At 32.3% G+C, this 72,089-nt stretch overlaps 2 protein-coding genes, 1 long non-coding RNA gene and 1 other non-coding gene across 4 annotated transcripts; 2 read left to right on the top strand and 2 right to left on the bottom strand.

Moving 5' to 3' along the window:
- Positions 1-7,502: 7,502 nt before the first annotated feature.
- On the bottom strand, positions 7,503-11,140 carry LOC107913274 (uncharacterized). The gene is made up of 2 exons (XR_001688457.2): positions 9,226-11,140; positions 7,503-9,000 (listed from the first exon to the last, which is right to left on the bottom strand). It is a non-coding gene; the product is annotated as an uncharacterized lncRNA (long non-coding RNA).
- A 12,076-nt stretch (positions 11,141-23,216) lies between these two features.
- LOC107913273 (LOB domain-containing protein 38) lies at positions 23,217-24,654 on the top strand. The gene is made up of 2 exons (XM_016841807.2): positions 23,217-23,680; positions 23,778-24,654. The coding sequence occupies exons 1-2, from the start codon at positions 23,497-23,499 to the stop codon at positions 24,290-24,292; spliced, it is 699 nt and encodes a 232-aa protein (XP_016697296.1). The 5' UTR covers positions 23,217-23,496; the 3' UTR covers positions 24,293-24,654.
- Positions 24,655-57,158: 32,504 nt separating this feature from the next.
- LOC107911110 (uncharacterized) lies at positions 57,159-57,796 on the bottom strand. The gene is made up of 2 exons (XM_016839000.1): positions 57,464-57,796; positions 57,159-57,281 (listed from the first exon to the last, which is right to left on the bottom strand). Exons 1-2 carry the CDS (start codon positions 57,794-57,796, stop codon positions 57,159-57,161), a joined length of 456 nt encoding a protein of 151 aa, XP_016694489.1.
- Positions 57,797-58,907: 1,111 nt separating this feature from the next.
- Positions 58,908-59,013, top strand: LOC121223873 (small nucleolar RNA R71). Its single transcript, XR_005921339.1, has one exon. It is a non-coding gene; the product is annotated as a small nucleolar RNA R71 (small nucleolar RNA).
- The last annotated feature ends 13,076 nt before the right edge of the window (positions 59,014-72,089 follow it).

The raw sequence follows: 72,089 nt of genomic DNA, 5'->3' as shown, positions 1-72,089 counted from the left end.
AAAAAAAAGTAAAATGAATGAAGTCAACTAGTAAAATTTATAAGAATTTATGTTTTATTTTAATATGTTAGTTATTTATCTAAGAATTAATTGTAAATGGTTTGATATGTCCGGTAGTGCCTCGTAACCTTGTTTCGACGACGGTTTAGGGTTAAGGGGTGTTATATTTAATGGTATCAGAGCTATGATTTAGCTGGTTCTCGGACTAATAAAATATGCCTGAAAGTCTATCTATACATGCCATAAAAAATATTGTGATAATGTGATGATTTCTGACATTTTAAATTGTGTTTATTTTTTTTATATAGTAAATGGAACCCGACCGAGCTGTAATGGATGATGTAGAAAGTAATGTGCCGGCTCCCGCGCAAGGGACCGTGCCTGAGAAAAGTAGACACAAAATACAAAGTCAGGATGAGGCTCGAGAAGCCTTCCTTCATATGATGAATAATTCGTATACAGAATTTGTTCGAGCAAATCCGAATGTTCAACCTCCTTCACCCCCTCCTATTCCTCAACCAGTCCCCATAGCTCCACAAGGTGTTGATTTGGTAAGATTGAGTAAACCTCCAGTTGATAAAATCTGAAAGCAATGGGCTGAGGATTTCAGGGATAATATAGATGATGATCCAAAAAAAGCAGAGTTTTGGCTTGAAAACTCTATTCGGGTTTTTGATAAGCTATCTTGTACTCCTGAGGAATGTTTCAAATGTGCTATATCTTTACTGAAGGATTCAGCATACCATTGGTGGAAAACACTAGTATTTGTGGTCCCGAAAGAAAGAGTTACATGGGATTTCTTCTAGGAAGAATTCAGAAAGAAGTACATAAGCCAACGGTTTATTGATCAAAAACGCAAGGAGTTTCTCAAGTTGAAGTAGGGTCGAATGTCTGTGGCAGAATATGAAAGGGAGTTTGTTAGGCTCAGCAAATATGCCCAGGAATGTGTGTCCACGGAGGCCATCATGTGCAAAAGATTCGAAGAGGGGTTAAACAAAGATATCAGATTGTATGTTGGGATTTTAGAGTTGAAAGAATTTTTAGTACTGGTTGATCGAGCTTGCAACGCTAAAGAACTGAGTAAAGAAAAGAGAAAAGAAGAGATTGAGGCTTGAGATGTAAGAAAAAGGTCAATGAGTAAGACATTTCAATCCCAATCAAAGAAGCTTAAAGAGATGAATTCACGATCAACTAGTTCAACTGGGTATTCACGTAGTGATCGAGGGAAGTCATACTCCGGTGCTAAAACTCAAGCTACTTCAATGGCAAGTGTAGGCAATGTAGGGAATAATAGACCCGAGTGTCAACAGTGTGGTAGGCGACATGTTGGTGAGTGTTGGAGAATTAGACGAGCTTGTTTCAGGTGTGGTTCTCAAGAGCACTATATAAAAAATTGTCCTGAGAGGATAGAAGAAGAAAGATTACAGAGAGTTGGATTGGGTGATACTGTTAGTAGAGGTAGACCACCGAGAAATGCTGGAAGCGGAGTTAGCGGTAAAAGTATGGTGAAAGATACAGCCGAGAGACCAGAAACTAGAGCGTCTGCTAGAGCGTATGCCATACGTGCTCGTGAGGATACATTATCTCCTGACATGATTACTGGTACATTTTCTCTTCATGATATTGATGTTGTTGTTTTGATTAACCCTGGGTCTACTCATTCATATGTATGTGTGAACTTAGTATCTAATAAGAATTTGTCTATTGACAATATTGAATTTGTGGTTAAAGTATCAAATCCTTTAGGCAAATATGTGTTAGTCGATAAGGTTTGCAAGAATTGTCCTTTAATGGTTCAAGGTCACTGTTTTCCAGCTAATCTGATGTTGTTACCATTTGATGTTATTTTGGGGATGGATTGGTTGATATTGCATGATGCCAAGGTAAATTGTAGACAGAAAATCCTTGAATCGAAACGTGAAAATGGTGAAATTCTTCGGGTTGAAGCAGAGAAGCCGAATAAATTTCCTATGGTGATCTCGCACATGCCTGCTCAGAAATATATGAGAAAAGGATGCGAGGCTTATCTTGCCTATGTGTTGAATACTGGTATATTAGGGTCGAAGCTTGAATCAGTGCTGGTAGTCTGTGAATTTTCGGACGTATTTCCAGAGGAATTGCCTGGGTTACCTCCGATTAGAGAAGTTGAATTTGCTACTGGCTTATTACCTAGTACTGCACCGATTTCTATTGCTCCGTATCGGATGGCTCTGACTGAGTTGAAAGAATTAAAAGCTCAGTTACAAGAGTTGACAGATAAAGGATTTGTGAAACCGAGTTTTTCTCCCTAGGGTGCTCCTGTATTATTTGTGAAAAAGAAATACGGCTCTATGAGACTTTGTATTGACTATCGTCAGCTCAACAAAGTGGCTATAAAGAACAAGTATCCTTTGCCGAGAATTGATGACTTGTTTGACGAACTAAAAGGAGCAACAGTGTTTTCGAAGATCGACTTGAGATCTGGTTACTATCAGTTGATAGTTAGAGAGTCAAATGTGCCAAAAACTACTTTCAGAACGAGGTATGGACACTACGAATTTCTGGTAATGCCTTTTGGTTTAACTAATGCTCCAGCTATTTTTATGGACTTAATGAACCGAATTTTCTGACCGTATCTAGATAAGAACGTGGTGGTGTTTATTGATGATATTTTAATTTATTCTCGGGATGAATCCGAGCACGCCGAACATTTGAGAATCATGTTGCAGATTCTGAGAGAGAAGAAATTGTTTGCTAAATTCAGTAAAAGTGAGTTTTGGTTTCGTGGAGTCGGATTCTTGGGACATATAGTTTCAAGTGAGGGTATTCGGGTTGATCCAAAAAAGAATTCAGCAATTGTTGATTAGGAACCACTAAAGAATGTGTCCGAGGTTAGAAGTTTTCTGGGCTTAGCCGAGTATTACAGACGTTTTGTCAGGGGATTCTCGATGATTGCTTCTCCTATGACTAAGTTACTGTAAAAGAATGTCAAGATTGAATGGACCGATAAATGTCAACAAAGTTTCGAGAAATTGAAGGCATTATTAACTGAGGCGTCAGTATTGGTACAACTTGAGATAGGGAAGGAGTTTATAATTTACAGTGATGCATCGTTGAATGTTCTTGGGTGTGTGTTAATGCAAGAGGGCAAAATAATAGCTTGTGCTTCGAGACAGCTGAAACTGCATGAGAAGAATTATCCGACGCATGATTTAGAATTGGCTACCATTATGTTTGCTTTAAAAATTTGGCGTCATTATTTGTATGGTGAAAAATGTCGAATCTTCACTGGTCATAAGAGTTTGAAGTATTTAATGAATCAAAAAGACCTGAATTTGCGACAACGAAGGTGGCTCGAACTAATAAAAGACTATGAGCTAGTGATTGACTATCACTCCGGAAAAGCTAATGTAGTTGCTGATGCTTTGAGCAGAAAATCTTTATTTTCTTTGAGAAATATGAGTACGAGATTAACTTTGTCTAATGATGGTTCAATTTTGGCTGAATTGAGGGCTAGACCGTTATTTCTTCAGCAAATTCGGGAATCCCAAAAGAATGACAGTGAATTACAAGCCAGGAGAGCTCAATGTGAATTAGGTGTTGATCAAGATTTTCAAATTAGATCAGATGATTATCTGATATTTCGGGATAGGATATGTGTACCGAGAAATGATGAGTTGATTCGAAAATTTTATATGAGGCACACAGTGGTGATTTTTCAATTCACCCAGGTAGTATGAAAATGTATAATGATTTGAAGAAATTGTATTGGTGGCCGGGCATGAAAAAGGATTCTCGGAATTTGTATCAAAGTGTTTAATTTGCCAACAAGTGAAAGCTGAGCATCAAGTACCATCGGGTTTACTTCAACCAGTAATGATTCTTGAGTGGAAATGGGACAGCATCACGATGGATTTTGTGATGGAATTGCCTCTTACTCCAATGAAGAAAGATGTTATTTGGGTAATCGTTGATAGATTGACAAAATCAGCCCATTTTATATCGGTACGCATTGATTACTCACTTGACAAGTTAGAGGAGTTATATGTTACTGAAATTGTGAGATTGCATGGGGTGCCTAAGTCTATTTCGGATAGAGATCCAGGTTCACTTCAAGATTTTAGATAAAATTGCAAAAAGCCTTGGGTACAAAATTGAACTTTAGCACTGCATTCCATCCGCAAACTGACGGACAATCTGAAAGAGTAATTCAAGTTCTTGAAGACATGCTTTGATGTTGTGTCTTAGAATTTGAAGGCAGTTGGGAGAAATATCTGCCATTAGTTGAATTTGCTTACAACGATAGCTATCAGTCGAGTATTCGAATGGCACCGTATGAAGCATTATATGGACGTAAATGTAAAACCCCTTTATATTGGACTGAGCTCAGTGAGAAATAGATTCATGGGGTTGACTTGGTGAAAGAAACTGAAGAAAAAGTGAAAGTAATTTGTGACTGTTTAAAGGCTGCTTCAGATCGACAAAATTCATATGCAGATTTAAAGAGAAAAGAAATTGAGTTTCAAGTGGATGATAAAGTGTTTTTGAAAGTATCTCCGTGGAAGAAAATTTTGAGATTTGGCCATAAAGGCAAATTGAGTCCACATTTTATTGGGTCGTATGAAGTTATTGAAAGGATTGGACCCGTAGCTTATCGGTTAGCTTTGCCAATAGAGATGGAAAAAATACATAATGTATTTCATGTATCGATGTTGCGACGCTATCATTCTAATCCTTCACATATAATTTCCCCTACAGAGATTGAAATTAGACCGAATATGATTTATGAGGAGGAACCGATAAAGATTCTGGCTCAGGAAGTCAAACAGTTAAGGAATAAGATTGTAGCCTTAGTAAAAGTGTTGTGGAAAAAACATGGAATGGAAAAGGCTACGTGGGAACAGAAGGAAGTTATGAGGAAACAGCATCCAAACCTCTTTTTCGGTAAGATTTTCGAGGACGAAAATCCTTAAGGAGGGAGAGTTGTAACAGCCCAATTTTGGGTCTAGTCAGAATAGTGGTTTCGGGACCACAAATCCGACGAGGGAAAGTATTATGGTCTACAATTTTACGAAAAGATTTCGTAAAAATTTTGTTCGAAAAATTCGACGTTTGGGCACTCAATTTGGTCAAAAGGACTAAATTGTAAATAATACAAAAGTTGAATTTTATGTGTTAAAAGTGTTAATTGGTTATGAAATTATAAATTGGGGGTCCTTATGTGGTAATTAGACCATTAGTTAATTGATGGACAAAATAGACATAAGAAATGGGTGAAATATATTTTTTTAAATAGGGGCATTTTAATCATTTAGAAATTAAATGAATTAAAAAGGGAAAATAAGGCCAAAATTGTGTCCATCTTCTACATGCTTGGCCGAATGTCTCTAAGACTCCATAGCTAGGGTTTTGGCCACTTTCAAGCTTGATTGTAAGTACATCCTAGCCTCGTTTTTAATATTCTTTGCATTTTTGAAATCCTCGTAGCTCGGTTTAGCTTATTCTATCATTAATTCAGGTTAGGGTTCATATTTGGAAAAATACCCATTGGTGAAATGTGTTTATTTTGTTGTTTTATGGTAGAATATTAAGCTAGAAATTATGTTAAACAACTATTGCTAAGCGATTTTAAGTGAAAACGGGTAAATTGACATAATCGGTAAAAATATTTAATGTTCATAAGCATATGTTAGAGTGAGAATTTGATGTTTCCATAGAAGGGAAAAGTGTTCAGCATGTTCCAAAACATAAGAATAAGGAATGAAATTTAATTTTCAAGCTTTGGGACAAAAATGGAAATATGTAAAAGATTAGGGGTAAAATTGTAATTTTACTAAAATTTGAATCAAGTGTTGTTTTAATAAATGTGAATATTAAACAAGCTAAATTTGCTATTATAGATCAAGAAAGATGAGAAGTCAACCTAAATCGGGGAAAGGAAAAGATCGTGGAGTAAATTGCAAAAATTACAATATTTTACAGTGAGGTAAGTATGCATGTGAATTAATGCGTTACTTTAATGTTATTCAATATATTGTTGAGATTTGATTGAATATAAAATAAATACTTGATGTAGATCATAAAAATGTGGTTAAGTTTGAGAAAGGTGGTAAAATGTTGAAAAATAAGGTTTCCATTGAATAAAAAGGGGTCGCTAAGTGCAGATTCCCCGAGGGGTTGCTAAGTGTTGATTCTCCAAATTATTGACTCTAAAGGTGGTTGCTAAGTGCTGATTCCACCATATCTTTGATTGTGAAAGGGGTTGTTATGTGCTGATTCCCCGTATCACTGAATTTAAGGTGGTTGCTAAGTGTTGAATCCACCGAGTAACGGATAATATTCCGAGTGTTCAACAGGGAAATTGGAAAAGTGAATGTACATATGAAATGGACAAGATTATGTGAGGAATATTGGGTTTGATATTTAATCGACCCATATGTAAGATGGTATGAAATATCAAAACTATAAGAGAGTAAATTTAGAAATAAGACAGTTTTGAACAATAGCAATTGAGCAAGTTTGAAAATTCACCATAAATGGTAGAAATTGAATTAGAGGCTGAATAATATATTAAATTGAAGCTAAATGAGTCTATTTTCATATGAAAGAAACAGAGCAAGCAAAAGAGTTATATATTTTGAAATATTTGAATTTTAGTGAGTTAGGGTTGAATTGATTTCGAAATCCATTTTGGAAAATTACCAAAAATTGTACAAAAATAATTATGGCTTGTACATGCTTGAATTTCTAAATGAGTCTAGTTTCAAGAAAAATAAGCAATAACATTGTTTGAATTCTGTACAAAGAGTTAAGTAAATTTTAGTGAAGAGTGGTCAGAGCTGTCAAGCAGTGAAACAGAGGAATGTTAAAGAAAAAACTGTACTAATTGGCTAAACCAAAAATCCTAAAAATTTTATGGTAGAAAGGTATACGAGTCTAGTTTTAAGGAAAATTTATGGAACTTAATTTGGAGTCCTGTAGCTCCAGATAAAAATAAATTAGTGACCATAATGCAGAAAAATAGCTTGCTGGAAATTGAACAAACAATTAAATTTATGTGTGAATCAAATTATATTTCTATGAAGTCATGTTAGAAATTTGTTTATTTTTCATATGCTTACTTACTAACATATATGCTTATCCCTCTTTCTTTTCTTTGTTTTATAGTGTTGCAAGTTCAGCTCAGAATTCGGAAATAGTCGAGAACTCATCTACATTATCCACAACTTTTGGTATTTTGTAATTAATACTTCTAAACTATGGCATGTATAGAAGACTTGATTTTGATGCTTTATGTTACAAAGTATTTAGTATAGATGTAATATATGTTATTTGATAAATCTTTTTATGCAATCTGTATGATAGAAGTTAAAATGTTAAATATGATTTTAATTATGCTTGAGGATATAAATGTTGGTTGAAATATTGGATTTGGTCGGGTTATAATCTTGAAATTTGCAGGGGGTTTTATGTAAAAATAAGCAGAAATGCTGCCGAAATTTAAAAAAAAAAAGTAAAATGAATGAAGTCAACTAGTAAAATTTATAAGAATTTATGTTTTATTTTAATATGTTAGTTATTTATCTAAGAATTAATTGTAAATGGTTTGATATGTACAGTAGTGCCTCGTAACCCTGTTTCAGCAACGGTTTGGGGTTAAGAAGTGTTACAGAGATAGCATTGAGTTTTCACATATCATTTAATACATATCCCCTTCCCATAAACATTCTTCTTTTTGAAAAAAACTAACTTCTTGGATTCAAATACCATCCTAAAGCCATGCATACTTAGGAGGGTCCAAGAGATAAGGTTCTTGTATATGTCAGGCACATACAACAAATTTTGAAGTTTCAACTCTTTGTCTGAATTCATCTTCAAAATTACAGTGCCTTTCCCCTTGATCTTGGAAGTTGCAGCATTGCCCATATACAACTTCTCCCATTTCTCATAAGGAACCAACTCAACAAAATAGTCCTTGTCACAGCAAATATGACGTCTGGCACCAATATCAAGCCACTATTCTCTTGGATTTGAATCAACCAAGTTGACTTCAGAAATCACAATGTAGAGGTCAAGATCAAATACTCCCTTAGAAATATTTTCCACAGTGTTGGCCTTGTTTGTTCTGACCCTCTTTGGAAGCCTACAATCGGATGACTTGTATCTCATCTTATTGCAATTAAAGCATTTTCCTTGGAATTTTAGCTTCTTGAAGACATCGTCTTTTGGTCCTAGTTTTGACCAAGTCTAATAATTTTTTCTTTTCTTGGAGTCCTTATTGACTTCCACTACGTTTGCCTTAGAAAAATTAGGATCGGTTGCTTTGTTTAGACTTTTATTCACACCTCGATTGTCTTATTCAATTTGAAGTCTGACAATCAGATCTTGCACTGCCATTTCCTTTCTCTCATGCTTAAGATAGTTCTTAAAGTCATTCCAAGCAGGGGGAAGTTTTTCAATAACGGCTGCCACCTAAAAGGATTCACTTATAACCATCCCTTCTACAAGAATACCATAAATGATTTGTTGGAATTCCTGCACTTGATTTACAATAGCTTTAGAATCAACCATTACAAAGTTTAAGAACTTGGAAACTAAGAATTTCTTAGCACTGACATCTTCAATTTTGTATTTATGGTCCAGCGATTCCTATAATTCCTTAGTTGTTTTCTTGATATTGTATACTTCATAAAGTTCATCAAATAAACCATTCAAAATGTAGTTTCGGCATAGGAAATTAGAGTTGTTCCATGCTTCGGTAATGTTGAAGGCAATAATAGCATCTTCCTCATCCTCTTTAAAAATAGGAGGATCATCTTTCAGAAAATTTTCCATATTCAACATGGTCAAATAGAACAACATTTTTTGTTGCCATGTTTTAAAATTCTCTCCAGTGAATTTTGCAGGCTTTTCATTGTGACTTATAGTCGCAGGTAACATTTAGCTTGCAGCTTGAGCATAAGCAGCAACAATCGTCTCAACCTTTGAATTAGATGAGTTGTTTGACGTATGAGACATTTTCTGTATTCAAAATGAAGAACCAGAATCCATAAATAAATTAAAATTCAAAACCAAAGTATAAACCAACCTAAATAAGTTACGATGGTATTCTGTGCGCCTTAGATTAAAACTACAACAAATCATCTATCTTAAGATTATAAGAAAATATAATATCGTATGTAGTATTAATATGTCAGTAGCAATAATAATGCAATACAATGCAGTAGTAGTAACACAACACAATACCTGTAATCAGATAGAGTTGAAAATTAGAAGAAGAATTTTGTTGAGGACTGAATGAACAGTTTCCTTAAGATAGATTCGATCTCTCCTCGGTGCTTTGAGTAACGTTGGACGTCTGTCTCCAAAGATACAACAACAAATGATCACAGTAGTAGCACAACAACAGTGATCAATTGAACACAATCTTGCATTTCTCTATCACCAGGAAGAATGAATTTAGAAGGAATTTTTTATGTTGATGGTTTTTGATAATGTGTTTTGGAAGTCTCCTAACTTGGCTTTATATAAAGGAGGGGAAATGAATGAGATTTAGACCAATTCATGAAGAATTTTGTTGAAAAGTTAATAGATATAAGTAAACAGACACAATGAATGAAAAAATGCAATATTAAACCAAAAGCAATAAATCTGTTCACCAAGAGATACAATTGTTCAAAAGATACATATGTTCATCAAGAGACAGAACTATTGTTTAATTTGAGCATCAATTTATCATTCATCACTCAATAATTTTAAGCATATTATATAGAATATAAATTCATAATTTATTATTCAAACCTTTAATTTTATCAATAAAATAATATACCTCAAAGTTCCAAAATATCCATTATTTTCCAACAATGCCTAATTTGTTCCTTGATAAACTAAAATCTACGGTACCATCCATAAATAAGAATTATACAACAACCTTCTCATCCATTTTTTTGCCCACAAAAAATGATGTTATAAGAAAACATGCTGCAATGAGTAAATCTTGGGATGAAATGGGCTCCAAAACACACAACAACACTCAACATAAAGGTGAATGTCTCTAAAATATTTTTATGTTTCCTATTAGCAGTTAAGACAAATATATCTTCAGCTAATAACATGCTATTAGTAAGTCAAATTTTGAGTATTTTGCTTGACTGCATCTAACTGCAATGACCTGAGGGACCTTTGGTTGAGTCACTAATAATCAAGTTTTTTTTTTAAATAATAAAATGAACTATGGATCTTATAGAATGATATTTAACAAAGAAAAAGAAGTATAACTAAAACAAAATCAACTAATCGTATATCAAGGTAAACCCAGAAACCTAAGCATAAGAATGTAATAATATTTCAGCAAAGGAACAGCTGAAAGAAACTACTTTTTCATCAACAGGATACTTTATTCAAAGAAAGCTCATATCAATCCAGTTTCATATACATGTATGAAATAATTCTTGAAAAGCAGCAGGATACAATATCACAAAATTCATCAACAGATAAACATGGATACCAAATATTGCAATTTTTATATACCAAATCCGTTATTGATCATGCAACACGCCTTAGAACTAGTGAAACAAACTAAAATTTCAAGTTAACTAGCAATACATAAACCTTCTGAATTTCCAAAATGACTAACAATTTTAAATTTATCCAAAACAAAAATAAAACAAAATTGCCATATATTCAAACTCTGAATTAAATAGCATAAAAAGAAACAACTTATTTAGATCAAACCCGGAGATAAAAATCAATATGTTTATGTAATTTGGAAAAATGGGGGTGGCTACTTAGAAAAGGACTGCTCTTGGCGGTGCATGTCTTTCCTACCGATGCCACTTGCTTCCTCTCAATAAGCATTGTCGCCATTGAGTACTACTGCTTCTCAACTATTACTTTTGAACCCGAGCTGGAAGACCCAAAGAGTTTTCTAATATTGGAGAAAATGATGACAAGAATTTCAGCATTACAGAAAACGGTGAACTCTTTTGGCGAGTTTGATCCACGCTCACCGCACCATTATTGATATACGGTATCAACGGTCGTAAAAGAGGCGAAGAGTGTTCTGGGCAAGGAGCTAAGAGGAAGAAGATAATAAAAATGGGTGTTTTTAGTACTATCCCCTTAAAAGAGGGTTTTTAGAATTTTATTATATAGAGGATTAATCGGGTTGGACGTTGGGTCGGGTTATTTTTACTATAATTATATAACAGTTTTCAAGTTTAGGAATTGTTTATTATATTAAGTCATTCTATTTTAACTCTTATCAAATGTGAGTCTTATTCAAATATATTTCAATTATTAATTTATTTATATATAATTTAATTTTTATTTTAGTTATATGAATGTATCAGCTGTAATTATAATTTTATTTATTTATTACATTGATTAATACTAATTATATTTATATAGATGTATTGTTTATGATTAGGAATTATAACCATTTCTTCAAATAAAATTAGTGGATAAATATTAAAATCATACAAAAACTTGATTTAATATGTAATTTGATATATAATTTTTTGATTATGCACAATTATATCCATTAAACTTTAACTTTAATTTAAATACATATAAAAAATTTAATTTTGATTCAATCGTATGTATTTAAAAACTAAATACATCAATTTATAATTATTTATGTATTATGTATAGTAAAATAATATTATATCAACAATAATATTATTTGTTTCTGAAAAATAATTTAAATTAAAATTATATATAAAATATTATAAAATTTTTATTATTTACCAAAATAATATAAAAAAAACAGAACAGTGGAAAATCGGATGCCACAGGCGGCACCAAAGGTGCCTTTGCCAGAGGCGGCACAGGACTAAAATGTAATGATCTAAAGTTTCAAGGACCTGATATGCAAATTTATCATTTTAAATTTTGAAAGTGAATTGTAAATACTCTTTATAAATTTAAAAATAATTATAATTTAATAGAAGTAGTGAGAATTATATATTTCAAAATAATTATAATTTAAACTGCAATTATTATTAAAAATATTGTGCTAATTTTAAAATAGAATTGTTATTTAAATAGAACTCTAAGCATAAAATATAGGAAAAAGACAAAAAATTGTGATAATTATAATTATAATTTATTGTTATTAGTTAAACAATTTGACGATGCTACTTTTATTAAAATAAAGTAGAGTTATTACTTAATTAGAATTCTAAGTATCTTAATTATTACTTAACTAATATTAGATTTAATTAACAAATTAATAGAAATACCAGGCATGCTTTATTGAAAAACCAAAAGTAATAATAAAACTGATCACCCATAAATGTAACCCAAATAGAAAAAATAAATTATAATTATAAACTATTCTCATCAAATTTAGTAAATTTTTTATTTAATAAATTATTCTCATCAAATTCACATAAACATAAAATGCGAATTAGTTTATACTTTTTTAAATAGCTTTACTTTAGGTAAAATATATTTACTTTAATAATAAAATAAATGGCTTTTATGAGTAAAAATCATAGATTAAGAGCTTATTTAACTACAAAAATAGGTTGAGGGTTTGTTTATTAAATAAAAAAGTGAGTTGAAGGGGAATAAAAAGAAAATAATAAATAAGGAGAGCTTAGAAGATAATTAGCTACGTTTCAACTTTAGTGCCGCCACACCCACAGGCGGCACTAATTCACTTTCAAAATTTAAAATGATAAATTTGCATATCAGGTCCTTGAAACTTTAGATCATTACATTTTAGTCTTGTGCCGCCTCTGCCACAGATACTTTTGGTGCCGTCTGTGGCACCCGATTTTCCACTGTTCTGTTTTTTGTTTTTTGTATTATTTTGGTAAATAATAAAAAGTTTATAATATTTTGATATTTCTTATTTTTTTATAATATTTTAGTAAAAATCCCTTAGGCAATTTACCAATAAAAGCCCTTTTTTTTCAAAAATTACCGAAACGGGCCCATTTTTAATTATTTACCGGAATGGTCCTTTTTTCGGGAAATCGCGTCCACGTCAGCTCGATATCAGGGTCTCGCGCTGACGTGGACGCGATTTCGGCCCGCGCGTGAACAGTACCCAACGGTCAAAAAAATAAAATACCGGGCCCATTTCGATAAATTTTAAAAATATAGAGCTTTTTTGGTATTTTTAAAAAATAAATTTTGAATCTTTTTGTACTTGTATTTATTTTTTTAATCAATTAACTCTTCGATATTACATCAACAGCAACAAGTACAAAAAAGATTCAAAATTGTTACCAACAAGATTTAAACCAAGGTACTAAGGGAAAAGAGCAAGCATCTTAACCAACTAAGCTAAACTAATTAATTGACATATTCCTTATTGTTATTATCTTAATTATATTACTTACGTTCTAACGATTTATCGGACTTATTCCATACACGTGTCAAATCAGAAAAAACAATACAACAATTCTGTAAAAAAAATCGGTGTTTACTTCAAATAAATAAGGAAAATAATGATTTGAATGTTTCAAAATTCAATTTTAAACCGAAAAAATCAAAATTTAGGGGCAAAAAATGATCTTTTTTGACGAAAACTGCGGCAAACCGCCTTCGGCTGTTTGTCAGCGCGTAGATCTCGAAAAGTTATTTGAAATAAAAAAATCGTCTCAATCAGACAACCGAGCCAAAAGTTATGGCCTTTCAAAGTTTTCCAAGCTAAAAAACATAAACTGTTCATTCACGTCAGCAAATCGCGTCCTCGTAGGCACGATTTGTGTCTACGTAAGCAAAGCGCGCTGACGTGGACGCGATGTTCTGACATATCCCCTAACATCGCGCTGACGTGGACGCGATTTCGGAGAAAATGACCAATTCCGATAAATAATAAAATACCGGACCTATTTCGATAAATTTTAAAAAAAAGAGTTTTTTTTGGTAATTTGCCCAAATCCCTTAACATGTTCACAATTGATAGAAAGAAAAGAAGCAAGTTGGGGAAGGGGAGTAATAGGGATAAGGACGCCACGTCCGGATACAGCATGGCATGACGTGTTTCATTTGCTCACAAAAGTTCACTTATCACGCGCCGCATTTCTATCTCTATCTATTATAAAAATCTGAACGTTGATGCAAATTTCGTCACGCCTCTTTCATATTTTTTTGGCAAATTTTATTATAATTAATTAACCCCTGTTTATATGTTTCATTGAGTTAGTTAAGTCCGACCCAAGGAGACATCATTTCAATCACACACAATTTAATTAGTTTCATATTAAGCACTAATTACATATGTTTGAATTGTAGTTACAATGAAGAAAGGTTTCTCCACATATTTTTTTGGCTTAATATTTTTAATCATTTTAGTATGTATATTAGTTTTCTCAATTTCACCATTTTACTTTCATTCTATATATCCCAGTATTCTATTTATATTTTCCCTTAAAAAAATTCATCTAATCATGTGTAAAAAATAACTCAAAATTTTTTAAAACTATAAAAAGAAATCCATTAAAAATACAAAAAATTCCCAAAAAAATACTATATATTTGTAACCAAAATTCATAAAATTCTAAAATTTTCTAAAAAAATCAAAAATTCAAAACAAACAAGTTTAAAATTTTATGAGTTCATTAAGTTTTTTTGAAGTTCTGAATACTTATTGGACAAAAGAATCTGCTTCATCATTTACTTATAAAATACAAAGTTAATTGAATAAAGAAAATTTAATTTAAATTCATCAATTTCTTGTGATGACTTGCTAGATGCATGAAGAGAAAGGGAATTTTAATATTAAAAGAAATTCCTAATTAATTACATGAATTAGTTGTGATCATGGAGTTTATATGTACACCAATGCCAAACAAATGACATGATAAGTTATCTGTTTAGAATATGATTCCTTCATGTTAAAAGCATGGAAAATAATTTTAGAATTAATTTAGGTTGTTCATATAACTATTTTAGAAAATAATATTTAATAAATTTAAGATTTGAATTGTAAAAATTGATATAAACAAGTGGTGGAATAATAAAATACCAGTGCTCTAATCTTTCATTAATAGTAATTTTTAAATACATTTTTGATAAAAAAAACTATTAACTAAAATATTTAAAATAACAAACACCAAAACTTTAAAAAAAATTGACCAACAAAATATCAATTTTGACAATTTAATCTAGAGTGGGGGAATATATATATATAAATACTTAAGCACGTAATACATTTATAAACCAAAACAAACATGCATGACACACATGCAGAAGAGGGATCCTTCTGTTAATATATTTTCGTAATTTTGGTATGATTAATATTTAAAATTTTAAATGTGATGTTTTACGTTGTATTTATATATAATAATAATTTAATACTACATTAATTATTGTAAAATCAATTGTTTATATAGAAATATTGAATAAAAAATTCCGTAAACATAGAAATAATTCCATTTATCCATGCATAATACGTAATAACCATTACAATATTTTATTTTATTTTAAGTAATTTTTGAAGTTGTAAACATAATAGCATTTATTACATGAACGCAGTTTCTATAATTACTACAATGATACAGAAATGGAAAACGAGGAGCAGTGATAACTTTCAAAAGATACTTACCTTCGGATGTATGTTATTACACATTTTAATAAATAATTTATATTATTTTCAACACACAATCTAAAACAATGGGGAAAAAATGAATATATTACACATCGAAATCATGAGTTTTATTTTCAAATGTAAACTTTAATTTGTTGGACTGATCTTACTTATTCCTTTAAAAGGAATAATATTTTGTACCGTGCTTCAATTGATTCATGTTTTTAAAATTTAGTATTAATTTTACAATTATATTATTAATGAAATTAATAAAATATAAAATAAAATAAACATTAATAGTACATGCAATTAATCCATAGTTAAAAATAAAAAAATAAAAATGATTTGCCGGTATAAGAGTGAAATGCTCATAATTTATTCTATTTACACAACAATAGTATTAAATAAGATTTTAGTACACTTTTTAATTACGCCTCTAATAATGGTTGTGTTTCCTAATCTTACACAAAACACTCAATTATTGGTCTCTAGAAATGCGATACCTTTTTCTCCATTAGCATTACAATATTATAAACAAGAATATAATCCCCGTTACATGTGCATGCCACACCCTCACCCCTCAAATTTCAAACCCTCTCCATTATTTTAAATACTACTTTATTTCAAGTGTCACTAGAAAAAAATATCATAATAAATCAATCATGAAAACGAAAGGCCATCAATAATCAAGTTCCACTCAAACTAATTCAATACTATTTATCAATTAAATTCTTTCCCACTTCAATTGGATGTTTTTATTTGAATATATTTATAAGAAATTATATTTGTTATAAGAATTAAAATGTAATATCATTTTAAGAGTTTATATTTTTTAAAAGATTAAATAAAAATTTTATCATTTTTGAGTCACTAATTTAAATTTTTATAAAATTTAAAGGAACAAAAGTTAAGTATGCCATTTTAGGGGGATCGAGGCCCGATCAACTCCCTTTCATTGCTCTTGAATACAGAAAAAAATTGATCAAGTATTAAAATATATATGTTTAAAAGTTATCTTTTAAAATAAATTTTCTTTTTTGGAGTAGCACTTCAATATTTATGGGTATCAAGTTCCCCTATAAGTGTTGAATAGTATGTGTAAAATTTATTATCCAATCATTTGTTCATGATGATATGACATTCTATGACGATTACACCCATGGGTGTCAAGGTTCTTCTAACCACTTTTCAGTATTTCCCTATGATATATTGTACTTTGTTGATACGTATATGAATTTGACTTGATGGAATAGGAGTTTGATTCTCATAGGTGTCGAGTTTAGGCCATTTTGTAACAACATTAGACTCGAGATCTATGAGTGTTGAGGTCAATCTATCTTAAGTTGCCCAATCTTCATCCCTTTCCTATAAATTCTACAAAACTCAATACTAAAATTCATTTCAAATTTCTCTCAAACATCTACAAACCCTAAACCATTCTAATTACTTCTAAAATTTCTACGAGCACTTTCTAGACGAACACATCTTTGAGGTAAGTCATGTCTATAATATTCCTTGGTTTAATACCAAACGATATAACATATCGAAAAAGGAGGTAATTCCTTCATGATGTAAGATATTATTTTTAGGAGAAACCATATTTGTTTAAGCAATGTGTAGACCAGATGATCAGAAGGTGTGTAGCCGAGAGTGAAGTAGTCGATGATCTGTATCACTATCATTCATCCCTGAGTAGGGGACATTTTGAAGGATCGCACATTGCAGCTAAAGTATTGCAAGCCAGTTTCTTTTGGCCGACTTTGTTTAAAGTTGCATATGCTTAAGTGAAAAATTGTGATCGGTGCCAACAAGTTGGAAATGTATCTAGGATGAATGAGATATCACTGACCAACATTATCGAGGTAGACTTATTTGATGTTTGGGGTATTGACTTCCTAGGTCCTTTTCCTTCTTCTTATGGTTATAAATACATCTTGGTATTGAATATGGATTCAAACGGGTAGAGGCTGAGGCATATTCGACTAATGATGTCAATGTAGTAATGTGGTTCTTACATAAACATATATTCATGAGATTCGAGACTCCAAGAGCTTTAATCAACTATGAAAGATCTCATTTTGTGAATAAATGGCTGAAGTGGTGGCTAGACAAATACAATGTGAAACATAAAGTGGCTACAACTTGCAATCCCCAGATGAATGACCAAGCTGAATTTGCGAATAAAGAAATAAAGGACATATTTGAGAAAGTAATACGTCTAAACCAGAGAGATTGGTTCAGCAAACTTGATGAAGCTTTACAGGCCTACCGAACGACATTTAAGACTCCTTTAGGGATGTCTCCCTACAGGATAGTCTATGGCAAAGCCTGCCATTTGCCATTGGAACTCAAGCATAAAGCCTATTAGGCCTTCAAGCAACTCAATCTAGATTTGAAGTCCGTCGGAGATAAACTGATGTTACAGCTTAATAAGTTAGAAGACATGAAATGTTCTCTTACAAGCATACAAAGATCTTCAAAGAAAAACTAAAGAGATGGCATAAGAAGCACATCTGACCTCGCGTGTTCGAAGTTGGTCAACAGGTCATTCTATTCAATTCTAGGTTGAAATTCTTCCCAAGTAAACTCAAATCTTGATGCTCAAGGCCCTTTACGATTAATCAGGTTTTCCCATATGGAGTAATCGAACTATGAGACAATAAAAGAGGTAAGTTTAAGGTTAACGATCAACAACTGAAACATTATTGGACCGATGAAGTTGAGCGAAAAATACCTTGTTCACTTTAACTAGTCCATGAAAATTTTATGTCGGAAAATTGTTATCTTTAATAATAATAAACATATTTTTATTTTTCTATCTTATTTTTATTTTCAGTAGGTTGTAAATAAAATTAATATTTAATAATTTTGTGAATAAATTAATTGGTAAATAAATTATAGTAATAATAATAAAATCCTAATTAAAAAGGAATTAGGTTAACCTTAAAACCTAATTAAATTAGGGTTAAATTATTTATTTTTATTATTTCTTTCCCTATTATTCTTTTCTTTTTCTTTTTTCTTTATTTTTCAGCAGTCCCTAGCCTGGATTGGTAACCTTACATGTATATACAGCCCTAACTAGGCTTTCATTGTGTCGATAAAAGTTTAGCCTGGACGGGTAGCCTGATACCCTTGTATGTGTTTAGCTCGAATGAGCCTCTGATGTGAAGCGTACATATGTTTTGAGTTCTTTTACGATGTTCATTGGGTAATACAAAACATGTGAAATGTGAAATTGGCAAGTTAGAAATGAGGAAAAAGGATAAGTTATGAGAATGAATTTGATACAAACAGTGTTATTGTGTCATGTTGTATACTCGACATATTTCATGTGATGAAGTATATGCACTTACCCTGTTGGCGAATTGTGTTGGTTGATAGGTAAATTGTGTTTGCGTATTAATTTATCATATAACTATAATGTGAGATGAGTAAACTTTAGAACTTGTATGAACTTACTAAGTATTCTAAATACTTACACCTAGATTGTTTTTACCTTGTAGATCTTGAACGTTCTGAACGCGTTGATCGAATCAATAAGAAGTTTACACTATCCGCTTGAAGTTGTGGTAGACTCCTAATTTATTTGAGTCAGTCTAAGTGGCATGTACATAGTCGCTTTGTTATCTGTAAAAAAAAATTGTTAAACTTTGAAGGTGATTATTTTGAGTTTTCGTGATGTATGATAATAAATATGAAATTCAGTTCTATTATGTTCCATGTTTTAGGTTCTGCGGGATCTTTCGTAGTATGGGGTATCCACCGAATAGTCTGTCATTTTTTTGGGTATTAGCACGTGATATTCCAAATTATATGATCGCTACCAAACGTACAAATGTTTAACTGAAAAATACTACACCAAAAATATAAATAATAAAGCAGCGGTGTCCACAAGTATACGGGTCAAATTGTAATATAGTATTATGTTACAATAGAACACAGGAAAGTATTTCGAGGATCGTACCCAAGGGAGGATGAATTAAATCTATTGAAAATATCTTTACAATAATAAGTCTAAATAGTAATAATTAAATTCTATATTACGATAAATCATAAAAGAGATAAATATCAAAAAATAAATAACTAAAATAAATAAACAATAAAATAAACAAATAACTAAACCAATTAAACCAATGGGAAAGGTTAACTCGTTTTAAGGATTGTAATTAACTTTAGATTTGAGTTTTAGGGTGAATTAGCTATTAACTAACCAATTATTACCTCTCGGTCTTTAACTAAAGCAACCTCGTTTAACATTTGATTACTTCCTAGGGTTATAAAGCCTAGGATTTAAGAACGCGTAATTTATAACAACTAATTTTGTAGGAAACCCTTAATCCTCCATTAATCACTCCCTCATCCACTTGTTAATCTCCTCTAAGGGAATTAACTACTCATGGTATTCATAATCTCAAACTCAATTGATATAAACATGTAAATAACAGGAATAAACTGAAAAAGAAAAGAGATATAGAATAATCCTAATTTGTATTGATTAAGAGGGAAATAGTGAATCTCTCAATTGGGAAAACGAATCTAATAACTTGCAAAGGAAAATAAATTGAATAACTTCAATTGAATAAAAGAAATCTTAGATTGAAATCAATTTCAAGAGAAAAGAACAAAACGTTTTAAGAAAATAAAACATGACCTAGTTGCATCAAACCCCTAAGGTCTTTGGATGCTTCTAGGAACAAATCTTACTCCTAAACTACGAGGGTTTTAGATGTGTCTAAGATGACCTAGTTACATCAAACCCCTAAGGTCTTATTTATAGAAGTGTTAGCAGCCCAAATTAGTTCTTCAACATGTCCTATGTCTTCATATAAATTTGATTGTGCAAGCGAAATTTGATTGTCCTATGTCTTCATGATAGTGCATCATGACGAGGAACCCGCGTCATTATGACGTCCACCTGGAATTTTGAAAACATTACGAATTGATCATAATTCAACTTCGAGTTAGCTATAGAGCTTTCACAAGCTCGTATAAGACCCGAAAATGAATACAAATCATTTTATGCATTTTTTTTGCTTATAATTAACTGTTTAATAATTTAATTCGAATGTAAATTGATCATAGTTGCTTTGACAACGAATGTGACACCTTATAACTCAAACCCAACAATCGGGTCGTGTATGGGGTGTTATAGTAACGATGACTTTATATGTACAATCTATTACCTGGGGTTGCCCAAAATTGATGGTTTCTAATCAATATCTTGACCATATGGCATGCCAAATAGGGGTGAGAAAAACTCAATTCAATTCGAAAAAATTAGAAAAAAAATCAAAATTTGAGTTCATCCAATAAAGTTATTTAAGTAAACTCGGATAAGTAATTTGAGTTTCGAATTCGAGTCGAGTTAAAATTTGTAATTCGAATAACTCGATAATTTGAATAACGGATTGGCGACCGGGTCATGTATGGGGTGTTACAGCAACGATGACTTTATATGCACAATCTACCACCCGGAGTTCCTGAGAAATGATGATTTCTAATCAATATCTTGACCCTATGGCATGCCAACTAGGGTGAGAAAAACTCAATTCGATTAAAAAAAAGTGAAAAAAAATCGAATTTTGAGTTCATCCAATCGAGTTATTTGAGTAAACTCGAATAAGTAATTCAAGTTTTGAGTTTGAGTCAAGTTAAATTTTATAATTTGATTAACTTGAATAATTCGAATAACAGATTAGTGTAAATAGTCTCTTTGTCCCTACCAATTTTAGAAATAAGCGAATTGGTCTCTCTCAACAAAAAATACAAAATAATTCAAATTGATTTTCAAAAATTCTAAATAATTTTCAAAAAAATTTAAATATATATAAAGAAAGTTAAAATTTTAAAAATATTCTAAAATAATATTTTTGGGACCTAAATAAGTTAATTAATCATTCAGGTTTATCATACTAAAGTATCTTATTTTTTATTATTTTGCTTTGAAAAATTTCTCAAATATATATGGTTTCAAAATTTTGTGCTCTAACATGAAATTAATTATATTGTAACAAGATTTTAAGTTAACATGTTTAATTTTTTTATTTAACTCGAACAATTTCACTCGGTTCGATTTGACTCTACTCGACTCAAATTTCATTTCACTCGACTTGATTTGAAAATTTTTTAAATCGAGTTAGGAAGATAAAATAAGACTTTTCAACTCGATTAACTCAAAAAAATTTCACTCAATTCAATCGAACGCTCACCCTTAATGCCGACTATATCTGACTCTACCCAAAGAACTAATAGGGTAACCAAATTTCTGATTTCATTATATAGATCAATTCACTTTCAACCATTCTTGATTTATCATCAACTCATCATATTATATAGCATATTCCAGCACAAATTCACACCAATTATCACATATCAATTAATTCATGAAATTTTTATTCTATTCAAGTTAGACATTATCTTGATATTCAATCTCAGCCATAACAATTCAATTTAAATAATCACTGAAAACTCACTTCAATACCATATAATGTAAAATGTCATGAATATGCAATAACTAAATTGATCCCGAATCATAGAAATACAAACCGAATTTTCGAGTCACTCATTGACAACTTTCGTTTTTCTTTTCCCTCTCGAAGGTTTTACATCGACGTTGGCTACGTATAATCACAAAACATATAACACATAAATTTTCATTCAATTCACAATCAAATAGAATATCAAGCATATTTTACAATTTATTCAATTTAGTCTTTAAACCTGGGATAAGCATAACCTTCAATCTAAAACTTCAGATTAGAATCTAGTTTCACATATACTCATTAGGAACCTCCTAATTTCTATTCCTACTAAAAATTCATAACATTTTATTCATTTTATTTAATTTGGTCCCTACAAAATTAACAATTAAGTTTTACAATTTAGTCCTTTTCATAAACTAAGCTTAATTTCTATCAATTTCACACTTAATTAATCCAAATCTCAACAATGGAAACTTATCAAAACTTCAACAATTGAACAAATTGATATATGGGCTAGCTAAATCAAGCTCTCATGATTCAGTTTCCGTAAAAATTCAAGAAAAATGGCTAGTGACTTGAAGATGGTGGTCGAATGTTCATGCTACGTTAAAGTTTTTTTTTTCTTTCTAATGGTTTCGATGGCTTAGGGGAGGAAGATGACAACTTCCCACTAAGTGTTTTCTTTATATACTAATATTAATCCTTATTTAATCTTAATTAACCTTAATTTATTCTTTAATTAAACTATTTTTAATTAATAATTTAACCTTAAACCGTTTATATTACCATCCACTAGCTATATGAAAACAATGGTTTAATAGCCATTTTAGTCCATAGGATAATTACTATCTAGATCCCAAAGTCATTTCCTAATTAAAAGTATATAGATGAATTGAAATTCGATTAAGAACGTTTAAGAACCAATTTAAAATAAGAATTACAGTAATTAACTTTAAATTTTTTTATAAATATTAATAATTTGGACTAAAATATAAATTTAATAATTGTAATAAATTTGACCAGATAATTATTTTTAAAAATTTAAATATAAGAAAACTTAAAACTGGGAAGTAGGGGAATCTTATGTAAAAGAGAAAAGAAAATTTTCCAATGGTGGAGCGACAAGCATTCGCGGAAACACGGGGCCGCTCATGCCCAGGACTTTGGAATCTATAACCTCTTCACTTCCCCCCATACCAAGGAACTGTTCCCACACTAAACCCACTACTCCCCACTAACCCAACCCCCTAACTCAACTCAACCCCTGGGTTTACTCTCCCCTGCCCCCCCCCCCTCCCTTTAAAACCCTCCTTCCTCTCTCATTTTTCACCCTTATTCTATCTCTCTTCCATTTCTCCATTGTTAACACCAGCCAGCCACCCTGTCTGCGAAGCCAAGTTTCAGAGAGTACATTGGTTTTCATGCCAAGCCAGGAAAAAGGTAGTACTACATAGTTGTTGAGTTAAGTCTTGAATCTTGAGTCCGATCATGAGTTGCAACGGCTGCCGAGTCTTACGGAAAGGATGCAGTGAGTCTTGTATATTACGTCCTTGTTTGCAATGGATTGAGAGCCCTGAAGCTCAAGGCCACGCCACTGTTTTCGTTGCCAAGTTTTTCGGCCGTGCTGGTCTCATGTCTTTTATTTCAGCCGTTCCTGAATCTCAACGCCCTGGTATGCCCATGCCGTCTATCTTTTCTCTCTTTTTTTCTTCTCTTATTGTTTCTCATACCAAATTCTGACTCCAATTGCTTCTTAATCTTTGGATCAGCTTTATTCCAGTCGCTGTTGTTCGAAGCTTGTGGGAGAACAGTGAACCCTGTGAACGGAGCCGTGGGGCTTTTGTGGAACGGAAACTGGCACGTTTGCCAAGCGGCGGTGGAAACCGTCCTGCGAGGAGGATCTCTACGTTCCATGCCTGAATTCATGGCTCCGACGCCAGCATCCGACGAAGCGTCCGAAGCCACGTGCACGGACATGTGGAAATTGCGGGAGACATCCACGAATCTCAACTCCAACTGTCGATTCTCAAATTCGAGATCCAGGGTTTCACCCAAGCGTAAAAGAGTCGAAGAAGAATTCAAGAAACTACAGCCCTCTGATCTAGATCTTGGCTTGACCCCGAGCTTTTCGGGCAAGCGAGTTACCGATAATCGTCGACCAGGGACTCCTTCTATGAACTCGGAGGAATCTGTGACGACGACGTGCTTCGAAAGTGTTTTTGCAGATCAACAAGGGCAAGGCAGCAGAGGAACTGATAAAAAATTACTTAAGTTGTTTGTTTGAAGAGGAGGGTTTTTTTTCTTTTTGGAATGATCTAGTTTCGATGTAATATTCTTCATTTCTACCACTACCACCAGTTTAGATTATTTTTGGATACTTCTGGGGAGGGGTTTCCCCGGAAATGAATTTTCCGGCGAGTTTGTGTATTACCGGCACATGGGATTTCTCTCTTTTTTTTTACTTTTTTTTGGGATTATTTTTTGGTGTTAAAAGCTGTGAAATTAGAGAGAAAAATGAGAATCTGTCGGTGATCCTTTAAAATCAATTTTATTTGGCTACTATGTAACCCTTCTCTTTTCATGATCTTTGTGTTTAAGTCATGAATGTATGCATGGCATGAATAAATCAGACTTATATTTTTCCCAGTTTATGATTTTAGATGAGAGATCATGCTTTAGTTGTTTTGTTTTTTAAGAATTTCTGATTGGTCAGGAAATTATCAAGTATACCCCACTATTTATTTCTAATCTAAATCATCATCCACTCTTTAATTAAAACCAAGACTTCAACATATGTTTCCACTCTTAATGGCCATATATTTATGTGATTCACAAATTTTAATATTTAACTATGACGCTCATATTAAATTCAATATCTGTGGGAAGTGTTATATATATTTGGATTGAAGTTTTAAATTCTTGTACCATTGCATTCAAGTCCATATATTTATTAATGTTATAGGCAGCCATTGATGGCCGACAAATTACAAGTTGAGGGTCGAAATATATTTCATCATCAGTGAAGTCAGCACATGTAACTTCCAAGCAAATCTAGGGAGTTGGTTTCAAGCATTGACCCATCCATCCATCTCCTCTCCTCTTAAAAAGTAGGAAGATAAAATTGATCTTGTGAGGCAAAATACGTGGCAATGAAGTGTATGCCTCCATTTTCATTGGACGAAAAGATTAAAGCAGGCAAACAATGTTTCGGCATAACCAACAAAACTAGGGTCTTTGGTCTGGCTGCTGTTGTTGCGTACATAAACTGTGAATTCATCCCCCTCTCTCCATATAAATATATAAATCCAAAATTTTCTTCAAAGCTCACTCATTGCATTCCAAAACTGGCTGGCTCTACGGGAACTCACTATTATTATTATAAATATAAATCCATGGTGATGGTTATCCACAACAAATTCACATTTGCATAAAAGGAAAAGAAAAAAGGCGCAGTGTGGCGATAGGGAAATGAATGAGTTTAGGAAAGGGCAATAGAGAAAACGGATGGGATGGGCCTTTGGGACCTTTCGGCGGCTTTTGGAGAGTGCAAAGAGACGTAGATGGTGAAACTCATAGTTTGAAAGAATCAGGGAATTATGGTTTACATTTTATTTATTTATTTGAGGAGGGTGAGACAAGGGGGCGGTGTAGAATGGGACCTACAAAACTTTGCAATTTCTACGTCTCATTTACCCAATCAGATGTCAATGGTACGGTTCATGTCAGCCTTCCTTTTGGCCTTCGACTTGCCTTCTCTCCTATTCAATGTAAATAAATAAAAAATCATCCTTCATATCCATTATTGGTCAAGTCTTCATTTATTTTAAAAATAATAATATCATCATTATATCAAAAATAATATGGTAGCTTCAAATCTATGCCCACTCAAACTTAATTTAATCTTTATCATTCAACTAAGGTTTCATTAGCCTCAAGTTTTTTTTCTTTATAAAAACACCTGTTTAATTTTATTTTTTTAATAATTGAGGAACATAAATAAAATGGTTTGAGATTGAAACCAAATTTTTATAGTTCATAATATAATACTTCTGTTATTATGATCTTACAAATTATTCTCTCTTTTCGAAAAACAAATTTGTCAAGTTCTCAATTCCTTTTATAGTCAAAATTTTTAAATTCTGATTTTTTTATTCTTTAAAATTTGTCACTAGTAAAAATTTAAAAATATATCTTAAAAACTTTGAATAAAATATTTTAAATTTAATTAGTTAAAATATTTACAACAATTAAGGTTAAATTTTAAAAACTTCAATATAAATGTCAATTGTGACATTTTAATTTAATTGAGACAAAGATAATGATATGGTTAAATGTAATTTTATTTTGAACTTTTTTTTTTTGAAATTGTACTTTGCTAGAAATTGTGGGCTTGACGTACCAATGTTTCTCCAATTTAATTAATTAATATTTGAGGAAGTTTATGAGTATTTTAAGGTAGAGAAAATATTTGATTTATTGTGAGTGTTAAATTTTATATACTATCAGTTAATGATAAGATAATACATCATTATTAGAATAAAACAAGAAAAAAATTGAAGGGTTTAAAAATAAATAGTAATACCTTTATTTAAAAAATAAATATTAATTATAATAATTAAACATAAATAAAAAAAATAAACTCGAAATTTGAAACTCGAAACCCAAAATCTCAAATTTAAACTCGAAATTCAAAATTCAAAATTCAAAACCTGCAAAAAAATCATAATTAATATTTAATTATATTTAAATAAATTTAATAGTACTTAATTTTAATTTTTTTTATTTTACACTAGTATTAATTATTATTAAGTGATAGAGTATTATCCTATATTAATCCTTTCAAACACGAGAATAGATTGTATGGAACTGTGATCATATGTTATCTCTATCCTTTTTTAATAGAAAAATAACAAATCAGATTTTCTTCCTGATTTTCAATTTTTTTTCTCTTGAAAAAGATTCAAATCCAACTAAAAATGATAAAAATAAGAAGAAAAAAATCTGATTTATTATTCTTCTATTAAAAAAGAATAGAAATAACATGGAATCATAATTTTATACAATATCTTTACTTTAAATACATATAAAACAACATCTAAAATTAACTCAATTTAATACAATAACCTTAATTAACTAGTCAGCACCTTTGATTTGGATCATCAAAATCGAATTAAAAATTTGTGAAGACATCATAGGAGTCAAGAAATGTCAACTCAACTTTTTTAATAAAAAAAAGGTAATTAATTGTATGTATTAGTTTCTATCATAATTTAATTAACTATTCCCCTCCACTTGAGGGTATTGTTTCATTTGATTTCCTTTCATATTGGGCATTGGTGGGTTCCATTTCATCACATCATCCCATTAATTATTGTAAATATAAATGTTGAGGAGTGGGTCCAATAGTTATTCATGAAACTAAGAAACTTTAGCTAATATTAGTAAAAACCTTCATAAATGAGAAACTAGGTACCAAGAGCAAAGAAAAAAAATTGAAGAGAAATAGCGGTTTTCTTAAATATATATTTTCTTAAATATTTTTGAAAAAAAAAACTAAAGAGAGAAAGGATTGTATGAAACATGAGCGTCATATTATCTTGTATTTCTTTTTAATTATTTAATAATAATTTATATTATTTAGTTTTAATGACAAATTTAATTACTAACGTTTATATATTTTGTCAAAATGATCCTAATTGTAAATTTGATACTTTTTTGGCCATCAACCTTTATTCTTTTTTTCAAATTATTTTTTTAAAATAAATTTGATGAAAGTATCGTTAAAAAAGTTAAGGGGATGATATGAAATTTCATATGTGGAATATTTTTAATGAGATATAATTTATTACTTATATAACCCAATAAAATAATTACATGTGGAAAATAATAAAGTAAATAAATCATTCATGAAGTTAAAAAAATAACTCTTAATATAAAGAAAATAAACGTAATTATCTAAAAAAATATCAAAATGAATGCACACATTCGGTATTTTCGATTTGATTTATTAATTATCTTTTTGAAACCTCTAAGTAAACAAATATATGCATTCATTTTGAAACATTTTTTTATATAATTATGTTAGTTTTCTTTAAATTAAGAGTTATTTTTTTAATTTCATGTATGATTTATTTATTTTATTACTTTTTACGTGTAATTACTTTATTGGGTTACTTAAGTAATTAATCATATCTCATTAAAAATATTCCACATCATCCATGTTAATTTTTTTTAATGTTACTTTCATCAAATCTGTTAGAAAAAACAGTTTGAAAAAACAACAAAGGGTGATAGTAGAAAAAGACTAAAAAATACAATTAGGACCATTTTGACAAAACATGTAAGCGTTAGTGGCTAAATTTGTCATTAAGCTTATTATTTATATATAATTTTGTAATTTTTTAACCTAAACCCGAACTCGAATATTGAATCTCGAATCCCGAACCTTAAATCCTGAACCAAAAGGCTAAACTTAACTTTCAAATTAAAAAATTATCAAAATTATGTATCAATGATATAAAAATTTATTAAAATATTATTAAATAATTAAAAGAGATATAGGAGGACGCGATACCCATTTCATATAAAGTTTTTTCATAAAGTTTTTCAAAAAAAAAAGTTTATTAAGTTAAAAGCATTAAATTTTTTAAATTTAAAATTAAATTTAAGTTTTATCACAAGCATTCAAAAAAAATATTAAATAAGGGAACTAAGGTTTTAACTATTTTTAATATCAAATGGTTAAGGTATATGCAAAGCTGCGTGTCGCCGCATTTGCAGTGGGCCACCACCGAACCTTCTCTTTCCCACCGCTTACCACCTTGAAACTTGATGTGTGGGTCCCATTCTCCAACTTGTTGCCTGCATTTTGATATTTTCACCCCTTGTTCAACCATTTCCAAGTGCCGCCACCTGCTTAATCTTACTATTGCTTTTATTATCTTCCATTTTTCTTCTTTATCCAATTTATTTTGTTTTATATATTCACGTATCTACTCACATTAATATAATATTTACTTTTTATGATTAATATTTACAATTTAATTATTAAATTTATTAATATAATTATATTTGATTTTTCAATTGATTTAATATCTTTATTTCATCAACTTAAAATATTATTTATATTAATATACAGTTAAATTTAAATTTTTTTCATAAAATACATAGTTTAAAATTTTGATTTTACTTAAAAATTAACATACATAATTATAAAAATATTTAAAACTATTTTAGTTTTAAGTTGTTGTGATTTCTTCCCATATATTGATTAAAAGAACATTACTTACCCATAAAAATTATATTATTTTACTTTTTAATTTTTTTAAATTAATCATAAATTTAGCTGAAAGTGTATTTGAATAAAGATTTTTAAAATTTTGGATAGTCTACTACAAAATTAAATTTCCAAACCATTTAAAAAACAAAATAGTACCTAATTATATTATAGGAGAATTTTTTTCTATTTTTAATATAATATACAGAAAATTATTATCAACACAGTTGTAAAACTTTTTAGATTCCACATACAAGCTAAAGGAATTACATTTGTCCTACATGGTATAGTAAAAGGATTAGTACTTGATACATGTATTTTTTTTATTTCATAAATAGTCTTAAAATTTTGATACGTGTCTATTGGTGAATAAAAGGGAGGCAAGCGGGGGCTATTACTCCCCTAATTTTTTAGAAATTTACATATTACAGTTAAATAGCTAAATAGCTAATTATAAATGATTGCACTACAATTAGCTATTTAGTTATATAATTTTTAATTTTAACATAATATTTAATTATAAATTTATTATATCAATTTTCATGTTGATTGATTTGAATTTTAAAAAAAATATAAGTAAAAAATATGTAGTAAACAATGCTAATATAAGTTTTTTCCCCCTAAGTCGTATTTCTAGATTTGCCACTGCATGTCTCTTTTTTGAAATATTTATTTTTTTAAATATTTTACTATATCTCTACAAACACTTGTCAATCATTGACCTTACTTGTAGAGTTTAAAAACTTCACTAGTAGTGTCAAAAATATTTTCATAATAAAAATTAAATATATAAAGAAATGGACTCGTCGTTTTTTTAAATATAATTGTAGAGTTTAAAAAAATTCACGAACTATACATTGAATAATTATCTTCATTAAATATATTAGACAACTTTTTAATCGGTAGACAATATATATTTTTTTTGATTTACTTCATTTCTTGAGTGCAGCATCACGATTCCTAGTCTTTGTTTTTTATACAATGCCTAGAACTACCTGTAACTCCTCCCCAACCCTTAAATAGGAGGATAATGCACTTTAGCGCATTGGAATCCACGTCCTCCTACATTGGCAACAATGCCTGTTGGGGATAAACCTGATTAAACAACGAATAAAGTAAAGAAAATAAGAATCGAAAATATAGAACACGTAAAATTTACGTAGAAAAACTCTTTAAAAGAGGATAAAAAACCACGGGCAAAAGGATATTTCACTATAATAAAGGAGAGTACAAAAGATGGAGAGAATTAAAAGAAATCTCGAAACCCTACAAGAAAAACCCTTCAAAACAAAGAACAAAATTCTCTTAATCTAAATACTTTGTTGTATAAAAACTAAAGTAACTAAGGCCTATTTATAGGTTGAAATTCGTAGCTTATATGACCACAACAACTCTAGGTTAATTAGAGTTCAAGTGGGAAATTAAAAACAAATTTTGACTAGGAGAAGAAAAGCCAAAATAAATTTTGGTCAAAATAAGAGGCATTCTTCCACAAATCTCCATCTTGACTCGTATTTGGACCAACTCTATTGTCGATCCCTATTATGGGCTTAATTGATTCTTCGTCAAATACTTACCAAGTCCAAGCAATGCTCAAACTTTGAAACTAGAACGCTCTTTGTCAACATGTTGGCCAAATTGTGTTTTGTGCCAATTTTAAGAATCTGAATATCCCCTTGAATGATCACCTCTTTTACAAAATGATAACGAATGTCCATGTGCTTCATTCTCTCGTGATGCATTTGATCTTTGGAAAGATGTATGACACTTTGACTATCATAATATACGACAGTTGCCTCTTTTTCACTTACCAGTTCACTGAACAAACCCCTTAACCAAATTGCTTCTTTTATTACTTCTGTAATTGCCATGTATTTTACTTCAGTAGTCGACAAAGCCACTGTAGCTTAAAATGTCACTTTCCAACTAATGGCACAATTCCCAAAAGCAAATAGGTAATTTGTGAAAGACCTTTGATCTAAGTCTCATGCATAATCAGAATCATCATATCTGACTAAACCCTTTTGAGTTCTTTCAAACTCTAAGCACATGTTAGAAGTACCTTGTAAATATATGAAAATCAACTTAACTACTTGCTGTGTAACTTACCAAGATTGGCCATGTATCGGCTAACAACACTAATAGCATGTGAAATATTGGGACGGGTGCATACCATTACATACATCAAACTTCGAACTATACTTGAATAAGGTACTTTTGACCTATACCTTTCATCTTTTTCATTTTGTGGGGAATTTGAAATTGAAAGTTTAAAGTGTGCAACTAAAAGCGTACTTATCGATTTTGCATCTTGCATATCAAATCGCTCAAGGATTTTCTTGATGTACCTTTGTTGCGATAAAAATAATTTCCTGAAATGTCTATCTCTCAAAATTTCCATCCCCAGATTTTTTTTTGCTTTGCCTAAATCCTTCATCTCGAACTTAGAGTTAAGAATCATTTTAAGACGATCAATATCAGATAGATTCTTAGCCGTAATTAACATATCATGAACATAAAACAACAAATATATAAAAGAATCATCATCAAAACATTGTAGATAAACATAACTATCATACTTACTTCGAGAAAAACTAATACTCAACATGAATGAGTCAAACTTTTTATACAATTGTCGAGGAGGCTATTTCAAACCATACAAAGACTTTTTTGTAAGAGGCAAACATGATCTTATTTACCTTCAAATTTGAAGACTTCTGGTTGTTGCATGTAGATGTCCTCCTCAAGGTCACCGTGAAAGAAAGCAGTCTTTACATCTAACTGCTCTAACTTAAGATTATTTAATGCAATAAGGGCTAAAAGCGCCCGAATGGACGTATGTTCACAACGAGAGAGAAAACATCATGAAAATCAACTCCCTCCACTTGACTGTAGCCCTTTGTAACCAGTTTTGCCTTGTACATATATTTGCAACCAATTATTCTTTTACCGATGGGTGGCTTAACTAGCCTTCAAGTCTCGTTATTTTTAAGCAATTCCATCTCTTCTTCCCTTGAAACGAGTCATTTTCTAGAACAACAGGCTTGAACTATGTCATAATAACATGAAGGATCGTTGAATCAATGCTCTCAATAACACTTAGAGCATAAGCCACTAGGTTTCCTTCACAATATTTTTACGGTGGTCGTATTTCTCGTCTTTTCTTATTATGAGCCAACTTATAATAAGTTAACTAAGATGGTGAGGGTACCTGAGGGTTGGATGGAACCCCAAACAAAGTTGAAACAACTTTAAACTTACAAGAATAAGAATTTTTTTGTGTTGTCGCGACATCGTGAGACTCTTCGTTGGGATGAGAACTTTGTTCGTTACGTTGTTGCGATGTTAGGCATTTGCTCGTCATGACGTCGCACCCTGTTTCAATTTTTGACTCCATCTTACTTGAGAAACTCTGATTTGTTGTGTCTTTAAAAGTAAAAGTCCCCTTTTTCTGATTGAAACATGGCAGATTCATCAAATGTAACATCTTCGCTAAAAATTATTTTATCAGATTCCAAGCACCACAACTTAAAATTTTTTGTACTGACAGAGTATCATAGAAAGATGCATTTAATAACCCTTGGTTCGAGCTTTATCTGGCTAACTTTAGCATAAGCAGGACACGAAAATTCTAAGATTAGAATAATTAGAAGGGTTATCTGACCATATCTCTTCTGGAACTTTACCATTCAATGCTCGACGAGGAGATTGATTTACCAATTAACTTGCTAGGTTTACGACTTCAGCCAAAAATTCCTTCCCTAAGCATGCATCGAGCCTTTTCTAGCAAGGTTCTGTTCATTCTTTCTGCAACTCTATTCTGTTGCAGAGTTCCAACAACGATTCGATGTCTTTTAATTCCTTCTCGTTTGCATAAATAATTTAAAATCTGATGAACAGAACTCAAAACCATTATTCGTTCTCAACCATTTCATGGATTTTCTGATTTATTTTTCTAATAGTGTATTCTACTGTTTGAAGATTTCGAAGACTTCGCTTTTCAGTTTCAAGAAATAAACCCAAACTTTTCTGGAGTGATCATCAATAAAATTTAGGAAATATTTATTATCTCCATTTGAGATGTTTGAAGATGAACCCCATAAATCAGAATGAACTTAATCTAAAGTCCCTTTTATTCTGTGCATTGCTGAATCAAAACTGACTCAGATTTGTTTATCGAAAACGCAATGCTCGTAGAAACTTAACTTACCAACTTTAGTGTCTTTGAGAAGACCTCTATTGCACAAGATTCTTATACATTTCTCACTTATATGACCTAGTCGCATGTTCCAAAGTTTGGTTGAATCAGAATCGGTGGAGAAAGAGTCACGTCGTGTCGTCGCGACGTAAGGTTGATTCTCGTCGCGACGTGGTGGCGATTTAAGCTTTTCTTTGGTAATTGTAGTTGCACCAATAACCGTTGACCTTTGCAGAACGTATAGGCTGCCCTTTTTCTGTCCTTTCATCACAACAAGAGCCCCATGAGAAACTTTTAAGCCATTTGACTCAATGACTATCTTGCAACCGTTATAATCCAAAATTCCTAATGAGATAAGATTTTTCTTTAAATCAAGAACATACTTAACATCTAACAGTGTCCGAATAATTCCATCGTGCATCCTAATTTGTATTGTTTTGATTTTGGATATTTTACATAGAGAGTTATTCCTTATCATAACGACTCCATCCTCAACTAAACTGTATGTGGAAAACCAGTCCTTATTGGGACACATGTGATAGGAGCACCTTGAATATAAGATCTATTTGGAAGTAAGATGAGAGCTTTTACTTGTTGACATGAACAAGAAATTATCACCTCTATCCTCGGCTACACTAGTACCAGTAACTTCGACTTTCTGCTTAACTTTCTCGTCGTTTTTAACATCCCTTTTGATTTTATTTTGAAGTTTCCAACATTCTACCTTAACATGACCTATCTTTTTACAATAGGTACAATATTTGTCACGATATCTGGATTTGGACCTTGCTTTAGACTTATTTCGATCTATCTTTCTAATTTGTTGTCTGCCTCTTGCAACTAAAACTGAGGCTTGCCCGTTTGATTTTGTGTTTGGGCCTAACTTGTTGTCGAGTTTATCATTGCTCAGAAGATTCCCCTTCATATCCTCGAGTGAGAGTTGATCTCTCCCATAAATAAAAGTTTCCCTGAAAGTTTTATAAGAAGAAGGCAAAGAACATAACAATAACATAGCTTGATCCTTATCACTAATCTCTGCTTTGAGATTCTTGAAGTCATTAAGAAGGGTAGAAAACTCTAATGAACTCACCTTCGAACATTCTGAACGTGTACAGACGTTGTTTTAATACTAACCTATTGGTTAGAGATTTCGTCATATATAAGGCTTCTAGTTTCTTCCATAACGCAGACACTGTTTTCTCCTTAATAACCTCCTATAACACGTTATTCGTGAGGCATAATTGAATAGTGATTATAGCCTTTTCATCGAGCTTTTCCCATTCTGACTGATCCATATCTACGGGTTTTTTTTCCTTATAACGATCATTTTTAGACCGTTTTGAATCAGTATTATCATCATCCGAACTTGCCACAAATTAAAATTTGTAATCCTGTCGAACTTCTCATTATCAAACCTTGACAATGCCATCTTTGAACGGGTGGACTATGAAAATAGAAATAGCTCTGATACTAGTTTGTTGGCTATAAACTCGATTAAACAACAAAAAAATGAAGAAAATAAGAAGCGAAAAGATAAAGCACACAAATTTTTCGTGAAAAAACCTCCTCAATAGAAGATAAAAAACCACGAGCAAAAAGAGATTTCACTATAATAAAGGAGAATACAAAAGATGGAGAGAATTAAAAGAAAACCCAAAAACCTACAAGAAAAACCTTTCGAAACAAAGAACAAAATTCAGTCAATCTAAATATTTTGTTATATTAAAACCTAGAGTAACTAAGTTCTATTTATAGGCTGAAATTCTTAGCATATATGACTACATCGACTCTAGGTTAATTAGAGTTTAAGTGAGAAACTAAAAAAAATTTTTAACTAGGAGAAGAAAAGCCAAAATAAATTTTGGTCAAAATAAGAGACATTCTTCTACAATACTAATACCAACTGAGCTAAGACGTAATTGTCTGATAGTCAATATAAATAGATAAACTAAAATGTGTGAAACTCACAAATGTGGGAAAATAATATATTCTATATAAATTTCATATTTTGAAAAAAATAGATTAATATATACAGGTTAAAAATTAAAATCTAAATTTAACGAATATTGGAAATTCACATTATATTTTAATTGATTGTTGAATATGATTGCCACTAAACTTTGAAGTTTTCCATTGATTTTAATTTTTAATTAAATTCTATCACTTAATATTGATATTGTTTATTTGAAAACAAAATTTCACATGAAAAATATTATTTCTGTTATGAATATCTTATGAAGTGGATGTCACAATAGTACTTATATGTGGATACAAAGTAAAAGGATTGTTAGTAAAATTATCAATTTGTTACAATTTAGTACAGTTGAAACGCATGTTAAGTACACCAGAAGTTTACTGATGCAAATACATTTACTACTTAGCGTGACCAGTTAGACCATCTTGGATCATATATGATCCGAAAATTAATTAAGGATTCATATGGACATTCATTAAAGAACCAAAAGATTATTTAATGATCATATATGATGCGAAAATTAATTATGAATTCATATGGACATTCATTAAAGAACCAGGAGATTCTTTAGTTTAAAGAATTCTCATTTGTTGCTTGTTCTCAATGAAAATTGATTGTTAGAAACTCACTAGCTAAAGTTGGGATTTAGTGTCTTGCATTTCTGAAATGAATATATGCCCATTCATCCACTATGTGGATGGTTTTGATATTATATTATTTTGGTAGATGCATCTACAAATAACCACATATGTATTATCAATTTGCAATTTGTCGTTTGAAAGATTACTTGTTTAAATAATTAATTTTAGATAATGCAATTAAGACAATTCATTTTGCTAATACTGATAAGTTTATATCTCAGTCTTTTATTGATTGAGTTTGAAAAACTTTTGTAAAATTTGTTATTTATGCGTATAATGGTTTAGAGAAATTATTGATTGAACGCCTCTGATTAATGTCTAAACCATTACTTATGAGAACTAAACTTCCTATTTCAACATGAGATCATGTTTGTATGTGCGTATATGTTTCAGTTACTCCACCACAACGAATAAAGATGAGTGAATCCTTAAAGAAGGTTGGGAATATATATTAATTACAAGTCTCTTTGTATTATTTACTGTTTTGAATGTATTGGAGATTCAATTATAACATGATTTGTGATTACAATTTTGATTTGATAGTTTTCCCGACATTAGGGGGAGAGAAATAATAACTTGTAATGAGTTAGGGGGAGATTAATTTGAACAAGAAGTTCAACAAGGATAACTCATTACAAGTTAACTGTCAGATGTATTTAAAAACTTAATAAGAATAGTAAAGTGTTATATACCATCTAATATTTTAATTTGAATCAAAGTCCTAGTAGGACAACCAATTAAAATAAATAATAGATTGATCGGTTCCAAAGATGAAAATTCTACTAGATGGTCATATAGTAGAGGCGGGAACTCTAGAAGAGACCCAAATCATAACTAGTAAGTAAAACTCCAGAAGAGATTTAAGTACCTGAAACTGAAGATTAAAATAGTGAAAATAAACTTGATACGTTATGTCAATTTGAGAAAATATGGAACCGATAATAAAAGTGGTCATGCAATATTATTGTTGAAATAATGAAAGAAAAAGAGAATCTTGAATAAATCTATGGAATAGATTGTTTAAAATAGAAAGACGCAACTCAAGTACAATTAAATTCGTGAAGTTTTTGGACTAGTAGTCCAAATATCTAAAGGTATAAAGCTAGTAAGGGTACAAATGAAATAGTTTTGTAAAATTAGAATAAAAATATGAAGTTTTTCACTAAGCCCAAATATTGATTATGAATATATATAATATTCTTTTGTGGTGGATACAATAACCTTTAGATATATTATTAAATTGACAGTTCATAAAAGATTTATCTTGCATCTAATGGTTGTTGTTACAACCTTTTATGAATTACTATATAGTGTAAAGTTTATATTAAAATCCTTGGATTTAGAATGCCAGAAGCATATTAAAATTATCGAGAAATTGTTCATTTATATGAATTGAAATAATTTGAACATATGTGGCAAATTTGACTTAGTGAATAGTAGTTGAAGGAGGATTATAAAATGATCCAAAATACTTATTAGTATTTTTACAGAAGAATCATTATTAAAGTTTACTATGATTATTGTTGAAACTCTTGAAGAGATCAAAATATATTTCCCCCCAATTTTTTCCTCAGTCATGAGTTTCAAAAGAATGGTGATATAAATGCTTAGCAGATACATTCAAATAGTCATTTGAAAGACTAGTATTTAAGATTGAATACGTAGAATATGAGAAAGTATGTGATGCTTTCATGAGGGGGAGTAAATACGCGCTGTACTCTTTTTCCTTTAACCGAGGTTTTGTCCAATTGGGTTTTCCTAATAAGATTCTTAATGAGGCAGCATATTATGCATATTATAGATATGTATACTCTTTTTCCTTCACTTGGAAATTTTTTCCCACAGGGTTTTTATCTTAGTAAGGTTTTAACGAGACACATATCTACCAATGGATATCCAAGGGGGAGTGTTATGAATATCTTATTAAGTGGATGTCCATCAAGATTAAGATAAGTTTTGATGTATTTTAAATTCTAATAGTTATTAGAAGTAGATCTCTACTTCATTTATACTTTTTATGCTTAGAAATAAACTTTGGAGAAGCTTTGTAAATATCCCATTGATCGATAAAATACGCTCTCTCTTTGTTCATTACTCCCTGTCCATTTATTTTATAAAAATTTCAAAATTTTATTTTAATAAATAACAATAAATTAGAAATTTTATTTAATGAAAGAAATATTTGAAAATTGAAAAATGATTCTTTTTTACCTTTTATAAATCACTTTTTTATTCATTACTAATACACTAATTAGTTTTATTTTAAATATTAAAATAAAATATTAAATTTTTTTATTAAATTTTGTCTTCAAATTTTTTAAATTAAAATTGAATAGTAAGATTCAATAAAAAAATCAAACTTTAGTAACAAAATTCAATCAAACAAATGTAAAATGACAAAGTTCAAGATAAAGTTAAAATATAGCAGTAAATTTATCTATTTTTTTTTCTTTTGTAAAATTACAATACAAAGAGGGTGATATTAATGCGAAGATTTGAACCCTTATTTTTTAGATGCCAATGTAACACCCCAAAATATATAGGGTTAGATGAAATAAATAACCAATAAATGACTTTGGTCTGAAGGTTAGGCAGTTAGCACTGTAACACCCACAACCTTTACTCATCGCTGGGTTAGGGTTATAGAGTATTACCATACCATTTAAAACAAATAGTAAAGAATATCATCAAGTTTACCAAATTAATTAACAATTTCATAAATAATTCAAGTTGAGGTAGAACATACATTTACGAGCCTTAAATCGAGCCTACGAGGCCTTAAAAATAGTTTAGGAACAATTAGGGACCAATTCGGAGCAAATCAGAATATTCAAGGAAAAATGAAAAATTTTCAAAACAGAGGTCACACGGCCGTGTGTTCAGGCTGTGTGGCTCCAAACATGGTCGTGTGGTTATTCCACATGCCCATGTGCTCACCCGTGTAACTCACTAACTTGGCTCACACGACCATGTGCCAGCCCGTGTGAACCCTACACCTAACACGCTCGGGGCACACTGCTGTGTGTGACACAAGGCCGTGTGACAAACCCGTGTCCTAGGCCGTGTGTGCCCAAAAATGACCCAAACTTTACCCATCCACATCCAATTGCTTATGTGCCTAATCAAATTCTTAACACATGATTATAAGACTTCAACATGCAATTCAATGACTCCCAAAACATGACAAACCAAACATCCTAAAACCTAACCAATGTGTCACCAATGACACCACATTACGAACACTTTAACATATTCACCTACCTGAATTACATTACACAAGTTTCAACTCACTCACAAATAAGTTGCACCCAATTCTAACATAACTTGCTTAATTCATATCAAACTTACCATTCCATGCTTGACCACTTATACTTAAAGTAGGATCTTAACAAGCATACCACAGTAGTTAGTCATTCCACCACATCAAAAGCACAACACATAACACATTACAAAATACTTGTGAACTATACAATCATGACCAAAAGGTCCTATTACATGTCATTTAAGTCAAGTTAATTCAAAATCTACCAAAGAGGACCTCGGATAGTCTGATTCTTCGAGTAGATTTGATCTCCCGACTTCCACAAAAATGTAATCTCAAAAGAAGAAGACAAGAACACAAGTAAGCTTACATAAAGCTTAGTAAATTCGTCGATTAAACGATAAAGCTTATTAAGCTTACATAAAGCTTAGTAAATTCGTCGATTAAACGATAAAGCTTATCAGGTCAAATATAATAATTCAAATAACAAGATTAATAAACATAGTTCCTGTCAACAAGGTTATTAACTGAATTCCTGTCAATCATAACTCTCAACAGGTGAGTAATGCTCAATAATAAATACAAATAAAATTTTCCACATTCCGATAACATTTAGTATTCATTGGAAAATGACCAATGAATGATATACGAATACAAGTACATGGTTAACCATCCAGAACAAACCAGACGCTCATATGAGCTAATCTAGCCAATAACACACCACGAAACTAAGTGCCTAGCCCATAGGCTAACATCCGCCCTCGTAACACACTAGAAAACATTGTAGTATAACTCAAAAGTTCGCAACAATTGCAGGACCTCAATATACTCAGTGAACATAGGATATACACAAATCATCGTCACATCTCATATCAATTCCATACCGCGCGCAAAATAACCTATTGGCATGTCAATCATACTCTATCCTACGTTCATCTGGCTCAGGATTTATCAACAGAAAAGGGTGCTATGGTTTCATTACATCAGTTTGCATTTACAAGACATTATTTGTATTAATCAACATTCAACAATATAATTTCATCTAATATGATTTTTAAAAATGTATTAAAATTAAACCGATCGAACTTACCTGACTAAACTACAACACAACAAGGTACAAGGACTATTCTATAATTTTCTCTTTTCCTTAATTTTTCTAGTCGTTCTTGATCTAGAATTATAATTTCATTCAACTACTAATTCCAAAAACAAAAATTAACTCATTCTATGCAATTAAGTCATTTTAGGAATTTTTACAATTTACCCCCGATATTTTACTTTTATGCAATTTAGTTCCTAGGCCCCAAACATGCTATTTAACCAATATTATTTAATTAAAACCCATCGTAGAAGAATCTTATAGGACTTCATTACAACCTATATTTACATTTATTTCATATCTAGTCCTTATAATCTATCACTTTTAACAATTTAGTCCTTAAACATTAAAATCATCAAAAACCACTTCACAAAATAATCCTATCTAACAACCACACTCAATAATCTTTCATAAAACTTCAAGAATATCTCAAACTCATCAATGGCATAATCCATAAAATTAAAAAAAATTACAAATTACTCATCGAATTAGCTAGGTTAAGCTAATACGAGCTAAAAAATATAAAAATTACTAAAAATGGGCGAAATTACACCTTTCTATCAAACGTTAAAGCTTGACCGAATGGTTTTTCCTTATATCCTCTAGGGTTTCAGTTTTGAAATGCTTAATTAAGAAAATGAATGAAATTTTAACATGTTTTTATTATGATAAGCTTATTTACTTATTTACAAATTTACCCTTTTTGTATACATTTAATATTTACTATTTTTAAGCCCATTACTGTCCAACTTAAGTAATGATGACTTAATTACCATTCAAGTCCCCTTATTTAACATTTCTATATTTATTTGAAACTATTAATTAATAGCATTCAACTTTCTCAACTTTTACGATTTAATCATTTTTACTTATTTGATTATTTAAACGATAAAATTTCTTAACCAAATTTTAATAGAACACTAATAACCTCGTAAAAATTAAATAATTAATATTTACAGACTACCACGTCAGAGTTCTGGTCTCGAAACTACTATTTTTGATACCACTAAAAAAATGGGCCGTTACAACTCTCCCCCTTAGGAAATTTCGTCCTCAAAATTTCTTATCGGTGAATAGGTTAGGGTACTGTGATTTCATTGAGTCTTTAGTTTCCCATGTAGCTTACTTGAACCCATGCCGATTCCATAAAACTTTTACTAATGGTACCCTTTTATTTCAAAATTTTTTACTTCTCGAGCCAGGATTCTGATCAGTTCTTCAAAAAACGAAAAATCTGGTTGTATCTCAACCTTATAGGGAGTAATTACATGTGAAGGATCTGACCTGTACTATCTCAGCATCGAAACATGAAAAAAATTATGAATCTTTTCAAGTTCCAAGGTAGGGCTAGTGTGTAAGCTATAGGACCAATTCTTTCTGTAATCTCATACGGCCTAATAAACCTTGGACTCAACTTTCTTTTTCTGTCAAACCAAAGTACTTTCTTCCAAGGACCAAAATACTTTCTTCAAAGGTGAAACTTTCAAGAACACTCGATCGCCAACAAAAAATTCTATATCCTTTCTTTTCAAATCTGCATATGATTTCTGACGATCTGATGTTGCTTTTAAGCAGTCCTGTATTATACAGACCTTGTCTTCAGTCTCACGAATCAAGTCTGTACAAACTAACTTAGATTCACGCAACTTTGACCTGTATAATGGTGTTCTACATTTCCTTCCATATAAAGCCTCAACCAGGGCCATTTTAATGCTGGATTGATAGCTGTTATTATACACAAATTCTGCCAACGGTAAATACTTTTCCCAGCTACCTTCAAACTCTAGAATGCAACATTGTAACATATCCTTCAAAATCTGTATTACCAGTTTTAATTGCCCATCTGTTTGCGGATGATAAGCTGTGCTAAAATTAAGTTTAGCACTTAGAGCCTCGTGAAGTTTACCATAAAATCTCGAGGTGAATCTCGAATCTCTATCAGAAATAATAGATAAGGGCACTTTGTGCAATTTAACAATATCTGATACATATAACTTTGCTAACTTCTCGAGTGAATAACCAATTTTGATTGGAATGAAATGAGCTGTCTTTGTTAATTTGTTAACAATATCCCAGACTGGGTGTTTCTTTCTCGGTGTCACAGGTAGAGGTGCTCATGGGCCGGGCCGGGCCCAGAAAAAAATTTTGGCCCGGGTCCTACGCCTGGGCCTGGCTTGGCCCGAAATATGGGCCTAGAATTTTGCCCAGGCCCGGCTCGGGAAAAAATTCATAAGCCCGGGCCCGGGCACGGCCCGGCCCGGCCCGGCCCGTTTTTTAAATAAATACCAAAAATTTATTTTAAAAATTTAAAAAAGTATTTTAAAAATATTTTAAAATTAAAAAAATTAAAAAAGTATTTTAAAAATATTTTAAAAATATTTTAAAATTAAAAAATTTTAAAAAAAAGTATTTTAAAAGTAAAAAAATAAAAAAAATAAAAAATTTTATTATATTCAGGCCGGGCCGGGCCCGGGCCACAAAAGTGGTGCCCGAGGCCCGACCCGTTTTTTAATCGGGCCTTGTTTTTTTGCCCAAGCCCATATTTTGGGCCTATATTTTTACCTAAACCCTCCCATATTTCGAGCGGGCCGTCGGGCCGGGTCGGGCCGCCTGGCCCATGAGCACCTCTAGTCACAGGCAATCCTGAAGCAAAATCCATCGTAACTTGCTCTTATTTTAATTCAGGAATGGTAACAAACTATAGTAATCTTGACGGTACTTGATGTTCAGCCTTCACCTGCTGACAAACCAGACATTTACTTACAAAATCAGAAATCTCACATTTCATACCTGGTCACCAATACATTTTCTTCAGGTCATTAAACATCTTAGTACTACCCGGATGAATGAAGTATGTACTATTGTGAGCCTTTAATAAAATGTCTCGCTTTAGCTCTGGATTATTCGAAACACACAGCCTGTTACGAAAATACATCATACTGTCAGCTTCTATAGTAAATTCGGTAGACGAATCATTTTGGATTTGCTCTGGTTTAGCTAACAACTTCAGGTTGTCATCTTGCAACTCCCGAATCCGTTAATCAAATAACGGTCTAGTCCTCAATTCTGCTAAAACAGAACCATCACCCTTAAGTGACAAATGAGCATTCAATGCTCTCAATACGAATAACAATTTTTGACTTAATGTATCTGCAGCAACATTAACTTTCCTGTGATGATAGTCAATCACAAGGTCGTAATCTTTTAATAGCTCTAGCTACCGTCACTGTCTCAAATTCAACTTCTTTTGAGTCATCAAATACTTTAGACTTTTATAATCTGTAAATATGTGACATTTTTCACCGTTGAGATAGTAACGCCATATATTCAGAGCAAAAACAATAGTATCTAACTCTATGTCATGAGTCGGGTAGTTCCTTTCACATGGCTTAAACTAATGAGAAGCATAAGCTATTACTTTCTCGACTTACTTTAATACACAACCCAGTCTGCTGAGTGACACATCACTGTATACATAAAATTTTTCCTAGATTCTGGCTGTGTCAGTAGGGGAGCTTCTGTCAACATTTTTTTAACCGATCAAAACTCTACTAGCACTCATCTGACCAGACAAATCGAACATTCTTCTGTGGCAACTTAGTCATTGGTGAGGTTATTATATAGAATTTTTTTAACAAAACGACTATAATAACCTGCTAATCCTAGAAAACTTTGTACCTCTGAAAAATTTTTCGAAGCTTTCCAGTTAACAATGGCAGAGATCTTACTCTGACCAACATGTATCCCATTAGAAAAAACCACGTGTCCAAGAAATCCAACCTCTTGAAGCCAGAACTCATATTTTTTGAATTTTGCATACAACTATTTTTCGTGCAGAATCTGTAATACAGTTCTCAAATGCTGAGCATGCTTAGATTCTATTTTAGAGTAGATCAGTATATCATCAATAAATAAAACCACAAATTGATCCAACTGAGGCTAAAAAACTTGGTTCATCAGATCCATGAAAGGAGCAGGAGCATTAGTTAATCCGAAAGGCATCATAAAAAATTCATAGTGATTGAATCGGGTTCCGAAAGTTGTTTTTGGTAGATCATAGTCTTTTACTCGCATTTGGTAATATCCCGATCTGAGATCTATCTTAGAAAACACAGTTCCACCTTTCAACTGATCAAACAACTCATTAATACAAGGTAAAGGATATTTATTCTTAATCGTCACTTTATTCAACTGCTGGTAGTCTATACACAATCTCAACAAACCGCCATTCTTCCTCACAAACAACACTGGTACACATCAAATTAAATTAACTATTACATATTAAATTAACTATTACACTTTGACCTAGTAGATTTGTAACTTGCACATCAAATTCGATTGACTCAATAGGTAAATTTTTATCCATAGCCAATGAAGTGCAAATATACGAATGAGTCGACCCAAGGTCAATCAATGCATATAAAGTAACATCAAAGAGATAAAATATACTGATAACGACGTCAGTCGCAGCAGCCTCTTCTTTGGCTTGGATAGCATAAGCCTGTACAGGTGCTTTGACTTCAGAGCTGGTAGTTGTATCTTTAGTACGACTGCGGTTCACACCCGTATTACTTTTGAGTAGGACGTTTCTCTTCTGTGGTGTAGGCACGAGTTTCTCACTCCGGTCGTCATTCTCTCAAACCATTTTTAGAAAGTTACATACAAAAAGATCAGTTCACCCGCATCTAAAACATGCACTCATTTTGGCCTTACACTCACCAATATGTGGTTTACCACAATGTTCACATACCAGTCTCGGAGCATTTCAGACACTGGCCACACTGTCAGCAGGTTTATTTTGGAACTTGGATCATGCTATCTCGATTTACTTCTACTCAAAAACTCGGATGATGTAGTGATATGGTTATTATCTTCTTTTACTTTCTTTGGTAGTGGTGCAAAAAGGACCTAGGAAAGTTTCTTTTACTGAATTCCTGAGCCTTCCCTCTCTTTGCCTCTTGTAGTTATAGATTTCTTCCATCTTCTGTGCTCGATCAAATAGAACTACAAACTGTCATATCTCAGTCTTGCCAATCATCATCTTGATTTCATCATTTAACCTGTCTTTAAAACGGATGCACATTTCCTCCTCGTTCGACACAATTTCTCTAGCATACTTACTAAGTTGCACAAGTTCTCTCTCATATTCTGCTACTGATTTGTTTCCTTATTCTAATTCCAAGAATTCTTTCTTTTCCCGATCTAGGTATCTTTTGTTGATATACTTTTTAAATTTTGTTTTGAAAAATTCCTAGTTGATGTTATCTCTTGATACTACCGCTGTTAACATTGACCACCAGCTGTGAGTTTCATCTTTCAATAATTATACGACACATTTTAGTTCTGCCTCGAATTCTTTAGTACCATATTTTCTAACTTTGTCAACTGGAACTTGTCGACTCATTTCAGCTGTTGGAGGGGGTAGAGTTATCATAGGAGGTGTAACATAGGGTATAGTAGGGGGTGGAGGTTGCTAAGCCACTGGATTGTTTATCATAGACTTAGAAAACCATTGTCCCATTAAACCAAAGAACATATTTTTAACTTCATCTTCAGACATTTGTGGAATTGGCATACTATGACTTGCACTAGAATCAGTAGTCGAAATATCACTGTTAACATCATTAGTTTCATCATGATCAAAATCAAATGATTATTTTAAAATCTACAAGAAAATAGGTTAGATCGGATCAATCAATATCACACTATCACAAGTTTATATGGCATGTAATTCTAGACTTCATTTAAACTATTTTCTGTTTCCAAGAATTGACTAAACAGTAGTTTTGATACCACTAAATGTAACACCCATAACCTATACCCATCGCCAAATTAGGGTTACAGAGTATTATCGTACAATTCAGAATAAATAATAACAAATAGCATCAAATTTACCAAATTAACTAAAAATTTCGTAAATAATTTAGATTGAGTTAGAACATATATTTACGTGCTTTAAATTGAGCTTACGAGACCTTAAAAATAGTTTAGGAACAATCAGGAACCAATTTGAAGCAAATCAAAACATTTAAGGAAAAAAACTGAAAATTTTCAAAATAGGGGTCACGGCCGTGTGACAGAGCCCAGATTGTGTGGCTCTAGACATGGTCGAGTGGTTATTGTACATGCCCATGTGCTCATCCGTGTAACTTACTGAGTTAGGTCACACGGTCATGTCGAATGTCATGTGCCTGTTCGCGTGAACCCTGAACCTAACACTCTCAGGGCACATGCCCATGTGGGTTGCCCATGTGACACACAGTTATGTGACAGCCTGTGTCCTTGGCCGTGTGTGCCCAAAAATAACTCAAACTTGGCACTTCCACATCCAATTTCTTATGTACTAAACCCAATTCTCAACACATGATTATAAGACTTCAAAATGCATTTCAATAACACCCAAAACATGCCAAACCAAACATCCTAAAGCCTAACCAATGTGTCACTAATGGCACCACATTACAAACATTTAACATTTTCACCTACCTGAATTACATTACACATGTCTCAACTCACTAACAAATAACTTGCATTCAATTCCAACATACCTTGCTTAATTCATATCAAACTTACCATTCCATGCTTGACCACTCGTGCTTAAACTAGGATTTTAACAAGCATACCACAACAGTTAGTCATTCCACCACATTAAAAGCACAACACATAACATATTACAAAATACTTGTGAACCATACAATCATGACCAAAAGGTCCTATTACATGCCATGTAAGCCAAGTTAAATTCAAAATCTACCAAAGAGGTCCTCGGATAGTGTGATTCTTCGAGTTGATTCGATCTCCTGAATTCCACAAAAATGTAATCTCAAAAGAAGAAGACAAGAACACGAGTAAACTTACATAAAGATTAGTAAGTTCGTCAATTAAACGATAAAGCTTACTGAATCAAATATAATGATTCAAATAACAAGATTAATGAAAATAGTTCCTGTCAACAAGGTTATTAACAGAATTCTTGTCAATCACAGCTCTCAATAGGTGACTAATGCTCAACAATAAATGTAAATCAATTTTTCCACATTTCAATAACATTCAGTATTCAATGGAAAATGCTCGATGAACGATATGCAAATAAAAGTACACGGTTAGCCATCCAGAACACACCAGATAGTCATATGAGCTAATCTAGCCAATAACCCACCACGACACTAAGTGCCTAGCCCATAGGCTAACATCCGCCTCCGTAACACACTAGAAAACATTGTAGTATAACTCAAAAGTCCACAACAATTGCAGGACTTCAATATACTCAGTGAACATAGGATATACACAAATCATCATCACATCTCATATCAATTCCATACCGTACGCAAAATAACCTATTGGCATGCCAGTCGTACTCTATCCTATGTTCATCCAGCTCAGGATTTATCAACAGAAAAGGGTGCTATGGTTTCATTACATCAGTTTTCATTTACAAGACATTATTTGTATTAATGAAAATTCAACAATATAATTTAATCTAATATGCTTTTTAAAAATGTATTAGAATTAAATCGATCGAACTTACTTGACTATATTGCAGCACAACAAGGTATAGGGACTATTCTGTAATTTTATCTTTTCCCTAGTTTTTCACTTGTTCTTGATCTAGAATTATAATTTCATTCAACTACTAATTCCAATAACAAAAATTAATTAATTCTATTAAATTAATTCCTTTTAGGCATTTTTACATATTTACTCCCAATATTTTACTTTTATGTAATTTAGTCCCTAGGCCCCAAACATGCAATTTAACCAATATTATTTAAAACCCAGCCTGGCCAAACATTATAGGACTTCATTACAGCCTATATTTACAGTTATTTCATATCTAGTCGTTGTAATTTATCACTTTTAATAATTTAGTCCTTAAACATTAAAATAATCAAAAACCACTTTACAAAATATCCTATCTAACAACCACACTCAATAATCTTTCATAAAACTTCAAGAATAACTCAAACTTATCAATGAAATAATCCATAACGTTAAATAGGTTTACAAATTAGTCCCCGAGTTAGCTAGATTAAGCTAATACGAGTTCAAAAACATAAAAATTACTTAAAACATGAGAAATTACACTTACCTATCAAAGGTTAAAACTTAACCAAATGGTCTTCCCTTATTTCCTCTAGGTTTTTGGTTTTGAAAGGCTTAATGAAGAAGATGAATGAAATTTTAACATGTTTTTATTATGATAAGGTTATTTAGTTATTTATAAATTTACGCTTTTTGTATACATTTAATATTTACTATTTTTAAGCCTATTACCGTCCAACTTAAGTAATGATGACTTAATTAGCATTCAAGTCCACTTATTTAACCTTTCTATAGTTATTTGACACTATTAATTAATAGCATTCAACTTTCTCAATTTTTACGATTTAATCCTTTTTTCTTAATTAACTATCTAAATAATTAAATTTCCTAACCAAATTTTAATACAACACTAATAACATCGTAAAAATTAAATAATTAATATTTAAAGACTATAAAATCAAATTTTTGGTCCTGAAACTACTATTTTTGACTCCACTGGACAAAGGGCTGTTACAAGCACAGTCCTTAGAGGTTTTAGGTTCTATGCACACCCATCCTATTTTTTTTATTTTTATTTTTAGCAAATAGGGATGTAAATAAATTAAATGGAGTAAAAAACTTACCATGTATGGGTAGCAGCCTAATGATTAAGCACTCTTCTCCTCCCTTGCATCTTAGGTTTAAGCCACGTTAATCCTTCCCCCCATTCTTACCTTTTTGAGGTGAATGAGTAATTTACCATTCATCACTTGAAAATTTGGAAACCCTAGTTATTTAATATATTTTCCTAATTGCAATTGAATTATAGTTTCCTTTGTAAAATTAAATTGAATTTTGTCTCTCTTTTTCCCTACTTCTTTTCCTTTTCTTTTTCATCTTTTTCTTTGCAAATATTTTTTCTCCAATTGCTGAAATTCCTTTCATTTCTCGAATCAAAATCAATCCCAAGTGTGAACCATTTTCCATCAATAGTCGATCTTGACATTGATAGCACTCATTTCTCTCATCCAAGTTCAATAATTCAATCGTTCCTACGAGTAGAACTTGTAATTTTTGAAATAGCATCGATCCACGTTAATCTTGAAACTCGATTAGACTATCTTTCTCGATTCTTATCAAATCTTTTGATAACATCATCGAATCTTGGAATCAAACATTAACTATTGTGTAATTTTTATTTGAAAGACCCAATTTAGGTACCTTAAAATGGATTTGAATGTGAGGATCGTAGCTCGTGACCCCAGTGACAGGTGTGTGTTCTTTTAGAAGTGAATCAGGGCAAAATCGTACCTAGGCTACGGCGACACAGGCATGTGGACCATACGACCCCTCATATGGCCTTGTCTCTCCTGAAACCCTAGGCTAGTTTGTGAACCACATGACCAAGACATCTCAACACGGCTTGGCACACAATCGTGTCTCTCCTATAACTTGATTTTGTAATTTCTCCATGATCACAGTCTATCACATTGCCTAGCCATACAGCCATGTAACCCCTCCACATGGTCCGGTCAGACGATCGTGTGTCCTCTGTTTCTCAGGCTTCACAGTTTTTGCCAGAATTTTATGTTTTTTTCAAATTAGTCCCTAATTGATTCCTGAACTATTTTAATGTTTAAATATTTTGTTTAACTAAGTCCCTGGTAATATGGATCTTGTTAGAATTCATGACCTATTTGATTGAATTGATATCGTAATTGTATATTTTTGCATGAATTGTGAACAATTTATATGACTATTGTATCTATATTTGCGATCATACATACAACTTGCCTCATGTTACTATTAATTAGAACACATGAAAAACATAACTTTTGCTACTAAGTTGCTATGTTATAAGAACATTAATTGCTACCATATTGACTTGTATTAAATATGCTACATTGCATTGCATAAGGAGGGATGATGTGAGCATAGGAAGATTTGACAGTTTATCTGCGAATATGTTTGATGTGTATCCATAGCCAAGGGCAGATTCCATCTGTGGGTACTTGATGTGTATCCATAACCATTGCTAGATTCCATCTGTGAGGATTTGTTGTATGCGCACAGCCAATGGCAGTTTTATCTATGAACCAATAGTGGTTTAACCGCAACTCGGTGTGTTGGTGGATGGAGTTCAGGATAACTCTCATTGTGGTTTGTAGGATCTGTTTTGTTAAAATCGAAATTGTATGACATCTATAAAATCACGTGCATACAAATCTGGAATTTTTTTATGGCATATATGTATATATGTATATGTATATTGTGGGAAATTTGAAAACTCATTATTTTGAAATTTCTAGTGTAAGTTCTATGATATTAATAATGGTTAAATTGAAAAATCGATACTCTGAACTACTGTTTGATTGTGATTATTTAATGCAATATTGTTTAATGTGTCTTACCGGCTGTGTGCACTAATTTTCTTATGAATAAAACTTACATTGATCGTCACAGCTCACTCCCCCTTAAATTTTCATCCTTACAGATAAGCGAATAGGTTAGGACGCGGACGCGAAATCCAGAGGGCCTTGGCTTGTTTCTTATTTAAATTATTTATACTTATTATTCGATATTGTATTAAGAGATTCTATTACTTTATTCCAAACCTTAGTAGAGGATATCGGGTTGGTTTTTTTTGTTTTGTTTTATAGCTTGCTTGACATTTAATTTAAAATTTAGGATATTGAGTTATGATTATTAATTAATTATGCATAAAGCCCGATTTATATTAAAAAAATAGGTATCACTTTTCCTCTTTCAAATTTATAGTTAAGAATTTTGGTTAGTAAAAAAATAGTAATTAACTAAGTTTTCTTTCAAAAATAAACAACTGTTTTAAAATGATTGCTTTCAAAACTCCAATAACTTACTAGTAATTAACTAATGTAATATTTCAAATTCGTGTCTAACATCTAGGCTGGGTTGGAGAAGTTATATTTGATGGTATCAGAGCCCAGGTTTTTAAACTCAGACTATGAAAATTTGATTCAGTTTGCATACATGCATCAAAAAAGGGTAGTTTGGGAAAAAACCATGCCAAGAGATTTTGAAAATTTGATTTTCTATAGGAAATTAAATTTGAGACTCTGGTGCCGGTCCTACTTTAGTTACTATTGGAACTTTAGATAAACTATAAAACTTTAGATTGAGAATATTTAGGAGGATGACTAATGCTTGAAATTTTGGATTAAATTGTAGATATCCTTTAGCATATTAATTTTTGTGAATAAAATGAACACCTATGGTAGACGTAGTAGGGTAGGCCGCGTAAGGTTACACTTGTAGAGCCGCCCACTGTATTAGGCAAGAATCTGATTTTTTAAGAGTATGTCAAAAATTCCACCGCCAATGGTGGTGGAGGCTATGAGAACGACGATGACATCGTGACACAAGTAATGCTGAAAGTGTTGCAAATAATGGCTGGAGCCCAAACTGGATTGAGGATTCACAGATTTGTTGCGAAAAGACTCCGATTGAATGGGGTAGAAATGTTTAAAGGCGTTGCTGGTATGACTCCCACTGTGGCTGAGTATTGGATGGAGTTGACAGAAATGATTCTGGAGGATCTTGACTGTACTCTAGAGCAGAAATTGAAAGGCATTGTGTACTTGCTTAGAAATAAGGTCTATCGTTGGTGATAGTATGTGAAAACCCCCACCCCAAAATTAATTTTGAAGCATATGCCCATGAACCTTCTTAATACTTTATGTATTTATTTTTTCTCTTTTTGCTAGACATTTGAATAGAGCTTTTTTTATTTAAACATACGAAGAACATGTACATCTTTTCAAATTTTTCCTCGATCTTTTGTAACACCCCTAACCTGTATCCATCGCTGGAACGGGGTTACGAAATATTACCGTAGTTTACTGTACAAATAAACAGAATTTCAGACATTTCATAACATATCAATATTAATATCAAAAACCAATCAAAATCATTCATATTGTCCCATATACGAGCCCTCGAGGCCCAAAATATGCATTAGAAACAAGTCTAGACTAAATCGGAAACTCAGACAATTTTTCAAAAAGCATTGAAAAATTTCAAAGTTGCAGGAGTCACATGGCTGTGTGGCCAGGCCGTATGACTCACGCAACCAAGAGACATGCCCGTGTCTTAGGCCGTGTGGACATTCAAAATGGGGACACACGGTCGTGTCCCAGCCCATGTCCCTGCCCTTGTAACTCACTGACTTCGGCCACATGGCCAAGCCACATGCCCGTGTGCTAGGCCATGTACCCTTTGTAATGACCTCACACGCCTGTGTATCAGGCCGTGTGCTAGGACATGTAGCAGCCTGACTTGCAACCATTTGAATGCTACAAGGGATACATGGCCATGTCACTTGGTCGTGTGTCACACACGGCTGAGACACAAGCTGTGTCTCTGCCCATGTGGACGAAAATTGGCCATTTCACAAGTCATATTTCTCACCCAATTTGGCATAAACATACACCCAAGATTATGCATATAAGCAAGCCATAATAAGGTACCAAAACCATGCATTTTGTAGCCTTATACAAATGGTATGATCACATACAACCAATATGCCCTTAGGCACCTCAAATGAAAATTTATAAACATGACTAACTTTGTGTTCAATATAACATATTGGTCAACTAACATATATGCATATTTGCACCAAAACTTACTATGTAGATCAATTATCAAAACATACCATTTCGTACCAATTATACCACTTAATCACTAGCATCAAATGGTCATATAATTCACATATAACTTGTACACTAAAAAAAAAGAACCAAATAAGTCATTCAAACAAGTACCAATTCAGAACAATTCTATCAAGCTTTAAATCTTATACAAAATGCATATTCAAACCACCATTTTACCTTCCATCATTCTACCATATCAAGCCACACGTCAACATGATAAAGCTACCTATATACATACTAAATTATACCAAGATACAAGCCAAATCATGTGGCCACAATCACAACAACACATTTAGGCCAACATTAGCCAAAATAATCTATACATCCCATTATAACCAAAATTAAACAACCAAAAGTATCGAAAGAGTCGATGGATAGTGTGATATTGCTTTGACAAGCTTTCAACCCGAACGAGCTTCCGATTCACTATAAAACCCGAAAAATAAACAGAGTAAGCATTTAAGCTCAATCAGTTCGTATAACATAGAATTTAACTTACCATTTAGTCACAATTTAGGTAAGTAAACCTAACATATTCCAACTCAATTTGGCCAAATTCCCAAGCACATATTCACCAACATGTTAGCCATCTAAAACACATATAATAGCCAATGAACATGGATGAACATAATAATTAAGCAAGTTTCATATGCATGTATCATCCATTTCATGTTTCAAAATATCATATAATATCATTTCCATATATTTCACGTATATACCTATAATAGTTTGTATCGAACTCATATCATCTTGTAACAGAACATTGCTCGTTGAACCATTTAGAATACCGTTGAATACTCGGGATAGCTCACACATAGTGTGTTAAACTGTAATTCGTCAATTCTTGTACATGTATGCCCATACGAGCTATGAATCGGTATGATCTCCAAAATTGTAAATCGATAAGCTCATATGAGCTAAGAATCGGTAAGCTCAGACGAGTTGAGAATCGGTAACCCTAATGACATGTCATTTCTATCCTACGAATTCCTAAGGTTTAAACGGGACTCAGTAATCGTGGTATGTTGTCGGATATGCGATTGATATTTATACATGGAAATTATACAAATCACATGCATCTAATTCAATTACACAAACTTACCTCGACTAGTATATGTAGATACGGAGGCGATTAATCCGAGAATTTTCTCTTTGCCTTGATCTAACTCCGTACGAAGTCTAATTGGATCTATACGGATAAATTTAACCCAATTTAATCTATTTCATATTCAATTTAGTCTAACACTTATTTTTGGAAAAATTACCATTTTACCCCTTATACTATTAATTTATTTGTAATTTAGTCCCTACGCTTAGAAAATGAAATTCATGCAATTTTTCCCTACCCATGCCTAGCTGATTTTTGTACATGCTCCTACATATTTCACAAATTCACAAATTTTGCCATGAATTTATCACAATTTTCAATTTAACCCCTAACTGATAATTTCATAAAAAATTCCTTTACAAAAGTTGTTTATCTAACAAAAACCCTTCATTTTCTAACATCAAAATTCAAAAAATCAAGCATGTTCATCAATGGTAAAACCCTAATAGTTTAACAGTTTCAAAAATTAGTCCCCGGGCTAGCTAGATTAAGCTACAACAATCCCGAAAATATATAAATCATTAAAAATAGATTAAAAATACATACCTAATTGAAGGAATTAGGGTTGTCGAATGTTAAATACCAAAAATGGCTTCCTTCTCTTTAAGTTTCGGTTGTGAAATGATAATGGAAGATGATGATAATTTGGTTTTATTTTAATTAACCTTAAAAACTAACCAAAATTTCAATAATGTCAAACCAGGCTCATCCACTATCAATTTTAATGGGCTAATTACCATATAAGGACCTCCACTTTAAAGTCCTATAGCTATTTAATACCACTAGCGATTAGAACTCAACTTTTTCACTTTACACGATTTAGTCCTTTTTATCAAATTAAGTATGTAAATGGTGAAATTTATTAACAAAAGTTTTATACGGTAATACTATCATGCTGTAGACCATAAAATAATCATAAAATAACTTTTTTGACTTCAAATTTGTGATCCCAAAACCACTGTTTTGATTTCACTGAAAACAGGCTGTTACATCTTTGCTCACCAAGACAAGTATAGTTAAGATAGGTGCAAAAATAGGAGAAAACTTAAAAATATGGTAATATGGCTTATGATGCAGGTGAAATAAAATAGGCTTAAAGGCTCAAACTAAGGTTTCAAGGGTTAAATTCATATGGTAGGCTTGAAAGGCTCAAACGATCCAAAGAAAATGTGCCTAAATCATGTTTAGATTCTTATGCCTATTAGGATTTCGCCTCTAGAAAGTTACTAAGTCAATTCTAAGAACTTAAACCTTCATACATGCTTATTTCTAAGGGAGTTTGATTTTCATGCCCAACGACTATATAAGATCTAAGAACATACATGCATCCATAACTCAAGATAACATAAAAAAAGCTTAGATAAAATTAGAAATCATGCTCACATTTAAACTAACTTATGAACAAAAATCTTCTTTGAACATCATTTTATTTTAGCATACTTATATGAAAAGTTTGAAACATACTTGAAAATTTTAAAAATTTCTGCGAATATTACCTTATCCCCATTTAAAAAGAAGCAATGTCCTTATTGCGAAAACAAAGTAATGAATTAAAACTAAACACTAGGTAGGGTTGTAAGAAAGAGAGGTGAGTCATGAAGACTACTTAAGTAACAAGTCTTTCTCAACAATCCATCCTAGACATGTTCATTCCCATTACCACATAACTTCACTTTTTATTAGAGAAGAGACATTGAGCTTAATTTATTCATGTTTGCAATTTGTTCAATTTATTTTATGCACAAAACAGAAATATTCATAAGTAAATAAAAATATCCAAAACATAATACTAAGAAAAAGAAATAAAAGAAATTCCTCCCCTTTTTCTTCAAGATTATTGCAGCGTGGGGAAGAGATGCTACGGCGAAGGAAAGGGGCAACAAGTGTTGGATATTTTTCTCCTCAACACTATTCTGGTCTTCAAGCCCAAAACTGCAAAATTTTTATTAGCCATACTGAAATAAAATTTGATAGAAATAAACTAATTAAACCTTGGGCAACTTGACCCCCTTATTGAAAAAATAAAAATGAAATTAAAATTAAAATTAAAATTAAAATTAAAATTAAAATTAAAAAAATTAAATTTGTTTTACGCTACATAGAAAATTTCTTCTAAAAACATTACATCAAATTAAATTCCCAAGAAATGTTGGAGGGGTCACAAATGGTCTCGCTTAAGTTCAAATCTCCTTAGACAGAATTAATTGGAAGTCTTAATTCAAGAAAAATAATTTCTAAGCATGCTATTTATTCAAAATAGAGAAAAAAAACTGAAAATAAATTAACGATAGAGAGAGTGTAAAGAACTCCCTCAATGCTATTAATGATTATCACTGACAAAGGAGAAGTCAAACAACCATTTATCATACCAATCTTATCTATCTGAAAAGAAGAGATATTGTTTCCCAACAATTATATTTAACATTTGATTAAAGAATAGCAGTAGGAAATGGTCTAGCAGTAGGAAATGGTCTTTCTATTTTTCTTTGCTCGACTTTCTATCATTCATACAAATCTGCCTATCCATGATGATCCTTAACAAAATTAGCTCATTTCCCATTGTACCTTCTTTCTTTGGTACAAGCCTCACCCATTGAATCTCATAGATGGAATTCATGATCCTTTCTTTTTCCCTTTGAGAATTGAGTTTCTCAGGATCAAATACTTGAGATTGGATCAATCTCTTCTATCCCTTGATAGAACCCTTCTCAGTATCTAATGACATTTTCAAAATCGTTAAGTCTAACTCGGGTGGCTCTTCTCTTCATGGGTTAGGTTGCTTGTACTCATGTGATGATAGCTCTAATGACTCGAACTAAACTTTTAAACAAAATTCTTTCGAGTTATCTTCCAACAAGGTCAAACATGTATCGTCCTCATCTTAATGTGGAGAATCAGATGTAATACCTTCCAATGGGTCATTGTATTCTAATTTTTCAAGAAACAGCGAATCTTTCTTGGAGATAGCAAAAAAATCTTCAACCTCATCAAGACATCTTATGGCCTTAAGTACATTAAAGGTCACTTATTCATCTTGAACTCGCATGGTGAGTTCACCTTTTTGTACATCAATTATCATCTTGCCAGTTGCTAAGAAAAGCCTTCGTAGGATGATTGGTAATTTTTTATATACTTCAAAATCTAATATAATAATGTCAATAGGAAATATGATTTAACGACACGTACCAATACATCTTCAATTTTTCTTTCTGCGTATGCCAAAGATCGATCCACCAGTTGGAGTGTAACCGTAGTCGGTTTGGCCTTACCAATACCTAATCGTCTAAACACAGACGTAGGCATCATGTTGATACTCGATCCCAAATCGTATAAAGCCTTACAACAATAGGATTCTCCAATATTACAAGGTATGGTGAAACTTCCTAGATCCTTCAACTTAGGAGACAACTTGTCCTGAAAAAATAGGCTGCATTTTGTAGTCAAGGCTACAATCTCAAATTCCTCAAGCCTTCTCTTCTTAGACAGAAATTCCTTCAGAGCTTCTGCATAGTTTGTCATTTCTCCAAAGTTTCCACCAATGGATTATTGATACGTAGCTGTTTCAACACATCTAACATTCTCTTAAATTGAGTATCATATTGTTGCTTATGTTGCTGGAGTCTTTGAGGATATGGAGGTTGTGAAACTTTTGCTTGGGCTAGACAGCTCTTCCGAGGTAATATATATACATCTAACGAAGGGGTTAGCTTATCAGAATTCACAAGTTTAGATTTTACCTCTTTAGAATTTGCAAAATCTAGCTTCTCTAGTGTAGGAATTTCAACTGGTGGTTGAATTTCCTCTTTCTTGGAAGGTTCACTTCATCCTCAACTTCCTTGGGTTCAAAAGTCCTTTCGCTTAGTAAAGTTACCATTTTTCAATTTTCCTTGCCCGATTTTCTTAGGTTTTCCATGTCACTGGGCAAAGCTCCTTGTGGTTTATTTCAAAGTTCGTTGGCTAACTGCCCCATCTGGTTCTCCAAATTTCTCAAAGTTGTATCATTCTTCACCATGTATACTTTTAATAAGTTCTCAAGATTAGAAGACTCGTTTGGTAGAGGATTTTCTATGTTGCTTAGTACAACACCTTTGGGTTTGCTTTTAAGCCCATTACCTAATTGTCCCACTTGATTTTGCAAATTCTCCAATGTTGTTGCTTGGCTTTTATCAATGCATCATTTTTAGCAATGTATGCCTTCAACAAATTCTCCAAATTATTTGAAGGTTCAACTTGTGGTAGTTTTTGAACTTGTTGATTGAAACCAAGAGGTTGATTTGATCTATGTTACATGTAATTGTTGTTTGGTCCACCTCCTTGGTAGTGGATTGGTGATTGAGTTACAACATGATTTAAAACGTTAGTATTAAATTTTTTCAACATTGAAGAGATAGATGATACCTGGCCTGAGAGTAACGTAAGGACGTCTTCTTCATGCACTTCAACTACTCGTCTTCCTGAAGTTGTTTAATTTGTCGGCCACTGAAAATTGTTACTGCCTATTCTCTCAATGATCTTATAAGCCTCATTATAAGAATTCGACAAGAGAGTACCATTTGTAGAAGGATCTACCACCAACCTTCTGTGTGCGTTGAGACCATTGTAAAATGTTTCTAACCGAATGCAATGCGGAATCTCGTGGTGAGGACAACTACGAAGTAACTCATTAAATCTTTCTCATGCATCATATAGGGACTCATCATCCATCTGCTGAAAAGTGGTGATCTTGTTCTGTAACTTAGCATTTTTGCTATGTGGAAAATACTTTACCAGAAAGTGTTCAACTAATTCTTGCCAAGTAGAAATTGAGTTGGATGGCAACTAATTAATCCAAGCTCATGCTCAATCTCGCAACGAGTATGGAAACAACTTCAACCTTAGTGTGTCTTCAGTTAAATTGGCTATCTTGAAGGAATCGCTCACCTCCATAAATAATCGAAGGTGAATATGTGGATCTTCTGCGGGCATTCCATTAAATTGGCCTATTATTTTAAAGCATTTGAAACAGCACAGGATTCAATTCAAAATACGATGCCTCGATCTCCAGTCTCCTAATCCAAGATTTAGTTCGTTAAAAATGGCACGACATACTATCTTAAACATCAGCAATAAGGATTGGATTTCAAACATTAGCGACTCTATTCCCTTAAACATCATTTTGATTCTCAGGGTCCATTTCTGCGACTTGTCTATAAGCTAACCTTTCTCATCTTCTTTGTCTAAATGCCTACTTGATTTTAGGGTCTACAAGGAGTAAATCGATGATTCGATCTATGCTCATGAAGACCTAAAAAGAAAATCATAAAATAAATAAAGAATAAAGAATAAAAAAAATTAAAGAATTAATTAGTAAAGTTAGAAATAAAGATAAAATAAAAACCAAATTACAAAGAATAATTTCACAAAAAATTATTAGGACAACAATCCCCAAAAATTACACCAAAAACTTGTAATGCTCGGTTTGTGCAAGTGTATACATTCGTTATCAAGTAATAAGTAAGTATAAGAGTTATCATCCCCACAGGGACTATGTATGTTAATCAATATTTTACAAGCTTAAATTTAACTATTTAACGATAAAAACAAAATATTTTGAGTAATGATGATTAAGCTATCTAAATGCAAAATGATCCCTAATGCAATGTAATCTAAATGCCAAGTATGAAATGAGATGTATGAAATGAATTGAGCAGCAAAGACACAAAATTCAACAATCAATAACATGAATAGGCTAGGATAATTACATCTTACAACTTGGTTCATTTTTCTCATGTTTAACAGTGTTCGAAAAATATTCCATGGCAACTCTATCTTTCATGAGTTTTGAAACCAAATTAAGTCGTCTCGAAATATTTTACTTAGTAAAACATGCATTTTGTTGATCATATTAAACTAAGGGTTTCTTAGAATTCATGTGAAGTAACAAGGGTGGGTCAGGTTTGAAACAATTTAATCACATAAACCTAAAACCTATGTAAGATAATAGAGCTCTTCAAAGTTATTATTAACCTTCAATTTAGTCGGGTTAGGATCTAAATTAAGCATGCACATTTCAATTACTATGTCCATTAGTCGTCATCTCGTCAGAATCGCTCAGCTAATTCTAATGCATCCAATCATGTATGAATGAAATACATACTTGAGTTTAATTGAAAACATGATCGAATGAGGCACAAACACTATAAACATGATTTAAACAAACTTCATTGAATCAATGCAATCATCCTAGCTAAACATATATAAGCTACCATTTTTTATGAAAAGATAACAAAGAACATTGCAGACATGATTAAAAGCAAAATAACAAAGTAAAGAAAGAATAAACTCTATCGAATCACCAGTCTCGTGAACTCTGATTAAAAATGTTCTCCTCTGATCCTTGTGTTGCTCTTTTGCTAATGGCTCTTCAAGATGGCCGACCAAGAGATGATCTTCTTAAGGTTTTGCTGGCTAAGGGAAATGGGATGGTATGCATGGGAATGAAGAGAGGAAAAATGTGATAACTCTTGAAAAGAGTTATATTTAAGGCTTCTAAATAGAATTAATTGGTTGTAATTAAGTGAATACATTTGCATTTTTAGGATATTTTTTAGAACATTGCATAACAAAGCTTGGGTTGCGATATAATGGTTATTATTTTTTACTTTTATCACTTGGGGAAGAAAGGTGTGGTTTTGTGTGAACACAGGTGTAGGAAGAGCAAGAAGATGAAGAGGGAAAATAAAGGAAGTGAAATAATTCTGTGGCAAATGGTGAAATTGATTGCCAACAGAATTGCCAAGACAATTTTGGGAAGATGACTCAGCACTTTATCCATGTCATTCTTAGCTAGCTGGGCATGTACCAGAAAATCCAACCTGAAAAGGGGAATGAAAAAAGTGTGATGAGGTGGGCTGAATCTACCTAATAAAAGAAGGAGAAAGAAGAGGAAAAAAAAGGGGAGGAGAAGTTGTGTGAGAAACAGACTGGTGACTACAGTCCTTTCTCTACACATAGAAAAAATTCCATTGGAGAATTCCAAATAAAGAAAGGTATTAACTACAGAGAGCAGAATACATATGTGAAGAAGGGGAAGAGACATTTGACTTGGGTTCACATACAATTAAAATAAAAAATAAAAGTTGGAGTGTGGCGAGAAATCCTGCAGTTCTGCCTTTGGTTTTCCTAATTTCTATGATTCAAACTTGTTTTAATGTTGATGAATGATTTTAATTTGGTATTAACTTTTCCACCCATGAACTAAATCTTTTCTGGGTTGGAGTTATTTGAGTGATTGTTTTATCATCTTTAATGCTCGTGATTTGAGATTGTGTTGTCACTGTTTCATTCGATTTATGCTTATTTTAAATACATGCATGCAAGCTCTAAACATAGTTGATTGTATGTTGCCTTAATAGATATATTTTTAATTCTGAAAAGGTTAAATATACTGGATCTAGAATCGTTTGACACAAGCGAATATTCGACAGAATATTCGTAACACTCTAGACATAGATGTTGCGAGTTGTGAAGAGAAGAACGTTCACTGTGGTTATTAATCTAGAGTTCTGTAGACATATAGTAACTTAGATTTTTAGCTTAAAATTTTGCTATCGAAAGAGGCAGGTTACAATAGTAACTATCTGAGCAGTTGATTAGACAATATTTTACCATGACATTATTTTGATATGAGCATTTCACGTGAATAATTTAAGCTCTATTCATTCAACAACAGAATTACTCTTGTTTTTCTCTATAATTGCCACTACATTTTATTTGCCATATCAATTCTCTGTTTTTAGCATTAAATTACATTCATTCATTATACCAACATCTTATTCGATTTAAGAGTATTTCCTACTATTTAGTATAGTTAATAAGATTATAATAACTTAATCAATCTCTTACCAATTTTCGATCCTTGTGGAGACGATACTTACTTATCATTTTATTACTTGAATGACGTGTACACTTGCACAATTGCATTAGTTATTTACACGCAATAGAATGCTTATGAAATGAGGGATGAAGGATGTTTGTTATGGGGAATGAGTGGGGTATCTATACTTGAAGTAAATGGAAATGTTTGTTATGGGGAATGAGTGGGGTATTTATACTTAAAGTAAATGGCAGAGTTTACTAAAAATAAGGATTGAAATCCCTCCATTCTCTCTATTGCTTGGTCGGCCATATATAGTGGAAGTAGGTGGATAGTGGTTGCTTGATTTGAGCATAGAATCATGCTAAATTTAGGCATGGGTTGGACGGTTTCAAGGGCAATATTTGTGCGGTGATTTCCAATAATTCTCTAAATGTAGGGATTTCCAAATAAATATCCCAAAAGTTTATTCTTGGCTACCCAATATGCTTGTGCCGAATCTAGGCTAGACTCCCCCTTGTTGAACGGTTTCACGACCCACTAAGATTGTTAGCCTTGTCCATCATGTATTATCTTTTTCACTAGGTCAAAGTAACACATTGATGACCCATTTAGCATGGTTTTTGTTGTCCAACATAGGAAATAAATAGCTCATGTTCATGCAACTTTATATTAAGCTCCATATTATATCATCTCATTGGTTCCTTGCATAATAAAATATAACACATCAATAATTAACATTAAATAATTTAAATTTTGCATAGAATTAATACAATAAAGCTTATATTTGCATTATTTATAAATTCATGCCCATCATCGAAATATAAAAAAATCCACTTAATTAATTAACAAATACTCAGGATTAGTATTATTATTAAGTAGAACGGTGGTAAAAATGACTAGAAAAACCTTATATAATTTAGAGTTTACACATACATACAACAACTTCTCAAGGAGATATACGCATCTATATGAGCATCTAAGGGATTATCGTAATATATTGTACAAGAGTCGGGTCTATAGACTCACCTTTACCTCGATCTGAAGTTTCTATTTTGGTTATCCTTCCCTATCTAGCAGCAACTATTTACAATATCATTGAACTTCCATTAGAATCCCCATTTACAGGTAGTTTACTAACTGTTCAACTACATGAAATCCCCATGCAGTGCCTTTCACTCACACCCTATTGTTCTTACACCTTCCATCATTCTTACTCATTAACTATCATAGCATACATAGCTATAAGACTTACTAGAAGGTTGAATCATCCATTGATTAAATGAGGTCTTAACTCTATCTTATTGAAGAATAAGATAAAGTTTAGGTTAAAAGAAGAAGCAGAACATAAAGTAGAAAGTAAAGTGATCTGGAATGTCTTCTCCCTTACTAGATATAAACTCTTTGCCCCCCTACCATGGACTTTGACAAGTGACAATGTTTACCTAACCCAAATCTTCCTAATTTCCCACAAAAATCTAAGGGAAGGTAAAAAGAATCTGATAAAGATATTTGTTGCTATTTAACCAGTCATGGAGAGGGTCTAATCAATCCAAATGACTCTTAACAAATCCAATGAATATGGTATTGCACCAAGGGAACTCTCTGCCCTTTCCTAACAGATATTGGTGGCTTATTTCATCAATTTTTATTTGCACAACAAGCCGCCTCTTCTTAGCGTTTTCCAAAAGATCTATCAAGTGAAGATCAAAAGGCAGAGTGCCTTAGCTAGGATGGCCTACTTTAGTACACGTCAGGGTTACAAGCTCATCATCTAGAATTGGACCTCAAACCTCTATCTTAGAAAAGAAAAGTTCGTGAGGGTCACATGCAAGCTCGAAATTGATTTTGGCTTTACAATTTTATGGTCTATACACTAGGAAGATATCTACTTACAGAGCAAACACGTCAATTCTGAAATTTCTTAGAAGCAATTTAAGCGGTTAAGAAAGAGGCGTATCCTGGAATTAGGGGAGATTGTTACTATCCAAAATGTTTTCCAATATTGCCTACAAGGGCTGAGTCCAAACGGTTATCGGGCAAATGACCTCCTTCTTTAGGCGAATTCTCTCAATGTCTCTTCTATTGAGCTGGTCTAACCCTACAACGCCAATGATGATTTGGCACAGATTTTAGTGGAGAGGATGAATGAACCTCTCTTATATTTCTAAAGACATTGCGATTACATCCACACCAATTAAATATTATGAGTTATGGAACGTCTTCCACTCTTTCTGCTAACTGGGCTGACTCTCCTATTGTTGTTGTAGGGTTTTCTTATTCTCGTACATCTAGTACTTCTCCATCAACTCCAGCAACCAATATGGATGCCTTAGCCTTGTTAGACTCAATGCGCAAAAATGAAGGAGTTACTACCACCCCACCAAGAACAATGACTGATAGGTCTAACAAAAGGACAAAGGTAGAGGGAAGCACCCAGGATACCGAGGTAGTGACCGCCCACAACTAGTTCATCGCAGACTTAGGAAAGAGCCTGCTCCCTTAAGAGCCATCACTACTTCTGCTCATACCCTTCCTCTTGTTCTAGTTACACCAGTAGAGTCTACCAACTCTATAGACTCTACAATCCACATCTCAAATCCTCTTGTGGTTACATTCACGCTGGATACAACATGCTAAGGCCAGCTAGAAGCCTTTCTTGGATCCCTACCCATAACCACTCTATCTAGCGAAGCTAGTAGACTCTTCCCATGGTGTGATCTAATAAGACCATGGCAATATCCCTTCTCTCTCAACGCTATCCATCAGTAAAATAATAACTTGCCTCGACAGGTAAAAGAGGTTTTCCTTTCTTCCCTCTCCACAAATCCTCATCTTCCCCATTCTCGATGCTGGTAAGGTCTTATCAAGTATTAGCTGTTGAGTATGGGCTTATGAGTTGGGCCCTTCAGGATACTTGCAACCAGAAAAACATCAACCTAGCGGGCTTGGATGAAACCATGCATTCTGGCGAATAGTCATTGGCTCAACTACGCCAGACTCATCAAGAAGTTGTAAGCTAGATCAAGGAACTCAACTCCTACGTCTCATATTGGAAAGCTAAATATGATGATTTAGATATCCAACTTAAGAAGATGGAGGAGGAAAACAGTCGACTAAAGGCAAGAGACTCTTCTTGGAAGGAGAAATTCAATTATCAAGACCAACTACATTTACCAGAGTTGGAGCATCTATGCCAAACCAACAAGGAAGCTCTAAAAAAGTACCAAGAGGACACTGAGAAGAATCTAGTAGAGGCCTTACCTATTCTACGATCCAATTTGGTCCTTCACGCCCAAGTTATTGCGGGTCCTCTCAACCTGAGTCAGGTGAACTTCAACTGCCTACAGAAGGTCACCACTGAATCCCTGATGGAATTCAGATGGAATGGTAGCAATAAGCCAAGTTATTCATTCCCAGTGAGCCATAAATAGAATATAAGAATTTGGAAGATTCAATTGATCTTGAAGAAGTCCCTATTAACCCAATCGCTCAGCCTGTACAGGAGGGAAATTGAAGACCTTTTTCTTTCCTTTTATTTAATTTCTTTGTATAGTTTGTATTATTTTCCTTCTTTTAGGATTGATACAATCATCTTTCTTTCCAACTGTCTCACTTACCACAACACTAACAATGTGCTAGGGTATTCATATAACAGAATTCTTTAACTTACCCGAGGGATGAAGCCAGGTTTGGCTTATTAAGCATATAAGGCTGACTCTATCTCAACTTTCAAAGGATTAGCTAAACCGAGACCTCTTATACTAGTTAACTTGTAATTCCTTATACCCTACCCGATTTACTAGATTCGAATATAAGATGTCACAATACTTACATACTTAACAAAATTTTATAACTAGAAAAAACTATACTGGATGTACTTATTTATTTAAAATATTTTTTAAGTCAAAAGATTTGAATAAACGTTTATTAATTATATCAAACTTTTAAAACTAGTAATAAACATTACAACTTAAATCTTTGATGACACAGGCACATTCATGGTGTAGAATACTATTTTTCACGTTCCCAAGAATGCCTCTCTGTATGCATAATATCGCTTTTCAAATTGCCACCGTGGTGCATTCCTAACTTGGTCCCTCTTGACGCATTGGGTCCATTCCAAGAACCTGCATTACAAATAAAAGCCTGTACGTGAAAAATTTTGGACTTTTTTTCGAAATTTAGAGGATACTTTTGTAGCACCCAAAAATAGGGCCTAAGAGTTTTAGGGGTATTGTAGGGATTTTAGCCTTAGGTTGTTCGAAATTCTTTGACATGGTTTATCAATAATGTTTTTTTACTATGGTTATTAGAAACTTAAATCAATTTTTGAAAAATAGTTTTAAAAACCTTTAGTTTTGAAAATTGGACTAATTTCTAAAAGAGCCAAAATTGTGAGTTTTTAATAAGCAATTAAACCAAATTTTAAAATCACCCTAATATCATCCCCCACCTATAAGTTTCACGTTAGTCTTCTTCCTTTTTTTATTTGTTGTCGTCCCTTTATTTTCTAAGCACATTACAATCGATTTTGATTTCCAAACTCCATACTCTTGATTTCTTTCACTTTCCCAACATTAAACCTCCATTAAATACCAAGAAAAACACCCCAAAACACCATAGTTTTCTCCATTGTCAAGCTTGTAAGTTTTTCAGGTTTTCGATCAAACGCTCAATTTTTCATCATCTAAGGTAACAGTTCAATTCCTAATTAGTTTTAAATGATACCTAGACTTTTAAATGGAATTTTAGCCATTAAATCGCATGTTTTAAATCAAATCCAAAAATTGAGTCATTAATGGTGGATTTTGGGTTTTTGAGTAAAAACATGGTTTCAATGTGTTTTTCAATTAGTTTTGACATGATTAAGGATTTCTAAACTTGTTTTGAATTTTCGCTAAAGAGTTCTATGAATTTTTGAAAAATAGCCATAAAACATGTTGAAAAAAAGTTGATACTATGAATTGAGTAGTTTTGTGTAGTTTAAAGGTTGGGAATTAGTCGTAGGTGAATAATTAGATGAACAGAATCTGTTTTAGGTAAAAATATTAAGTATAGAGGAAGATATTTGAGTTTCAATTTTTTGGTCAAATTTTCAATTTCATGAGGAATATACCTTAGACTTACTTTTTTGGTTGGTTTAAGTGAGTATTTGGCTAAATATTGATTGTGTATATTGTGTGGTTATTATGTGTAAAGTGTCAGAACCGTTGGAACCTTCTTCGATCAAGCCAAAAGGCAAGAAAAAGCTAGTTTAAGCTTTTGGGTTTTCGGCGAAAGCGTAATCGGTGATGGTTTGGAATCACTGCTAGTAGACATGATCCATTGTGTTAATTGGGAGCTTAGGAATAGCCTAAACCCTATCCTAAGTTTTGAGTGTAAGCTTTCTATTTCTCTTGTCTTATTTTGGCAAATTATGTGATTATATGAATAATTGTGGATTGATTATTATGATGAGATATTGTGTTATGAGACATGTGTGATGATTATTGTGAATTGTGTTGTGGGCATGATATACATGTCAAATGATAATGATAATGATATGCTAATGATGAAAATATATAGCGAAAGCGAGCAGAATTTTGGTAAGAATATATGTTTTGAATTGTGAAATGTGATATTATTATGACAGGTAATATGTGATAATGCTTGTATATGATATATGATGTACTGATTTTAATGCACATATATGTAGTCAGATATGTGATGGCTCAATGAGCATTATTGTGGCACTAAAAGTGCAATTAAACATGATTTCGACAAGCATGCATTGTGTACAGGTTGTGATGTAAATTGATGAATATGAACAAAGATTTTGTACATTAAATCGGTAATTACAATGTGTAATTGTGGATATTTTGGCCTTGTGACCTTATGAGACCGTTGGATATAGTTGGCATTTCATAGGATTGTGAGTACTCACTTATACGTACAGTGATTTTGGGCGTTGAGGCCCTAGGACATGTTGGAGGGATAAGGGAATGTAAGCTAAGCTTCATTCAATGGAACATGTGAGGGGAAATAAGGAGAGTGTTAGCTTTATGCTTCACTTTTGGGACATGTTTGACTTTATGAGTCTATATGGTGTGTTGGAGATCCGTGTATCCGATGAGTGATGGTAGAGCTCACTTTTATGTTTAATAGCTCAAGTGTCAAATTATCTTAAATTATGGATATGTGTGTATTGTGATTTGTGTTTATATAACATGTGACCATTATGCAATTTATCTATAAACATGTTTTTGAGTATTGCAACATATGCTTGGATGTTATGTGATTATATGAGTATTGCGATATATGCTTGAATGCTATGTTATTATGTCATTATTGCGATATGTGCTTGGAAGTTATGTAATTATATGAGTATTGTGATATATGCTTAAATTTTATGTGATTATATGTGTAATATGATATATGCTTAAAAGTGAATATGTTTACCATGTAAAAGAACTAGTAATAGTACGCAAGTATAATATGACACTAGAGTTGGAATTGTTGAAGTTATGCTATATGGTTATTTCGTTGATCCTTGATGAATTTTTTGCATTGTGGCTATTCTAAGCATTCACTGAGCTTGTTAAGCTCACCCACTCCTTTCTTAAAACCCTTGAAAAGTAGTTAAGTATCAGTGTGGGCGGTGTGGTTTCTGAGGGGTGATCCAAGCAAGACGTTAGCTTTATTTCGTACGTGTTATTAATCCATTTATGTTTTGGGGAAATAAAGGCAATGTGGTACAATTGTTGCATGAATTTTTCCATGATATATTGGATGTTTCCATAGTGTTTTGTTCTCAAGATTTAAAGGTTTGAATTGTGATATGTTGATTATTGCTCGGACTTATTCTCGATGTTTAAAAATGTGATTATAGTCGTTTTGACGTTTTTTGATGATGGTATGATAGCATGATGATTAGACACTAATTGGTATAAGTTATATGTTTGAAATTATTGTATTTTTTTATAACTGGAGCAGAGGCATCGATATTTGGGTTTAATATCGATATCTCCATGATTTTTGAAATGTGCAAGAATTAGAATCGTAAATTGGTATCGATACCCTATCTCAAGTATCGTTACTCGAGGTAATTTTAACGATACTTTTGCAAAGGTAACGATATTTTCTGAGACATTGATTTTAGATGAGAAACAGAATACTGATTTGGTACCGATTTTGCAAACGGTATCGATACCATGCCAGGAAAATACCGATACCTACGTGATTGTCTTGGAAATTTTGCTAAGTGATCCTAATGCTTGTTCAATTTTTATTATAAGTTTAATTAAAGTATGTTTGGCATGTTTTAATGATGATTGATATATGTTTGACTAAAAATTTATAAGATCACTGATAAAAAAGATGATTTCTTAATAACGTAACAATTTATTGTAAAAATCAAATGAGATGGTGGTGTGGCATTCTGATATTCGGGCTTGGCGACTAGGCCGGGTATAAGGTGTTACAACTTTTCTGATTTCTAGCGGATAACTATACGGCAACCTTTAACTTGACCACCTTGTACACGTTCCACTTGATTGGCAGATTACAAACTTCCTACCTTACAACGAATCCCATTTCACAATCGTTTAAAGATAGAAATTGGATACATTTCTCTGAATGATATACCCATGGACACTACTCTCGACGGATTCTTATATTGGCTTTAGCATATTATAAGGTCATCAGTCACACCATACCTCTGATTTGACCTAGCCAAATGAACTTGGTTCGATAAATACCATATTTTTTACTACACAATCGAAATCCAGATGACTCTAATACATAATGTGAGAATTTCTAGGATGGGCGGACACGTATACCATCCAAAATCTTGGATATGCCAAGGTCTCTATCCTAACAGTTCACTAGAGTGGATTCATCAGTTGAGTACACCACCGAGATCTCTTTCAAAAATGACTCAAAAGCATACCCAGATCTTGCTACAAAGGTGAACTAACAACTCGCAATTTAGTGTTACAGAATTCACCTTACAAACTTCCCAAATGACTCCCCACAAAGGCTTTCCAGATGACTTGCCACAAAGATTTCCCAAACAATTCACCACAAAGGCTTTACAGATGAATCGCACAAATGTTTCCTAAATAATTTGCCACAAGGGCTTTACAAATGACTCACCATAAAGATTTCCCAAACAATTTGCCATAAGGGCTTCCCAGATGACTCGTCACAAAGGCTTCCCAAACAATTTACTACAAAGGCTTAGTTTGGTTTACCACCAACGCACCACATAAACTGTCGTGTTTAACGATATGGATTTGCCTGAACTCAACATCACCTATGGTTTGCCCATCATCGTCTTGGGACACGCAAAACCTCAGTAAACAAATGTGACTCATCCACCATTCCCAAAATGTGCCATCACCATGGTCTTTTCACATATTTTCCACACTAACTTTCTCTCCTTTTTACTGTCCCGGTGGGCCTCATGTTTACATTCTCGACAGACTACATTTCACCAAACTGGTCTTCGTGTTTTTTGTCTCGACGAACATCATCAAAGCTCCATCGCAAGGTCTGTTATCGTATCATATACTTTCCCAACACTCTACACGAACCCCTTTATCGCTAACCATACTTTATCATGCATCACTTAAATAACATAATGGACACATTTACACAAATTTCACTCATAATCTTAATAGAATCATACTTTATAACACATGATTTCCCATGCATGCTTATCTTACATCTTCATATTCATGCAGTGCATTGTACACTTCAATACATAGACACAAATGCTTCACAGAGAGCACATACATACATACATACATACATACATACATACATACATACATACATACATACATACATACATACATACATACAACTTCTCAAAAAGATATGCATCTATATAAACATCGATCTTACAAGGAATCATCATAATATATCGTGCAGAAGTCAGGTTTAGAGACTCACCAGAGACTTACCTTTAACTTGACCTAGGGTTTCTGTTTCTATTGTCCTTCCCAATCCAACAACATCTGCTTAAAATACCACAAAATTGCTATTAAAATCCCTATTTACAAATAGTTTACTAATATTTCAACTACATATGACCCCCAAACAGGATCTTCCATTCACACCCTACTATTCTTACATCCTTACTCCTTAACAATTGTAACATACAGAACTATAAGACTTATTAGAAGGTTCATTCGTCTACTAATTAAATGGAATCTTAGCTCTAGCTTAACGAAGAAGAAAAGAACATTTGAGTTAGAAAGAAGAATCAGAATATAAAGTAGAAAGTAAAGTCATTTGAAATATATTCTCCCTTACTAGATATAAACTCCTTGTCCCCCTACTGTGAACTTTGACAAGTGACGATGCTTATCTAACCCAAATCTTTTGATTTTCACACAAATATTTAGGGAAAGGTAAAGAGAATCTAGCGAAGATTTTCGTTACTGTTTGACCAGTCAATGGGAGGTCCAAATTAATTCAACTGACTCGCAACTAATCTCGTCATGCAAACCAACTTGGTGTAATAGCCCATGTTCGGTAAAATCAGAATAGTGGTTTCGAGAACACAAATCTAATTTCAGAAGAAAAATTATTTTTATATTATTTTATAGTCTATAGTATGATAGTAATGTCGTATAAAAATTTCACAAATAAATTTTACGGATTACATGTTTAATTTGATAAATGACCAAATTACTTAAAATGCAAAAGTTCAGTTCTAATAGCTAAAAGGAATAAACAGCTATGGATTCAAAATTTGATGACCTTATATGGCACACAGACCATTAAAAATGCTTAGTGATTAAGGATGATGATTCATCCATGGAAAATAAAATAAAGAAAATGATGAAATTGGAAATTGAAATAATAAAAGATGATAAATGAACAAAAATAAAAATATCATCATTTATATCATTTTTCCCAAATTAAAAGCATGGAAACCCTAACCATGAAAACCTAACCTCAAGCCAA

This window comes from Gossypium hirsutum, chromosome D11 (assembly GCF_007990345.1).
Source record: "Gossypium hirsutum isolate 1008001.06 chromosome D11, Gossypium_hirsutum_v2.1, whole genome shotgun sequence".
Taxonomy (NCBI): Eukaryota; Viridiplantae; Streptophyta; class Magnoliopsida; order Malvales; family Malvaceae; genus Gossypium; species Gossypium hirsutum.
The sequence above is the reverse complement of the archived record's forward strand: the minus strand, read 5'-3'. Positions and strand labels throughout refer to the sequence as shown.

Excerpts from the sequence above, each read along its gene's own strand:
- LOC107913273 (XM_016841807.2), top strand. The coding sequence starts at position 23,497 with ATGAGTTGCAACGGCTGCCGAGTCTTACGGAAAGGATGCAGTGAGTCT. Across the intron at positions 23,681-23,777 it reads TCCTGAATCTCAACGCCCTG|CTTTATTCCAGTCGCTGTTG; the intron begins GTATGCCCATGC and ends TCTTTGGATCAG.
- LOC107911110 (XM_016839000.1), bottom strand. The coding sequence starts at position 57,796 with ATGACAAACTATGCAGAAGCTCTGAAGGAATTTCTGTCTAAGAAGAGA. Across the intron at positions 57,282-57,463 it reads GAAAAATTGAAGATGTATTG|GCCATAAGATGTCTTGATGA; the intron begins GTACGTGTCGTT and ends AATGTACTTAAG.